Source organism: Schistocerca serialis, unplaced genomic scaffold, assembly GCF_023864345.2.
Source record: "Schistocerca serialis cubense isolate TAMUIC-IGC-003099 unplaced genomic scaffold, iqSchSeri2.2 HiC_scaffold_867, whole genome shotgun sequence".
Classification (NCBI taxonomy): Eukaryota; Metazoa; Arthropoda; class Insecta; order Orthoptera; family Acrididae; genus Schistocerca; species Schistocerca serialis.
The window spans coordinates 3,352,056-3,424,144 of NW_026048482.1; positions in this window are offsets into that span (position 1 = coordinate 3,352,056).

Here is a 72,089-nt window from a genome sequence, read left to right on the forward strand (position 1 = left end):
GGATACAGTAAATCTGAAGTGAAGCATCGGAATCTATAACTAGTGTCACAGGAATGGTCAAAACATAGATTGTAAGAAGAGACAGTTTTCTTGTACTTAAGACGACATTGTGCCTTTTGTATTTAATTCCGATGCAATTTCTGTGTTTCATCGTCAATAATAAGGTCAGATAGATGTAATAATCCTGAAGTGAAGCATCGGAATCTATAACTAGTGTCACAGGCATGGTTCAAAGCATAGACAGTGAGAAGAGTCAGTTTTCTTGTACTTCAGTCGGCATTGCGCCTTTTGTATTTAATTCCGATACAATTTCTGTGTTTCATCGTCAATAAGGAGGTCAGAGGGATACAGTAAACCTGAAGTGAAGCATCGGAATCTATAAGTAGTGTCACAGGAATGGTTCAAAGCATAGACAGTGAAAGAGTCAGTTTTCTTGTACTTAAGTCGGCGTTGTGCCTTTTGTATCTAATTCCGATGCAATTTCTGTGTTTCATCGTCATTAAGAAGGTCAGCGGGATACAGTAAACCTGAAGTGAAGCATCGCAATCTATAACTAGTGTCACAGGAATGGTTCAAAGCATAGACAGTAAGAAGTTTCAGTTTTCTTCTACTTAAGTCGGCATTGTGCCTTTCGTATTTAATTCCGATGCAATTTCTGTAATTCATCGTCAATAAGAAGGTCAGAGGGATACAGTAAACCTGAAATGAAGCATCGGAATCTATAACTAGTGTCACCGGTATGGTTCAAAACATAGACAGTAAAAAGAGTCAGTTTTCTTGTACTTATGTCGGCATTGTGCCTTTTCTATTTATTTTCGATGCAATTTCTGTGTTTCATCGTCAATAAGAAGGTCAGAGGGATACAGTAAACCTGAAGTGAAGCATCGGAATCAATAACTAGTGTCACAGGAATGGTTCAAAGCATAGACAGTGAGAAGAGTCAGTTTTCTTGTACTTAAGTCGGCATTGTGCCTATTCTATTTAATTCCGATGCAATTTCTATGTTTCATCGTCAATAAGAAGGTCAGAGGGATACAGTAATCATGAAGTTAAGCGTGGGAATCGATAACTAGTGTCACAGGAATTTTTCAAAGCATAGACAGTAATAAGAATCAGTTTTCTTGTACTTAAGTCGGCATTGTACCTTTTGTATTTGATTCCGATGCAATTTCTGTGTTTCATCGTCAATAAGAAGGTCAGACGGATACAGTAAACCTGAAGTGAAGCATCGGAATCCATAACTAGTGTCACAGGAATGGTTCAAAACATAGACAGTAAGAAGAGTCAGTTTTCTTGTACTTAAGTCGGCATTGTGCCTTTTGTATTTAATTCCGACGCAATTTCTGTGTTTCATCGTCATTAAGAAGGTCAGAGGTATACAGTAAACCTGAAGTGAAGCATCGGAATCTATAACTAGTGTCACAGGAATGGTTGAAAACATAGACAGTAAGAAGAGTCAGTTTTCTTGTACTTTAGTCGGCATTGTGCCTTTTGTATTTAATTCTGATGCAATTTCTGTGTTTCATCGTCAATAAGAAGGTCAGACGGATACAGTAAACCTGAAGTGAAGCATCGGAATCCATAACTAGTGTCACAGGAATGGTTCAAAACATAGACAGTAAGAAGAGTCAGTTTTCTTGTACTTAAGTCGGCATTGTGCCTTTTGTATGTAATTCCAATGCAATTTCTGTGTTTCATCGTCAATAAGAAGGTCAGCGGGAAACAGTAAACCTGAAGTGAAGCATCGTAATTTATAACTAGTGTCACAGGAATGGTTCAAAGCATTGACAGTGAAAGAGTCAGTTTTCTTGTACTGAAGTCGGTCTTGTGCCTTTTCTATTTAATTACGATGCAATTTCTGTGTTTCATCGTCAAAATGAAGGTCAGAGGGATACAGTAAACCTGATGCGAAGCGTCGTAATCTATAAATAGTGTCACAGGAATGGTTCAAAACATAGACAGTAAGAAGAGTCAGTTTTCTTGTACTTAAGTCGGCATTGTGCCTTTTGTATTTTATTCCGATGCAATTTCTGTGTTTCATCGTCATTAAGAAGGTCAGAGGGATTCAGTAAACCTGAAGCGAAGCATCGGAATCCGTAACTAGTGTCACAGGAATAGTTCAAAACATAGACAGTAAGAAGAGTCAGTTTTCTTGTACTTAAGTCGGCATTGTTCCATTCGTATATATTTCCGATGCAATATCTGTGTTTCATCGGCATTAGGAAGGTCAGAGGGATACAGAAAATCTGAAGTGAAGTTTTGGAATCTATAACTAGTGTCACAGGAATGGTTCAAATCATTGACTGTAAGAAGAGTCAGTTTTCTTGTACTTAAGATGGCATTGTGCCTTTTGTATTTAATTCCGATGCAATTTCTGAGGTTCATCGTCAATAAGTAGGTCAGAGGGATGCAGTAAACCTGAAGGTAAGCATCGGAATCTATAACTAGTGTCACAGGAATGGTTCAAAACATAGACAGTAAGGAGAGTCAGTTTTCTTGTACTGAAGTCGGCATTGTGCCTATTTGTATTTAATTCCGATGCAATTTCTGTGTTTCATCGTCAATAAGAAGGTCAGAGGGATACAGTAAACCTGATGCGAAGCATCAGAATCTATAACTAGTGTCACAGGAATGGTTCAAAACATAGACAGTAAGAAGAGCCAGTTTTCTTGTACTTTAGTCTGCATTGTGCATTTTGTATTTAATTCCGATGCAAATTCTGTGTTTCATCGTCAATAAGAAGGTGAGACGGATACAGTAAACCTGAAGTGAACCATCGGAATCCATAACTAGTGTCACAGGAATAGTTCAAAACATAGACAGTAAGAAGAGTCAGTTTTCTTGTACTTAAGTCGGCATTGTTCCTTTTGTATTTAATTCCGATGCAATATCTGTGTTTCATCGTCATTAGGAAGGTCAGAGGGATACAGTAAATCTGAAGTGAAGCATCGGAATCTATAACTAGTGTCACAGGAATGGTCAAAACATAGACTGTAAGAAGAGACAGTTTTCTTGTACTTAAGACGACATTGTGCCTTTTGTATTTAATTCCGATGCAATTTCTGTGTTTCATCGTCAATAATAAGGTCAGAGAGATGTAATAATCCTGAAGTGAAGCATCGGAATCTATAACTAGTGTCACAGGAATGGTTCAGAACATAGACAGTAAGAAGTGTCAAATTTCTTGTACTTAAGTCAGCATTGTGCCTTTTGTATTTAATCCGATGCTCTTTCTGTGTTTCATTGTCAATAAGAGGGTCAGAGGGATACAGTAAACCTGAAGTGAAGCATCGTAATCTATAACTAGTGTCACAGGAATGGTTCAAAACAAAGACAGTAAAAAGAGTCAGTTTTCTTGTACTTATGTCGGCATTGTGCCTTTTCTATTTATTTTCGATGCAATTTCTGTGTTTCATCGTCAATAAGAAGGTCAGAGGAATACAGTAAACCTGAAGTGAAGCATCGGAATCAATAACTAGTGTCACAGGAATGGTTCACAGCATAGACAGTAAGAAGAATCAGTTTTCTTGTACTTAAGTCGGCATTTTGCCTTTTGCATTTAATTCCGATGCAATTTCTGTTTTTCATCGTCAATAAGAAGGTCAGAGGGATACAGTAAACGTGACGTGAAGCATCGGAATCTATAACTAGTGTCTCAGGAATGGTTCAAATCATAGATAGTGAGAAAGGTCAGTATTCTTGTACTAAAGACGGCATTATGCCCTTTGTATTTACTTCCCATGCAATTTCTATGTTTCATCGACAATAAGAAGGTCCAAGGGATACAGTAAACCTGAAGTGAAGCATAGGAATCTATAACTAGTGTCACAGGAATGGTTCAAAGCATACACAATGAAAGAGTCAGTTTTCTTGTACTTAAGTCGGCATTGTGCCTTTTGTATTTAATTCCGATGCAATTTCTGTGTTTCATCGTCATTAAGAAGGTCAGAGGGATACAGTAAACCTGAAGTGAAGCATCGCAATCTATAACTAGTGTCACAGGAATGGTTCATAACATAGACAGTAAGAAGAGTCAGTTTTCTTGTACTTAAATCGGCATTGTGCCTTTTGTATTTAATTCCGATGCAATTTTTTGTTTCATCTTCAATAAGAAGGTCAGAGGGATACAGTAAACCTGAAGTGAAGCATCGGAATCTATAACTAGTGTCACAGGAATGGTTCAAAACATAGACAGTAAGAAGAGTCAGTTTTCTTGTACTTATGTCGGCATTGTTCCCTTTCTATTTAATTCCGATGCAATATCTATGTTTCATCGTCGATAAGATGGTGCAAGCGATACAGTAATCCTGAAGTGAAGCACGGAATCTATAACTAGTGTCTCAGGAATGGTTCAAAACATAGACTGTAAGAAGAGTCAGTTTTCTTGTACTTAAGTCGGCATTGTGAATTTTGTATTTAATTCCGATGATATTTCTGTGTTTCATCGTCAGTAAGACGGTCAGAGGGATACAGTAAACCTGAAGTGAAGCATCGGAACCTATAACTAGTGTCACAGGAATATTTCAAAACATAGACAGTAAGAAGGGTCAGTTTTCTTGTATTGAAGTCGGCATTGTGCCTTTTGTATTTAATTCCGATGCAAGTTCTGTGTTTCAACGTCAATATGAAGGTCAGAGGGATACAGTAAACCCGAAGTGAACCATCGGAATCTATAACTAGTGTCACAGGAATGGTTCAAAACATAGACAGTAAGAAGAGTCAGGTTTTTGTACTTAAGTCGGCATTGTGCCTTTTGTATTTAATTCCTATGCAATTTCTGTTTTTCATCGTCAATAAGAAGGTCAGCGGGATACAGTAAACCTGAAGTGAAGCATCGGAATCTATAACTAGTGTCACAGGAATGGTTCAAAACATAGACAGTAAGAAGAGTCAGTTTTCTTCTACTTAAGTCGGCATTTTGCCTTTCGTATTTAATTCCGATGCAATTTCTAAGTTTCATCGTCAATAAGAAGGTCAGAGGGATACAGTAAACCTGAAGTGAAGCATCGGAATCTGTAACTAGTGTCACCGGAATGGTTCAAAACATAGACAGTAAAAAGAGTCAGTTTTCTTGTACTTAAGTCGGCATAGTGCCTTTTCTATTTATTTCCAATGCAATTTCTGTGTTTCATCGTCAATAAGAAAGTCAGAGGGATACAGTAAACCTGAAGTGAAGCATCGGAATCAATAACTAGTGTCACAGGAATGGTTCAAAACATAGACAGTAAGAAAAGTCAGTTTTCTTGTACTTAAGTCGGCATTGTGCCTATTCTATTTAATTCCGATGCAATTTCTATGTTTCATCGTCAATAAGAAGGTCAGAGGGATACAGTAAACCTGAAGTGAAGCACCGGAATCGATAACTAGTGTCACATGAATGGTTCAAAACATAGACAGTAAGAAGAATCAGTTTTCTTGTACTTAAGTCGGCATTGTGCCTTTTGTTTTTAATTCCGATGCAATTTCTGCGTTTCTTCGTCAATAAGAAGGTCAGAGAGATACAGTAAACCTCAAGTGAAGCATCGGAATCTATAACTAGTGTCACAGGAATGGTTCAAAACATAGACAGTAAGAAGCGTTAGTTTTTGTATTGAAGTCGGCATTGTGCCTTTTGTATTTAATTCCGATGCAATTTCTGTGTTTCATCGTCAATAAGAATGTCAGAGGGATACAGTAAACCTAAGGTGAAGCATCGGAATATATAACTTGTGTCACAGATCTAGTTCAAAACATAGACAGTAAGAAAAGTCGGTTTTCTTGTACTTAAGTCGGCATTGTGAATTTTGTATTCAATTCCGATGCTATGTCTGTGTTTCATCGTCAATACGAAGGTGTGAGGGATACAGTAAACCTGAAGTGAAGCATCGGAATCTATTACTAGTTTCACAGGACTGGTTCAAAACATAGACAGTAAGATGAGTCAGTTTTGTTGTACTTAAGCCGGCATTGTGCCTTTTGTATTTAATTTCGATGCAATATCTTTGTTTCATCTTCAATAAGAAGGTCAGAGGGATACAGTAAACCTAAAGTGAAGCATCGGAATCTATAACTAGTGTCACAGGAATGGTTCAAAACATAGACAGTAAGAAGAGTCAGTTTTCTTTTACTTCAGTCGGCATTGCGCCTTTTGTATTTAATTCCGATACAATTTCTGTGTTTCATCGTCAATAAGGAGGTCAGAGGGATACAGTAAACCTGAAGTGAAGCATCGGAATCTATAAGTAGTGTCACAGGAATGGTTCAAATCATAGACAGTGAAAGAGTCAGTTTTCTTGTACTTAAGTCGGCGTTGTGCCTTTTGTATCTAATTCCGATGCAATTTCTGTGTTTCATCGTCATTAAGAAGGTCAGCGGGATACAGTAAACCTGAAGTGAAGCATCGCAATCTATAACTAGTGTCACAGGAATGGTTCAAAGCATAGACAGTAAGAAGTGTTAGTTTTCTTCTACTTAAGTCGGCATTGTGCCTTTCGTATTTAATTCCGATGCAATTTCTGTAATTCATCGTCAATAAGAAGGTCAGAGGGATACAGTAAACCTGAAATGAAGCATCGGAATCTATAACTAGTGTCACCGGTATGGTTCAAAACATAGACAGTAAAAAGAGTCAGTTTTCTTGTACTTATGTCGGCATTGTGCCTTTTCTATTTATTTTCGATGCAATTTCTGTGTTTCATCGTCAATAAGAAGGTCAGAGGGATACAGTAAACCTGAAGTGAAGCATCGGAATCAATAACTAGTGTCACAGGAATGGTTCAAAGCATAGACAGTGAGAAGAGTCAGTTTTCTTGTACTTAAGTCGGCATTGTGCCTATTCTATTTAATTCCGATGCAATTTCTATGTTTCATCGTCAATAAGAAGGTCAGAGGGATACAGTAAACATGAAGTTAAGCGTGGGAATCGATAACTAGTGTCACAGGAATTTTTCAAAACATAGACAGTAAGAAGAATCAGTTTTCTTGTACTTAAGTCGGCATTGTACCTTTTGTATTTGATTCCGATGCAATTTCTGTGTTTCATCGTCAATAAGAAGGTCAGACGGATACAGTAAACCTGAAGTGAAGCATCGGAATCCATAACTAGTGTCACAGGAATGGTTCAAAACATAGACAGTAAGGAGAGTCAGTTTTCTTGTACTTAAGTCGGCATTGTGCATTTTGTATTTAATTCCGACGCAATTTCTGTGTTTCATCGTCATTAAGAAGGTCAGAGGTATACAGTAAACCTGAAGTGAAGCATCGGAATCTATAACTAGTGTCACAGGAATGGTTGAAAACATAGACAGTAAGAAGAGTCAGTTTTCTTGTACTTTAGTCGGCATTGTGCCTTTTGTATTTAATTCTGATGCAATTTCTGTGTTTCATCGTCAATAAGAAGGTCAGAGGGATACAGTAAACCTGAAGTGAAGCATCGGAATCCATAACTAGTGTCACAGGAATGGTTCAAAACATAGACAGTAAGAAGAGTCAGTTTTCTTGTACTTAAGTCGGCATTCTGCCTTTTGTATGTAATTCCAATGCAATTTCTGTGTTTCATCGTCAATAAGAAGGTCAGCGGGAAACAGTAAACCTGAAGTGAAGCATCGTAATTTATAACTAGTGTCACAGGAATGGTTCAAAGCATTGACAGTGAAAGAGTCAGTTTTCTTGTACTGAAGTCGGCCTTGTGCCTTTTCTATTTAATTACGATGCAATTTCTGTGTTTCATCGTCAAAATGAAGGTCAGAGGGATACAGTAAACCTGATGCGAAGCGTCGTAATCTATAAATAGTGTCACAGGAATGGTTCAAAACATAGACAGTAAGAAGAGTCAGTTTTCTTGTACTTAAGTCGGCATTGTGCCTTTTGTATTTTATTCCGATGCAATTTCTGTGTTTCATCGTCATTAAGAAGGTCAGAGGGATACAGTAAACCTGAAGCGAAGCATCGGAATCCGTAACTAGTGTCACAGGAATAGTTCAAAACATAGACAGTAAGAAGAGTCAGTTTTCTTGTACTTAAGTCGGCATTGTTCCATTTGTATATATTTCCGATGCAATATCTGTGTTTCATCGGCATTAGGAAGGTCAGAGGGATACAGAAAATCTGAAGTGAAGTTTTGGAATCTATAACTAGTGTCACAGGAATCGTTCAAATCATTGACTGTAAGAAGAGTCAGTTTTCTTGTACTTAAGATGGCATTGTGCCTTTTGTATTTAATTCCGATGCAATTTCTGAGGTTCATCGTCAATAAGTAGGTCAGAGGGATGCAGTAAACCTGAAGGTAAGCATCGGAATCTATAACTAGTGTCACAGGAATGGTTCAAAACATAGACAGTAAGGAGAGTCAGTTTTCTTGTACTGAAGTCGGCATTGTGCCTATTTGTATTTAATTCCGATGCAATTTCTGTGTTTCATCGTCAATAAGAAGGTCAGAGGGATACAGTAAACCTGATGCGAAGCATCAGAGTCTATAACTAGTGTCACAGGAATGGTTCAAAACATAGACAGTAAGAAGAGCCAGTTTTCTGGTACTTTAGTCTGCATTGTGCATTTTGTATTTAATTCCGATGCAAATTCTGTGTTTCATCGTCAATAAGAAGGTGAGACGGATACAGTAAACCTGAAGTGAACCATCGGAATCCACAACTAGTGTCACAGGAATAGTTCAAAACATAGACAGTAAGAAGAGTCAGTTTTCTTGTATTTAAGTCGGCATTGTTCCTTTTGTATTTAATTCCGATGCAATATCTGTGTTTCATCGTCATTAGGAAGGTCAGAGGGATACAGTAAATCTGAAGTGAAGCATCGGAATCTATAACTAGTGTCACAGGAATGGTCAAAACATAGACTGTAAGAAGAGACAGTTTTCTTGTACTTAAGACGACATTGTGCCTTTTGTATTTAATTCCGATGCAATTTCTGTGTTTCATCGTCAATAATAAGGTCAGAGAGATGTAATAATCCTGACGTGAAGCATCGGAATCTATAACTAGTGTCACAGGAATGGTTCAGAACATAGACAGTAAGAAGTGTCAAATTTCTTGTACTTAAGTCAGCATTGTGCCTTTTGTATTTAATCCGATGCTCTTTCTGTGTTTCATTGTCAATAAGAGGGTCAGAGGGATACAGTAAACCTGAAGTGAAGCATCGTAATCTATAACTAGTGTCACAGGAATGGTTCAAAATATAGACAGTAAAAAGAGTCAGTTTTCTTGTACTTATGTCGGCATTGTGCCTTTTCTATTTATTTTCGATGCAATTTCTGTGTTTCATCGTCAATAAGAAGGTCAGAGGAATACAGTAAACCTGAAGTGAAGCATCGGAATCAATAACTAGTGTCACAGGAATGGTTCACAGCATAGACAGTAAGAAGAATCAGTTTTCTTGTACTTAAGTCGGCATTGTGCCTTTTGTATTTAATTCCGATGCAATTTCTGTTTTTCATCGTCAATAAGAAGGTCAGAGGGATACAGTAAACGTGACGTGAAGCATCGGAATCTATAACTAGTGTCTCAGGAATGGTTCAAATCATAGATAGTGAGAAAGGTCAGTATTCTTGTACTAAAGACGGCATTATGCCCTTTGTATTTACTTCCAATGCAATTTCTATGTTTCATCGACAATAAGAAGGTCCAAGGGATACAGTAAACCTGAAGTGAAGCATAGGAATCTATAACTAGTGTCACAGGAATGGTTCAAAGCATACACAATGAAAGAGTCAGTTTTCTTGTACTTAAGTCGGCATTGTGCCTTTTGTATTTAATTCCGATGCAATTTCTGTGTTTCATCGTCATTAAGAAGGTCAGAGGGATACAGTAAACCTGAATTGAAGCATCGGAATCTATAACTAGTGTCACAGGAATGGTTCAAAACATAGACAGTAAGAAGAGTCAGTTTTGTTGTACTTTGTCGGCATTGTGCCTTTTGTATTTAATTCTGATGCAATTTCTGTGTTTCATCGTCAATAAGAAGGTCAGACGGATACAGTAAACCTGAAGTGAAGCATCGGAATCCATAACTAGTGTCACAGGAATGGTTCAAAACATAGACAGTAAGAAGAGTCAGTTTTCTTGTACTTAAGTCGGCATTGTGCCTTTTGTATGTAATTCCAATGCAATTTCTGTGTTTCATCGTCAATAAGAAGGTCAGCGGGAAACAGTTAACCTGAAGTGAAGCATCGTAATTTATAACTAGTGTCACAGGAATGGTTCAAAGCATTGACAGTGAAAGAGTCAGTTTTCTTGTACTGAAGTCGGCCTTGTGCCTTTTCTATTTAATTACGATGCAATTTCTGTGTTTCATCGTCAATATGAAGGTCAGAGGGATACAGTAAACCTGATGCGAAGCGTCGTAATCTATAAATAGTGTCACAGGAATGGTTAAAAACATAGACAGTAAGGAGAGTCAGTTTTCTTGTACTGAAGTCGGCATTGTGCCTATTTGTATTTAATTCCGATGCAATTTCTGTGTTTCATCGTCAATAAGAAGGTGAGACGGATACAGTAAACCTGAAGTGAACCATCGGAATCCATAACTAGTGTCACAGGAATAGTTCAAAACATAGACAGTAAGAAGAGTCAGTTTTCTTGTACTTAAGTCGGCATTGTTCCTTTTGTATTTAATTCCGATGCAATATCTGTGTTTCATCGTCATTAGGAAGGTCAGAGGGATACAGTAAATCTGAAGTGAAGCATCGGAATCTATAACTAGTGTCACAGGAATGGTCAAAACATAGACTGTAAGAAGGGACAGTTTTCTTGTACTTAAGACGACATTGTGCCTTTTGTATTTAATTCCGATGCAATTTCTGTGTTTCATCGTCAATAATAAGGTCAGAGGGATGCAATAAACCTGAAGTGAAGCGTCGGAATCTATAACTAGTGTCACAGGAATGGTTCAAAGCATAGACAGTAAGAAGTGTCAGTTTTCTTGTACTTAAGTCGGCATTGTGCCTTTTGTATTTAATTCCGATGCAATTTCTGTGTTTCTTCGTCAATACGAAGGTCAGAGGGATACAGTAAACCTGAAGTAAGGCATGGGAATCGATAACTAGTGTCACAGGAATGGTTCAAAGCATGGACAGTAAGAAGAGTCAGTTTTCTTGTACTTAAGTCGGCATTGTGCCTTTTGTATTTAATCCGATGCTCTTTCTGTGTTTCATTGTCAATAAGAGGGTCAGAGGGATACAGTAAACCTGAAGTGAAGCATCGTAATCTATAACCAGTGTCACAGGAATGGTTCAAAACATAAACAGTAAGAAGAGTCAGTTTTCTTGTACTTAAGTCGGCATTGTGCCAATTCTATTTAATTCCGATGCAATTTCTATGTTTCATCGTCAATAAGAAGGTCAGAGGGATACAGTAAACCTGGAGTAAAACTTCGGAATTAATAACTAGTGTCACATTAATGGTTCAAAACATAGACAGCAAGAAGAGTCACTTTTCTTGTACTTCAGTCGGCATTGTGCCTTTTGTATTTAATTCCGATGCAATTTCTGTGTTTCATCGTCAATAAGGAGGTCAGAGGGATACAGTAAACCTGAAGTGTAGCATAGGAATCTATAACTAGTGTCACAGGAATGGTTCAAAGCATAGACAGTGAAAGAGCCAGTTTTCTTGTACTTAAGTCGGCATTGTGCCTTTTGTATTTAATTCCGATGCAATTTCTGTGTTTCATCGTCATTAAGAAGGTCAGAGGGATACAGTAAACCTGAAGTGAAGCATCGGAATCTATAACTAGTGTGAGAGGAATGGTTCAAAACATAGACAGTAAGAAGAGTCAGTTTTCTTGTACTTTAGTCGGCATTGTGCCTTTTGTATTTAATTCTGATGCAATTTCTGTGTTTCATCGTCAATAAGAAGGTCAGACGGATACAGTAAACCTGAAGTGAAGCATCGGAATCCATAACTAGTGTCACAGGAATGGTTCAAAACATATACAGTAAGAAGAGTCAGTTTTCTTGTACTTAAATCGGCATTGTGCCTTTTGTATGTAATTCCAATGCAATTTCTGTGTTTCATCGTCAATAAGAAGGTCAGCGGGAAACAGTAAACCTGAAGTGAAGCATCGTAATTTATAACTAGTGTCACAGGAATGGTTCAAAGCATAGACAGTGAAAGAGTCAGTTTTCTTGTACTTAAGTCGGCCTTGTGCCTTTTCTATTTAATTACGATGCAATTTCTGTGTTTCATCGTCAATAGGAAGGTCAGAGGGATACAGTAAACCTGATGCGAAGCGTCGTAATCTATAAATAGTGTCACAGGAATGGTTCAAAACATAGACAGTAAGACGAGTCAGTTTTCTTGTACTTCAGTCGGCAATGTGCCTTTTGTATTTTATTCCGATGCAATTTCTGTGTTTCATCGTCATTAAGATGGTCAGAGGGATACAGTAAACCTGAAGCGAAGCATCGTAATTTATAACTAGTGTCACAGGAATAGTTCAAAACATAGACAGTAAGAAGAGTCAGTTTTCTTGTACTTAAGTCGGAATTGTTCCTTTTGTATTTAATTCCGATGCAATATCTGTGTTTCATCATCATTAGGAAGGTCAGAGGGATACAGAAAATCTGAAGTGAAGTTTTGGAATCTATAACTAGTGTCATAGGAATGGTTCAAAACATAGACTGTAAGAAGAGTCAGTTTTCTTGTAGTTAAGCCGGCATTGTGCCCTTTCTATTTAATTCCGATGCAATTTCTGAGTTTCATCGTCAATAAGAAGGTCAGAGGGATGCAGTAAACCTGAAGTGAAGCATCGGAATCTATAACTAGTGTCACAGGAATGGTTCAAAACATAGACAGTAAGGAGAGTCAGTTTTCTTGTACTGAAGTCGGCATTGTGCCTTTTCTATTTAATTCCGATGCAATTTCTGAGTTTCATCGTCAATAAGAAGGTCAGAGGGATGCAGTAAACCTGAAGTGAAGCATCGGAATCTATAACTAGTGTCACAGGAATGGTTCAAAACATAGACAGTAAGAAGTGTCAGTTTTCTTGTACTTAAGTCGGCATTGTGCCTTTTGTATTTAAACCGATGCTCTTTCTGTGTTTCATTGTCAATAAGAGGGTCAGAGGGATACAGTAAACCTGAAGTGAGGCATCGTAGTCTATAACTAGTGTCACAGGAATGGTTCAAAACAAAGACAGTAAGAAGAGTCAGTTTTCTTGTACTTAAGTCGGCATTGTGCCAATTCTATTTAATTCCGATGCAATTTCTGTGTTTCATCGTCAATATGAAGGTCAGAGGGATACAGTAAACCTCAAGTGAAGCATCGGAATCTATAACTAGTGTCACAGGAATGGTTCAAAACGTAGACAGTAAGAAGAGTCAGTTTTCTTGTACTTAAGTCGGCATTGTGCCTTTTGTATTCAATTCCGATGCAATGTCTGTGTTTCATCGTCAATAAGAAGGTCTGAGGGATACAGTAAACCTGAAGTGAAGCATCGGAATCAATTACTAGAGTCACTGGACTGGTTCAAAACATAGACAGTAAGATGAGTCAGTTTTCTTGTACTTAAGTCGGCATTGTGAATTTTGTATTTAATTCCGATGATATTTCTTTGTTTCATCGTCAGGAAGAAGGTCAGAGGGATACAGTAAACCTGAAGTGAAGCATCCGAATCTATAACTAGTGTCACAGGAATATTTCAAAACATAGACAGTGAGAAGGGTCAGTTTTCTTGTATTGAAGTCGGCATTGTGCCTTTTGTATTTAATTCCGGAACAATTTCTGTGTTTCATCGTCAATATGAAGGTCAGAGGGATACAGTGAACCGTAAGGGAAGCATCGGAATCTATAACTAGTGTCACAGGAATGGTTCAAAACATAGACAGTAATGAGAGTCAGTTTTCTTGTACTTAAGTCGGCATTGTGCCTTTTGTATGTAATTCCAATGCAATTTCTATTTTTCATCGTCATTAAGAAGGTCAGCGGGATACAGTAAACCTGAAGTGAAGCATCGGAATCGATAACTAGTGTCACAGGAATGGATCAAAACATAGACAGTAAGAAGAGTCAGTTTTCTTGTACTTAAGTCGGCATTGTGCCTTTTGTATTTAATTCCTATGCAATTTCTGTGTTTCATCGTCAATAAGAAGATCCAAGGGATACAGTAATCCTGAAGTGAAGCATCGGAATCTATAACTAGTATCACAGGAATGGATCAAAACATAGACAGTAAGAAGAGTCAGTTTTCTTGTACATAAGTCTGCATTGTGCCTTTTGTATCTGATTCCGATGCAATTTCTGTGTTTCATCGTCAATAAGAAGGTCAGAGGGATACAGTAAACCTGGAGTAAAGCTTCGTAATCTATAACTAGTGTCACATGAATGGTTCAAAACATAGACAGTAAGAAGAGTCAGTTTTCTTGTACTTCAGTCGGCATTGTGCCTTTTGTATTTAATTCCGATGCAATTTCTTTTTTTCATCGTCAATAAGGAGTTCAGAGGGATACAGTAAACATGAAGTGAAGCATCGGAATCTGTAACTAGTGTCACAAGAATGGTTCAAAGCATAGACAGTGAAAGAGTCAGTTATCTTGTACTTAAGTCGGCATTTTGCCTTTTGTATTTAATTCCGATGCAATTTCTGTTTTTCATCGTCATTACGAAGGTCAGCGGGATACAGTGAACCTGAAGTGAAGCATCTGAATCTGTAACTAGTGTCACAGGAATGGTTCAAAACATAGACAGTAAGAAGTGTCAGTTTTCTTGTACTTAAGTCGGCATTGTGCCTTTTGTATTTAATCCGATGCTTTTTCTGTGTTTCATTGTCAAAAAGAGGGTCAGAGGGATACAGTAAACCTGAAGTGAAGCATCGTAATCTATAACTTGTGTCACAGGGATGGTTCACAACATAGACAGTAAGAAGAGTCAGTTTTCTTGTACTTAAGTCGGCATTGTGCCAATTCTATTTAATTCCGATGCAATTTCTATGTTTCATCGTCAATAAGAAGGTCAGAGGGATACAGGAAACCTGAAGTGAAGCATCGGAATCGATAACTAGTGTCACAGGAATGGTTCAAAACATAGACAGTAAGAAAGGTCAGTTTTCTTGTACTTAAGTCGGCATTGTGCACTTTTTATTTAATTCCGATGCAATTTCTGTGTTTCTTCATCAATACGAAGGTCAGAGGGATACAGGAAACCTGAAGTGAAGCATCGGAATCTATAATTAGTGTCACAGGAATGGTTAAAAGCATAGACAGTAAGAATAGTCAGTTTTTTTGTATTGAAGTCGGCATTGTGCCTTTTGTATTTATTTTCGATGCAATTTCTGTGTTTCATCGTCAATATGAAGGTCAGAGGGATACAGTAAACCTCAAGTGAAGCATCGGAATCTATAACTAGTGTCACAGGAATGGTTCAAAACATAGACAGTAAGAAGAGTCAGTTTTCTTGTACTTAAGTCTTCACTGTGCCTTTTGTATTCAATTCCGATGCAATGTCTGTGTTTCATCGTCAATAAGAAGGTCTGAGGGATACAGTAAACCTGAAGTGAAGCATCGGAATATATTACTAGTGTCACAGGACTGGTTCAAAACATAGACAGTAAGATGAGTCAGTTTTCTTGTACTTAAGTCGGCATTGTGCCTTTTGTATTTAATTTCGATGCAATATCTTTGTTTCATCTTCAATAAGAAGGTCAGCGGGATACAGTAAACCTGAAGTGAAGCATCGAAATCTATAACTAGTGTCACAGGAATGGTTCAAGACATAGACAGTAAGAAGAGTCACTTTTCTTGTTCATAAGTCGGCATTGTTCCCTTTCTATTTAATTCCGATGCAATATCTATGTTTCACCGCCAATAAGATGGTCCAAGGGATACAGTAATCCTGAAGTTAAGCACGGAATCTATAACTAGTGTCTCAGGAATGGATCACAACATAGACAGTAAGAAGAGTCAGTTCTCTTGTACTTAGGTCGGCATTGTGAATTTTGTATTTAATTCCGATGATATTTCTGTGTTTCATCGTCAGGAAGAAGGTCAGAGGGATACAGTAAACCTGAAGTGAAGCATCGGAAACTATAACTAGTGTCACCGGTATGGTTCAAAACATAGACAGTAAGAAGAGTCAGTTTTCTTGTATTGAAGTCGGCATTGTGCCTTTTGTATTTAATTCCGATGCAATTTCTGTGTTTCATCGTCAGGAAGAAGGTCAGAGGGATACAGTAAACCTGAAGTGAAGCATCGGAATCTATAACTAGTGTCACAGGAATGGTTAAAAACATAGACAGTAAAAAGAGTCAGTTTTCTTGTATTGAAGTCGGCATTGTGCCATTTGTATTTAATTCCTAAGCAATTTCTGTGTTTCATCGTCAATAATAAGGTCAGAGGATTACAGTGAACCGTAAGTGAAGCATCGGAATCTATAACTAGTGTCACAGGAATGGTTCAAAACATAGACAGTAATGAGAGTCAGTTTTCTTGTACTTAAGTCGGCATTGTGCCTTTTGTATTTAATTCCAATGCAATTTCTGTTTTTCATCATCATTAAGAAGGTCAGCGGGATACAGTAAACCTGAAGTGAAGCATCGGAATTGATAACTAGTGTCGCAGGAATGGTTCAAAACATAGACAGTAAGAAGAGTCAGTTTTCTTGTACTTAAGTCGGCATTGTGCCTTTTGTATTTAATTCCGATGCAATTTCTGTGTTTCATCGTCAATAAGAAGGTCAGAGGGATACAGTAAACGTCATGTGAAGCATCGGAATCTATAACTAGTGTGTCAGGAATGGTTCAAAACATAGATAGTAAGAAGGGTCGGTATTCTTGTACTAAAGTCGGGATTATGACTTTTGTATTTAATTCCGATGCAATTTCTATGTTTCATCGACAATAAGAAAATCCAAGGGATACCGTAATCCTGAAGTGAAGCATCGGAATCCATAACTAGTATCACAGGAATGGATCAAAACATAGACAGTAAGAAGAGTCAGTTTTCTTGTACTTAAGTCTGCATTGTTTCTTTTGTATCTGATTCCGATGCAATTTCTGTGTTTCATCGTCAATAAGAAGGTCAGAGGGATACAGTAAACCTGGAGTTAAGCATCGGAATCTATAACTAGTGTCACATGAATGGTTGAAAACATAGACAGTAAGAAGAGTCAGTTGTCTTGTACGTCAGTCGGCATTGTGCCTTTTGTATTTAATTCCGATGCAATTTCTGTGTTTCATCGTCAGTAAGGAGGTCAGAGGGATTCAGTAAACCTGAAGTGAAGCATCTGAATCTATAACTAGTGTCACAGGAATGGTTCAAAGCATAGACAAGAAAGAGTCACTTTTCTTTTACCTAAGTCGGCATTGTGCCTTTTGTATTTAATTCCGATGCAATTTCTGCGTTTCTTCGTCAATAAGAAGGTCAGAGGGATACAGTAAACCTGAAGTGAAGCATCGGAATCTATAACTAGTGTCACAGGAATGGTTCAAAGCATAGACAGTAAGAAGCGTTAGTTTTTTGTATTGAAGTCGGCATTGTGCCTTTTGTATTTAATTCCGATGCAATTTCTGTGTTTCATCGTCAATAGGAATGTCAGAGGGATACAGTAAACCTCAGGTGAAGCATCGGAATCTATAACTAGTGTCACAGAAATAGTTCAGAACATAGACAGTAAGAAAAGTCGGTTTTCTTGTACGTAAGTCGGCGTTGAGCCTCTTGTATTCAATTCCGATGCTATGTCTGTGTTTCATCGTCAATAAGAAGGTCTGAGGGATACAGTAAACCTGAAGTGAAGCATCGGAATCTATAACTAGTGTCTCAGGAATGGTTCAAAACATAGGTGGTAAGAAAGGTCAATATTCTTGTACTAATGTCGGCATTATGCCTTTTGTATTTAATTCCGATGCAATTTCTATGTTTCATCGACAATAAGACGGTCCAAGGGATACAGTAATCCTGAAGTGAAGCATCGGAATCTATAAGTAGTGTCACAGGTATGGTTCAAAACATAGACAGTAAGAAGAGTCAGTTTTCTTGTATTGAAGCGGGCATTGTGCCTTTTGTATTTAATTCCGATGCAATTTCTGTGTTTCATCGTCAATAATAAGGTCAGAGGGATACAGTGAACCGTAAGTGAAGCATCGGAATCTATAACTAGTGTCACAGGAATGGTTCAAAACATAGACAGTAATGAGAGTCAGTTTTCTTGTACTTAAGTCGGCATTGTGCATTTTGTATTTAATTCCAATGCAATTTCTGTTTTTCATCGTTATTAAGAAGGTCAGCGGGATACAGTAAACCTGAAGTGAAGCATCGGAATTGATAACTAGTGTCACAGGAATGGTTCAAAACATAGACAGTAAGAAGAGTCAGTTTTCTTGTACTTAAGTCGGCATTGTGCCTTTTGTATTTAATTCCGATGCAATTTCTGTGTTTCATCGTCAATAAGAAGGTCAGAGGGATACAGTAAACGTCATGTGAAGCATCGGAATCTATAACTAGTGTGTCAGGAATGGTTCAAAACATAGATAGTAAGAAGGGTCGGTATTCTTGTACTAAAGTCGGCATTATGCCTTTTGTATTAAATTCCGATGCAATTTCTATGTTTCATCGACAATAAGAAGGTCCAAGGGATACAGTAATCCTGAAGTGAAGCATCGGAATCTATAACTAGTATCACAGGAATGGATCAAAACATAGACAGTAAGGAGAGTCAGTTTTCTTGTACTTAAGCCTGCATTGTGCCATTTGCATCTGATTCCGATGCAATTTCTGTGTTTCATCGTCAATAAGAAGGTCAGAGGGATACAGAAAACCTGGAGTTAAGCATCGGAATCTATAACTAGTGTCACATGAATGGTTCAAAACATAGACAGTAAGAAGAGTCAGTTGTCTTGTACGTCAGTCGGCATTGTGCCTTTTGTATTTAATTCCGATGCAATTTCTGTGTTTCATCGTCAGTAAGGAGGTCAGAGGGATACAGTAAACCTGAAGTGAAGCATCTGAAGCTATAACTAGTGTCACAGGAATGGTTCAAAGCATAGACAGGAAAGAGTCACTTTTCTTTTACTTAAGTCGGCATTGTGCCTTTTGTATTTAATTCCGATGCAATTTCTGCGTTTCTTCGTCAATAAGAAGGTCAGAGGGATACAGTAAACCTGAAGTGAAGCATCGGAATCTATAACTAGTGTCACAGGAATGGTTCAAAACATAGACAGTAAGAAGCGTTAGTTTTTTGTATTCAAGTCGGCATTGTGCCTTTTGTATTTAATTCCGATGCAATTTCTGTGTTTCATCGTCAATATGAATGTCAGAGGGATACAGTAAACCTCAGGTGAAGCATCGGAATCTATAACTAGTGTCACAGAAATAGTTCAGAACATAGACAGTAAGAAAAGTCGGTTTTCTTGTACGTAAGTCGGCGTTGAGCCTCTTGTATTCAATTCCGATGCTATGTCTGTGTTTCATCGTCAATAAGAAGGTCTGAGGGATACAGTAAACCTGAAGTGAAGCATCGGAATCTATTACTAGTGTCACAGGACTGGTTCAAAACATAGACAGTAAGATGAGTCAGTTTTGTTGTACTTAAGTCGGCATTGTGCCTTTTGTATTTAATTTCCCTGCAATATCTTTGTATCATCTTCAATAAGAAGGTCAGAGGGATACAGTAAACCTGAAGTGAAGCATCGGAATCTATAACTAGTGTCACAGGAATGGATCAAAACATAGACAGTAAGAAGAGATAGTTTTCTTGTACTTAAGTCGGCATTGTTCCCTTTCTATTTAATTCCGATGCAATATCTATGTTTCATCGTCAATAGGATGGTCCAACGCATACTGTAATCCTGAAGTGAAGCACGGAATCTATAACTAGTGTCTCAGGAAGGGATCAAAACATAGACAGTAAGAAGAGTCAGTTTTCTTGTACTTAAGTCGGCATTGTGCCTATTCTATTTAATTCCGATGCAATTTCTATGTTTCATCGTCAATACGAAGGTCAGAGGGATACAGTAAACCTAAAGTGAAGCATGGGAATCGATAACTAGTGTCACAGGAATGGTTCAAAACACAGACAGTAAGAAGAGTCAGTTTTCTTGTACTTAAGTCTGCATTGTGCCTTTTGTATTTAATTCCGATGCAATTTCTGTGTTTCATCGTCAATAAGATGGTCAGAGCGATACAGTAAACGTGACGTGAAGCGTCGGAATCTATAACTAGTGTCTCAGGAATGGTTCAAAACATAGGTGGTAAGAAAGGTCAGTATTCTTGTACTAATGTCGGCATTATGCCTTTTGTATTTAATTCCGATGCAATTTCTATGTTTCATCGACAATAAGACGGTCCAAGGGATACAGTAATCCTGAAGTGAAGCATCGGAATCTATAAGTAGTGTCACATGAATAGTTCAAAACATAGACAGTAAGAAGAGTCAGTTTTCTTGTACTTCAGTCGGCATTGTGCCTTTTGTATTTAATTCCGATGCAATTTCGGTGTTTCATCGTCAATAAGGAGGTCAGAGGGATACAGTAAACCTGAAGTGAAGCATCGGAATCTATAACTAGTGTCACAGGAATGGTTCAAACCATAGACAGTGAAAGAGTCAGTTTTCTTGTACTTAAGTCGGCATTGTGCCTTTTGTAATTAATTCCGATGCAATTTCTGTGTTTCATTGTCAATAAGAAGGTCAGAGAGATACAGTAAACCTGAAGTGAAGCATCGGAATCCATAACTAGTGTCACAGGAATGGTTCAAAACATAGACAGTAAGAAGAGTCAGTTTTCTTGTTCTTAAGTCGGCATTGTGCCTTTTGTATGTAATTCCAATGCAATTTCTGTGTTTCATCGTCAATAAGAAGGTCAGCGGGAAACAGTAAACCTGAAGTGAAGCATCGTAATTTATAACTAGTGTCACAGGAATGGTTCAAACCATAGACAGTGAAAGAGTCAGTTTTCTTGTACTTAAGTCGGCCTTGTGCCTTTTCTATTTAATTCCGATGCAATTTCTGTGTTTCATCGTCAATAAGAAGGTCAGAGGGATACAGTAAACCTGATGCGAAGCATCGGAATCCATAACTAGTGCCACAGGAATAGTTCAAAACATAGACAGTAAGAAGAGTCAGTTTTCTTGTACTTAAGTCGGCATTGTTCCTTTTGTATTTAATTCCGATGCAATATCTGTGTTTCATCGTCATTAGGAAGGTCAGAGGGATACAGTTAATCAGAAGTGAAGCATCGGAATCTATAACTAGTGTCACAGGAATGGTTCAAAACATAGAATGTAAGAAGAGTCAGTATTCTTGTACTTAAGACGGCATTGTGCCTTTTGTATTTAATTCCGATGCAATTTCTGTGTTTCATCGTCAATAAGAAGGTCAGTGGAATGCAGTAAACCTGAAGTGAAGCATCGGAATCTATAACTAGTGTCACAGGAATGGTTCAAAACATAGACAGTAAGGAGAGTCAGTTTTCTTGTACTGAAGTCGGCATTGTGCCTTTTTGTATTTAATTCCGATGCAATTTCTGTGTTTCATCGTCAATAAGAAGGTCAGAGGGATACAGTAAACCTGATGCGAAGCATCGGAATCTATAACTAGTGTCACAGGAATGGTTCAAAACATAGACAGTAAGAAGAGTCAGTTTTCTTGTACTTTAGTCGGCATTGTGAATTTTGTATTTAATTCCGATGCAAATTCTGTGTTTCATCGTCAATAAGAAGGTGAGTCGGATACAGTTAACCTGAAGTGAACCATCGGAATCCATAACTAGTGTCACAGGAATAGTTCAAAACATAGACAGTAAGAAGAGTCAGTTTTCTTGTACTTAAGTCGGCATTGTTCCTTTTGTATTTAATTCCGATGCAATATCTGTGTTTCATCATCATTAGGAAGGTCAGAGGGATACAGTAACTCTGAAGTGAAGCATCGGAATCTATAACTAGTGTCACAGCAATGGTCAAAACATAGACTGTAAGAAGAGTCAGTTTTCTTGTACATAAGACGGCATTGTGCCTTTTGTATTTAATTCCGATGCAATTTCTGTGTTTCATCGTCAATAAGAAGGTCAGAGGGATGCAATAAACCTGAAGTGAAGCATCGGAATCTATAACTAGTGTCACAGGAATGGTTCAAAACATAGACAGTAAGAAGTGTCAGTTTTCTTGTACTTAAGTCGGCATTGTGCCTTTTGTATTTATTCCGATGCTCTTTCTGTGTTTCATTGTCAATAAGAGTGTCAGAGGGATACAGTAAATCTGAAGTGAAGCATCGTAATCTATAACTAGTGTCACAGGAATGGTTCAAAACATAGACAGTAAGAAGAGTCAGTTTTCTTGTACTTAAGTCGGCATTGTGCCAATTCTATTTAATTCCGATGCAATTTCTATGTTTCATCGTCAATAAGAAGGTCAGAGGGATACAGTAAACCTGAAGTGAAGCATCGGAATCGATAACTAGTGTCACAGGAATGGTTCAAAACATAGACAGTAAGAAGGGTCAGTTTTCTTGTACTTAAGTCGGCATTGTGCCTTTCGTATTTAATTCCGATGCAGTTTCTGTGTTTCTTCGTCAATAAGAAGGTCAGAGGGATACAGTAAACCTGAAGGGAAGCATCGGAATCTATAACTGGTGTCACAGGAATGGTTTAAAACATAGACAGTAAGAAGAGTCAGTTTTCTTGTATTGAAGTCGGCATTGTGCCTTTTGTATTTAATTCCGATGCAATTTCTGTGTTTCATCGTCAATATGAAGGTCAGAGGGATACAGTAAACCTCAAGTGAAGCATCGGAATCTAAAACTAGTGTCAAAGGAATGGTTCAAAACATAGACAGTAAGAAGAGTCAGTTTTCTTCTATTGAAGTCGGCATTGTGCCTTTTGTATTTAATTCCGATGCAATTTCTGTGTTTCATCGTCAATAAGAAGTTCTGAGGGATACAGTAAACCTGAAGTGAAGCATCGGAATCTATAACTAGTGTCACAGGAATGGTTCAAAACATAGACAGTAATGAGAGTCAGTTTTCTTGTACTTAAGTCGGCATTGTGCCTTTTGTATTTAATTCCAATGCAATTTCTGTTTTTCATCATCATTAAGAAGGTCAGCGGGATACAGTAAACCTGAAGTGAAGCATCGGAATTGATAACTAGTGTCGCAGGAATGGTTCAAAACATAGACAGTAAGAAGAGTCAGTTTTCTTGTACTTAAGTCGGCATTGTGCCTTTTGTATTTAATTCCGATGCAATTTCTGTGTTTCATCGTCAATAAGAAGGTCAGAGGGATACAGTAAACGTCATGTGAAGCATCGGAATCTATAACTAGTGTGTCAGGAATGGTTCAAAACATAGATAGTAAGAAGGGTCGGTATTCTTGTACTAAAGTCGGGATTATGCCTTTTGTATTTAATTCCGATGCAATTTCTATGTTTCATCGACAATAAGAAAATCCAAGGGATACCGTAATCCTGAAGTGAAGCATCGGAATCCATAACTAGTATCACAGGAATGGATCAAAACATAGACAGAAAGAAGAGTCAGTTTTCTTGTACTTAAGTCTGCATTGTTTCTTTTGTATCTGATTCCGATGCAATTTCTGTGTTTCATCGTCAATAAGAAGGTCAGAGGGATACAGTAAACCTGGAGTTAAGCATCGGAATCTATAACTAGTGTCACATGAATGGTTGAAAACATAGACAGTAAGAAGAGTCAGTTGTCTTGTACGTCAGTCGGCATTGTGCCTTTTGTATTTAATTCCGATGCAATTTCTGTGTTTCATCGTCAGTAAGGAGGTCAGAGGGATTCAGTAAACCTGAAGTGAAGCATCTGAATCTATAACTAGTGTCACAGGAATGGTTCAAAGCATAGACAAGAAAGAGTCACTTTTCTTTTACTTAAGTCGGCATTGTGCCTTTTGTATTTAATTCCGATGCAATTTCTGCGTTTCTTCGTCAATAAGAAGGTCAGAGGGATACAGTAAACCTGAAGTGAAGCATCGGAATCTATAACTAGTGTCACAGGAATGGTTCAAAACATAGACAGTAAGAAGCGTTAGTTTTTTGTATTGAAGTCGGCATTGTGCCTTTTGTATTTAATTCCGATGCAATTTCTGTGTTTCATCGTCAATAGGAATGTCAGAGGGATACAGGAAACCTCAGGTGAAGCATCGGAATCTATAACTAGTGTCACAGAAATAGTTCAGAACATAGACAGTAAGAAAAGTCGGTTTTCTTGTACGTAAGTCGGCGTTGAGCCTCTTGTATTCAATTCCGATGCTATGTCTGTGTTTCATCGTCAATAAGAAGGTCTGAGGGATACAGTAAACCTGAAGTGAAGCATCGGAATCTATAACTAGTGTCTCAGGAATGGTTCAAAACATAGGTGGTAAGAAAGGTCAGTATTCTTGTACTAATGTCGGCATTATGCCTTTTGTATTTAATTCCGATGCAATTTCTATGTTTCATCGACAATAAGACGGTCCAAGGGATACAGTAATCCTGAAGTGAAGCATCGGAATCTATAAGTAGTGTCACAGGTATGGTTCAAAACATAGACAGTAAGAAGAGTCAGTTTTCTTGTATTGAAGCGGGCATTGTGCCTTTTGTATTTAATTCCGATGCAATTTCTGTGTTTCATCGTCAATAAGAAGGTCAGAGGGATACAGTGAACCGTAAGTGAAGCATCGGAATCTATAACTAGTGTCACAGGAATGGTTCAAAACATAGACAGTAATGAGAGTCAGTTTTCTTGTACTTAAGTCGGCATTGTGCATTTTGTATTTAATTCCAATGCAATTTCTGTTTTTCATCGTTATTAAGAAGGTCAGCGGGATACAGTAAACCTGAAGTGAAGCATCGGAATTGATAACTAGTGTCACAGGAATGGTTCAAAACATAGATAGTAAGAAGGGTCGGTATTCTTGTACTAAAGTCGGCATTATGCCTTTTGTATTAAATTCCGATGCAATTTCTATGTTTCATCGACAATAAGAAGGTCCAAGGGATACAGTAATCCTGAAGTGAAGCATCGGAATCTATAACTAGTATCACAGGAATGGATCAAAACATAGACAGTAAGGAGAGTCAGTTTTCTTGTACTTAAGCCTGCATTGTGCCATTTGCATCTGATTCCGATGCAATTTCTGTGTTTCATCGTCAATAAGAAGGTCAGAGGGATACAGAAAACCTGGAGTTAAGCATCGGAATCTATAACTAGTGTCACATGAATGGTTCAAAACATAGACAGTAAGAAGAGTCAGTTGTCTTGTACGTCAGTCGGCATTGTGCCTTTTGTATTTAATTCCGATGCAATTTCTGTGTTTCATCGTCAGTAAGGAGGTCAGAGGGATACAGTAAACCTGAAGTGAAGCATCTGAAGCTATAACTAGTGTCACAGGAATGGTTCAAAGCATAGACAGGAAAGAGTCACTTTTCTTTTACTTAAGTCGGCATTGTGCCTTTTGTATTTAATTCCGATGCAATTTCTGCGTTTCTTCGTCAATAAGAAGGTCAGAGGGATACAGTAAACCTGAAGTGAAGCATCGGAATCTATAACTAGTGTCACAGGAATGGTTCAAAACATAGACAGTAAGAAGCGTTAGTTTTTTGTATTCAAGTCGGCATTGTGCCTCTTGTATTCAATTCCGATGCTATGTCTGTGTTTCATCGTCAATAAGAAGGTCTGAGGGATACAGTAAACCTGAAGTGAAGCATCGGAATCTATTACTAGTGTCACAGGACTGGTTCAAAACATAGACAGTAAGATGAGTCAGTTTTGTTGTACTTAAGTCGGCATTGTGCCTTTTGTATTTAATTTCCCTGCAATATCTTTGTATCATCTTCAATAAGAAGGTCAGAGGGATACAGTAAACCTGAAGTGAAGCATCGGAATCTATAACTAGTGTCACAGGAATGGATCAAAACATAGACAGTAAGAAGAGATAGTTTTCTTGTACTTAAGTCGGCATTGTTCCCTTTCTATTTAATTCCGATGCAATATCTATGTTTCATCGTCAATAGGATGGTCCAACGCATACTGTAATCCTGAAGTGAAGCACGGAATCTATAACTAGTGTCTCAGGAAGGGATCAAAACATAGACAGTAAGAAGAGTCAGTTTTCTTGTACTTAAGTCGGCATTGTGCCTATTCTATTTAATTCCGATGCAATTTCTATGTTTCATCGTCAATACGAAGGTCAGAGGGATACAGTAAACCTAAAGTGAAGCATGGGAATCGATAACTAGTGTCACAGGAATGGTTCAAAACACAGACAGTAAGAAGAGTCAGTTTTCTTGTACTTAAGTCTGCATTGTGCCTTTTGTATTTAATTCCGATGCAATTTCTGTGTTTCATCGTCAATAAGATGGTCAGAGCGATACAGTAAACGTGACGTGAAGCGTCGGAATCTATAACTAGTGTCTCAGGAATGGTTCAAAACATAGGTGGTAAGAAAGGTCAGTATTCTTGTACTAATGTCGGCATTATGCCTTTTGTATTTAATTCCGATGCAATTTCTATGTTTCATCGACAATAAGACGGTCCAAGGGATACAGTAATCCTGAAGTGAAGCATCGGAATCTATAAGTAGTGTCACATGAATAGTTCAAAACATAGACAGTAAGAAGAGTCAGTTTTCTTGTACTTCAGTCGGCATTGTGCCTTTTGTATTTAATTCCGATGCAATTTCGGTGTTTCATCGTCAATAAGGAGGTCAGAGGGATACAGTAAACCTGAAGTGAAGCATCGGAATCTATAACTAGTGTCACAGGAATGGTTCAAACCATAGACAGTGAAAGAGTCAGTTTTCTTGTACTTAAGTCGGCATTGTGCCTTTTGTAATTAATTCCGATGCAATTTCTGTGTTTCATTGTCAATAAGAAGGTCAGAGAGATACAGTAAACCTGAAGTGAAGCATCGGAATCCATAACTAGTGTCACAGGAATGGTTCAAAACATAGACAGTAAGAAGAGTCAGTTTTCTTGTTCTTAAGTCGGCATTGTGCCTTTTGTATGTAATTCCAATGCAATTTCTGTGTTTCATCGTCAATAAGAAGGTCAGCGGGAAACAGTAAACCTGAAGTGAAGCATCGTAATTTATAACTAGTGTCACAGGAATGGTTCAAACCATAGACAGTGAAAGAGTCAGTTTTCTTGTACTGAAGTCGGCCTTGTGCCTTTTCTATTTAATTCCGATGCAATTTCTGTGTTTCATCGTCAATAAGAAGGTCAGAGGGATACAGTAAACCTGATGCGAAGCATCGGAATCCATAACTAGTGCCACAGGAATAGTTCAAAACATAGACAGTAAGAAGAGTCAGTTTTCTTGTACTTAAGTCGGCATTGTTCCTTTTGTATTTAATTCCGATGCAATATCTGTGTTTCATCGTCATTAGGAAGGTCAGAGGGATACAGTTAATCAGAAGTGAAGCATCGGAATCTATAACTAGTGTCACAGGAATGGTTCAAAACATAGAATGTAAGAAGAGTCAGTATTCTTGTACTTAAGACGGCATTGTGCCTTTTGTATTTAATTCCGATGCAATTTCTGTGTTTCATCGTCAATAAGAAGGTCAGTGGAATGCAGTAAACCTGAAGTGAAGCATCGGAATCTATAACTAGTGTCACAGGAATGGTTCAAAACATAGACAGTAAGGAGAGTCAGTTTTCTTGTACTGAAGTCGGCATTGTGCCTTTTTGTATTTAATTCCGATGCAATTTCTGTGTTTCATCGTCAATAAGAAGGTCAGAGGGATACAGTAAACCTGATGCGAAGCATCGGAATCTATAACTAGTGTCACAGGAATGGTTCAAAACATAGACAGTAAGAAGAGTCAGTTTTCTTGTACTTTAGTCGGCATTGTGAATTTTGTATTTAATTCCGATGCAAATTCTGTGTTTCATCGTCAATAAGAAGGTGAGTCGGATACAGTTAACCTGAAGTGAACCATCGGAATCCATAACTAGTGTCACAGGAATAGTTCAAAACATAGACAGTAAGAAGAGTCAGTTTTCTTGTACTTAAGTCGGCATTGTTTATTTGTATTTAATTCCGATGCAATATCTGTGTTTCATCATCATTAGGAAGGTCAGAGGGATACAGTAACTCTGAAGTGAAGCATCGGAATCTATAACTAGTGTCACAGCAATGGTCAAAACATAGACTGTAAGAAGAGTCAGTTTTCTTGTACATAAGACGGCATTGTGCCTTTTGTATTTAATTCCGATGCAATTTCTGTGTTTCATCGTCAATAAGAAGGTCAGAGGGATGCAATAAACCTGAAGTGAAGCATCGGAATCTATAACTAGTGTCACAGGAATGGTTCAAAACATAGACAGTAAGAAGTGTCAGTTTTCTTGTACTTAAGTCGGCATTGTGCCTTTTGTATTTATTCCGATGCTCTTTCTGTGTTTCATTGTCAATAAGAGTGTCAGAGGGATACAGTAAATCTGAAGTGAAGCATCGTAATCTATAACTAGTGTCACAGGAATGGTTCAAAACATAGACAGTAAGAAGAGTCAGTTTTCTTGTACTTAAGTCGGCATTGTGCCAATTCTATTTAATTCCGATGCAATTTCTATGTTTCATCGTCAATAAGAAGGTCAGAGGGATACAGTAAACCTGAAGTGAAGCATCGGAATCGATAACTAGTGTCACAGGAATGGTTCAAAACATAGACAGTAAGAAGGGTCAGTTTTCTTGTACTTAAGTCGGCATTGTGCCTTTCGTATTTAATTCCGATGCAGTTTCTGTGTTTCTTCGTCAATAAGAAGGTCAGAGGGATACAGTAAACCTGAAGGGAAGCATCGGAATCTATAACTGGTGTCACAGGAATGGTTTAAAACATAGACAGTAAGAAGAGTCAGTTTTCTTGTATTGAAGTCGGCATTGTGCCTTTTGTATTTAATTCCGATGCAATTTCTGTGTTTCATCGTCAATATGAAGGTCAGAGGGATACAGTAAACCTCAAGTGAAGCATCGGAATCTAAAACTAGTGTCAAAGGAATGGTTCAAAACATAGACAGTAAGAAGAGTCAGTTTTCTTCTATTGAAGTCGGCATTGTGCCTTTTGTATTTAATTCCGATGCAATTTCTGTGTTTCATCGTCAATAAGAAGTTCTGAGGGATACAGTAAACCTGAAGTGAAGCATCGGAATCTATAACTAGTGTCACAGGAATGGTTCAAAACATAGACAGTAATGAGAGTCAGTTTTCTTGTACTTAAGTCGGCATTGTGCCTTTTGTATTTAATTCCAATGCAATTTCTGTTTTTCATCATCATTAAGAAGGTCAGCGGGATACAGTAAACCTGAAGTGAAGCATCGGAATTGATAACTAGTGTCGCAGGAATGGTTCAAAACATAGACAGTAAGAAGAGTCAGTTTTCTTGTACTTAAGTCGGCATTGTGCCTTTTGTATTTAATTCCGATGCAATTTCTGTGTTTCATCGTCAATAAGAAGGTCAGAGGGATACAGTAAACGTCATGTGAAGCATCGGAATCTATAACTAGTGTGTCAGGAATGGTTCAAAACATAGATAGTAAGAAGGGTCGGTATTCTTGTACTAAAGTCGGGATTATGCCTTTTGTATTTAATTCCGATGCAATTTCTATGTTTCATCGACAATAAGAAAATCCAAGGGATACCGTAATCCTGAAGTGAAGCATCGGAATCCATAACTAGTATCACAGGAATGGATCAAAACATAGACAGTAAGAAGAGTCAGTTTTCTTGTACTTAAGTCTGCATTGTTTCTTTTGTATCTGATTCCGATGCAATTTCTGTGTTTCATCGTCAATAAGAAGGTCAGAGGGATACAGTAAACCTGGAGTTAAGCATCGGAATCTATAACTAGTGTCACATGAATGGTTGAAAACATAGACAGTAAGAAGAGTCAGTTGTCTTGTACGTCAGTCGGCATTGTGCCTTTTGTATTTAATTCCGATGCAATTTCTGTGTTTCATCGTCAGTAAGGAGGTCAGAGGGATTCAGTAAACCTGAAGTGAAGCATCTGAATCTATAACTAGTGTCACAGGAATGGTTCAAAGCATAGACAAGAAAGAGTCACTTTTCTTTTACTTAAGTCGGCATTGTGCCTTTTGTATTTAATTCCGATGCAATTTCTGCGTTTCTTCGTCAATAAGAAGGTCAGAGGGATACAGTAAACCTGAAGTGAAGCATCGGAATCTATAACTAGTGTCACAGGAATGGTTCAAAACATAGACAGTAAGAAGCGTTAGTTTTTTGTATTGAAGTCGGCATTGTGCCTTTTGTATTTAATTCCGATGCAATTTCTGTGTTTCATCGTCAATAGGAATGTCAGAGGGATACAGGAAACCTCAGGTGAAGCATCGGAATCTATAACTAGTGTCACAGAAATAGTTCAGAACATAGACAGTAAGAAAAGTCGGTTTTCTTGTACGTAAGTCGGCGTTGAGCCTCTTGTATTCAATTCCGATGCTATGTCTGTGTTTCATCGTCAATAAGAAGGTCTGAGGGATACAGTAAACCTGAAGTGAAGCATCGGAATCTATAACTAGTGTCTCAGGAATGGTTCAAAACATAGGTGGTAAGAAAGGTCAGTATTCTTGTACTAATGTCGGCATTATGCCTTTTGTATTTAATTCCGATGCAATTTCTATGTTTCATCGACAATAAGACGGTCCAAGGGATACAGTAATCCTGAAGTGAAGCATCGGAATCTATAAGTAGTGTCACAGGTATGGTTCAAAACATAGACAGTAAGAAGAGTCAGTTTTCTTGTATTGAAGCGGGCATTGTGCCTTTTGTATTTAATTCCGATGCAATTTCTGTGTTTCATCGTCAATAAGAAGGTCAGAGGGATACAGTGAACCGTAAGTGAAGCATCGGAATCTATAACTAGTGTCACAGGAATGGTTCAAAACATAGACAGTAATGAGAGTCAGTTTTCTTGTACTTAAGTCGGCATTGTGCATTTTGTATTTAATTCCAATGCAATTTCTGTTTTTCATCGTTATTAAGAAGGTCAGCGGGATACAGTAAACCTGAAGTGAAGCATCGGAATTGATAACTAGTGTCACAGGAATGGTTCAAAACATAGATAGTAAGAAGGGTCGGTATTCTTGTACTAAAGTCGGCATTATGCCTTTTGTATTAAATTCCGATGCAATTTCTATGTTTCATCGACAATAAGAAGGTCCAAGGGATACAGTAATCCTGAAGTGAAGCATCGGAATCTATAACTAGTATCACAGGAATGGATCAAAACATAGACAGTAAGGAGAGTCAGTTTTCTTGTACTTAAGCCTGCATTGTGCCATTTGCATCTGATTCCGATGCAATTTCTGTGTTTCATCGTCAATAAGAAGGTCAGAGGGATACAGAAAACCTGGAGTTAAGCATCGGAATCTATAACTAGTGTCACATGAATGGTTCAAAACATAGACAGTAAGAAGAGTCAGTTGTCTTGTACGTCAGTCGGCATTGTGCCTTTTGTATTTAATTCCGATGCAATTTCTGTGTTTCATCGTCAGTAAGGAGGTCAGAGGGATACAGTAAACCTGAAGTGAAGCATCTGAAGCTATAACTAGTGTCACAGGAATGGTTCAAAGCATAGACAGGAAAGAGTCACTTTTCTTTTACTTAAGTCGGCATTGTGCCTTTTGTATTTAATTCCGATGCAATTTCTGCGTTTCTTCGTCAATAAGAAGGTCAGAGGGATACAGTAAACCTGAAGTGAAGCATCGGAATCTATAACTAGTGTCACAGGAATGGTTCAAAACATAGACAGTAAGAAGCGTTAGTTTTTTGTATTCAAGTCGGCATTGTGCCTCTTGTATTCAATTCCGATGCTATGTCTGTGTTTCATCGTCAATAAGAAGGTCTGAGGGATACAGTAAACCTGAAGTGAAGCATCGGAATCTATTACTAGTGTCACAGGACTGGTTCAAAACATAGACAGTAAGATGAGTCAGTTTTGTTGTACTTAAGTCGGCATTGTGCCTTTTGTATTTAATTTCCCTGCAATATCTTTGTTTCATCTTCAATAAGAAGGTCAGAGGGATACAGTAAACCTGAAGTGAAGCATCGGAATCTATAACTAGTGTCACAGGAATGGATCAAAACATAGACAGTAAGAAGAGATAGTTTTCTTGTACTTAAGTCGGCATTGTTCCCTTTCTATTTAATTCCGATGCAATATCTATGTTTCATCGTCAATAGGATGGTCCAACGCATACTGTAATCCTGAAGTGAAGCACGGAATCTATAACTAGTGTCTCAGGAAGGGATCAAAACATAGACAGTAAGAAGAGTCAGTTTTCTTGTACTTAAGTCGGCATTGTGCCTATTCTATTTAATTCCGATGCAATTTCTATGTTTCATCATCAATACGAAGGTCAGAGGCATACAGTAAACCTAAAGTGAAGCATGGGAATCGATAACTAGTGTCACAGGAATGGTTCAAAACACAGACAGTAAGAAGAGTCAGTTTTCTTGTACTTAAGTCGGCATTGTGCCTTTTGTATTTAATTCCGATGCAATTTCTGTGTTTCATCGTCAATAAGATGGTCAGAGCGATACAGTAAACGTGACGTGAAGCGTCGGAATCTATAACTAGTGTCTCAGGAATGGTTCAAAACATAGGTGGTAAGAAAGGTCAGTATTCTTGTACTAATGTCGGCATTATGCCTTTTGTATTTAATTCCGATGCAATATCTATGTTTCATCGACAATAAGACGGTCCAAGGGATACAGTAATCCTGAAGTGAAGCATCGGAATCTATAAGTAGTGTCACATGAATAGTTCAAAACATAGACAGTAAGAAGAGTCAGTTTTCTTGTACTTCAGTCGGCATTGTGCCTTTTGTATTTAATTCCGATGCAATTTCGGTGTTTCATCGTCAATAAGGAGGTCAGAGGGATACAGTAAACCTGAAGTGAAGCATCGCAATCTATAACTAGTGTCACAGGAATGGTTCAAACCATAGACAGTAAATGAGTCAGTTTTCTTGTACTTAAGTCGGCATTGTGTCTTTTGTAATTAATTCCGATGCAATTTCTGTGTTTCATTGTCAATAAGAAGGTCAGAGAGATACAGTAAACCTGAAGTGAAGCATCGGAATCCATAACTAGTGTCACAGGAATGGTTCAAAACATAGACAGTAAGAAGAGTCAGTTTTGTTGTTCTTAAGTCGGCATTGTGCCTTTTGTATGTAATTCCAATGCAATTTCTGTGTTTCATCGTCAATAAGAAGGTCAGCGGGAAACAGTAAACCTGAAGTGAAGCATCGTAATTTATAACTAGTGTCACAGGAATGGTTCAAACCATAGACAGTGAAAGAGTCAGTTTTCTTGTACTTAAGTCGGCCTTGTGCCTTTTCTATTTAATTCCGATGCAATTTCTGTGTTTCATCGTCAATAAGAAGGTCAGAGGGATACAGTAAACTTGATGCGAAGCATCGGAATCCATAACTAGTGCCACAGGAATAGTTCAAAACATAGACAGTAAGAAGAGTCAGTTTTCTTGTACTTAAGTCGGCATTGTTCCTTTTGTATTTAATTCCGATGCAATATCTGTGTTTCATCGTCATTAGGAAGGTCAGAGGGATACAGTTAATCTGAAGTGAAGCATCGGAATCTATAACTAGTGTCACAGGAATGGTTCAAAACATAGAATGTAAGAAGAGTCAGTTTTCTTGTACTTAAGACGGCATTGTGCCTTTTGTATTTAATTCCGATGCAATTTCTGTGTTTCATCGTCAATAAGAAGGTCAGTGGGATGCAGTAAACCTGAAGTGAAGCATCGGAATCTATAACTAGTGTCACAGGAATGGTTCAAAACATAGACAGTAAGGAGAGTCAGTTTTCTTGTACTGAAGTCGGCATTGTGCCTTTTTGTATTTAATTCCGATGCAATTTCTGTGTTTCATCGTCAATAAGAAGGTCAGAGGGATACAGTAAACCTGATGCGAAGCATCGGAATCTATAACTAGTGTCACAGGAATGGTTCAAAACATAGACAGTAAGAAGAGTCAGTTTTCTTGTACTTTAGTCGGCATTGTGAATTTTGTATTTAATTCCGATGCAAATTCTGTGTTTCATCGTCAATAAGAAGGTGAGTCGGATACAGTTAACCTGAAGTGAACCATCGGAATCCATAACTAGTGTCACAGGAATAGTTCAAAACATAGACAGTAAGAAGAGTCAGTTTTCTTGTACTTAAGTCGGCATTGTTCCTTTTGTATTTAATTCCGATGCAATATCTGTGTTTCATCATCATTAGGAAGGTCAGAGGGATACAGTAACTCTGAAGTGAAGCGTCGGAATCTATAACTAGTGTCACAGCAATGGTCAAAACATAGACTGTAAGAAGAGTCTGTTTTCTTGTACATAAGACGGCATTGTGCCTTTTGTATTTAATTCCGATGCAATTTCTGTGTTTCATCGTCAATAAGAAGGTCAGAGGGATGCAATAAACCTGAAGTGAAGCATCGGAATCTATAACTAGTGTCACAGGAATGGTTCAAAACATAGACAGTAAGAAGTGTCAGTTTTCTTGTACTTAAGTCGGAATTGTGCCTTTTGTATTTATTCCGATGCTCTTTCTGTGTTTCATTGTCAATAAGAGTGTCAGAGGGATACAGTAAATCTGAAGTGAAGCATCGTAATCTATAACTAGTGTCACAGGAATGGTTCAAAACATAGACAGTAAGAAGAGTCAGTTTTCTTGTACTTAAGTCGGCATTGTGCCAATTCTATTTAATTCCGATGCAATTTCTATGTTTCATCGTCAATAAGAAGGTCAGAGGGATACAGTAAACCTGAAGTGAAGCATCGGAATCGATAACTAGTGTCACAGGAATGGTTCAAAACATAGACAGTAAGAAGGGTCAGTTTTCTTGTACTTAAGTCGGCATTGTGCCTTTCGTATTTAATTCCGATGCAGTTTCTGTGTTTCTTCGTCAATAAGAAGGTCAGAGGGATACAGTAAACCTGAAGGGAAGCATCGGAATCTATAACTAGTGTCACAGGAATGGTTTAAAACATAGACAGTAAGAAGAGTCAGTTTTCTTGTATTGAAGTCGGCATTGTGCCTTTTGTATTTAATTCCGATGCAATTTCTGTGTTTCATCGTCAATATGAAGGTCAGAGGGATACAGTAAACCTCAAGTGAAGCATCGGAATCTAAAACTAGTGTCAAAGGAATGGTTCAAAACATAGACAGTAAGAAGAGTCAGTTTTCTTCTATTGAAGTCGGCATTGTGCCTTTTGTATTTAATTCCGATGCAATTTCTGTGTTTCATCGTCAATAAGAAGTTCTGAGGGATACAGTAAACCTGAAGTGAAGCATCGGAATCTATTACTAGTGTCACAGGACTGGTTCAAAACATAGACAGTAAGATGAGTCAGTTTTCTTGTACTTAAGTCGGCTTTGTGCCTTTTGTATTTGATTTCGATGCAATATCTTTGTTTCATCTTCAGTAAGAAGGTCAGAGGGATACAGTAAACCTGAAGTGAAGCATCGGAATCTATAACTAGTGTCACAGGAATGGTTCAAAACATAGACATTAAGAAGAGTCAGTTTTCTTGTACTTAAGTCGGCATTGTTCCCTTTCTATTTGGTTCCGATGCAATATCTATGTTTCATCGTCAATAAGATGGTCCAAGGGATACAGTAATCCTGAAGTGAAGCACGCAATCTATAACTAGTGTCTCAGGAATGGATCACAACATAGACAGTAAGAAGAGTCAGTTTTCTTGTACTTAAGTCGGCATTGTGAATTTTGTATTTAATTCCGATGATATTTCTTTGTTTCATCGTCAGGAAGAAGGTCAGGGTGATACAGTAAACCTGAAGTGAAGCATCGGAATCCTTACCTAGTGTCACAGGAATATTTAAAAACATAGACAGTAAGAAGGGTCAGTTTTCTTGTATTGAAGTCGGCATTGTGCCTTTTTGTATTTAATTCCGATGCAATTTCTGTGTTTCATCGTCAATAAGAAGGTCAGAGGGATACAGTAAACCTGATGCGAAGCATCGGAATCTATAACTAGTGTCACAGGAATGGTTCAAAACATAGACAGTAAGAAGAGTCAGTTTTCTTGTACTTTAGTCGGCATTGTGAATTTTGTATTTAATTCCGATGCAAATTCTGTGTTTCATCGTCAGTAAGAAGGTGAGTCGGATGCAGTTAACCTGAAGTGAACCATCGGAATCCATAACTAGTGTCACAGGAATAGTTCAAAACATAGACAGTAAGAAGAGTAAGTTTTCTTGTACTTAAGTCGGCATTGTTCCTTTTGTATTTAATTCCGATGCAATATCTGTGTTTCGTCATCATTAGGAAGGTCAGAGGGATACAGTAAATCTGAAGTGAAGCATCGGAATCTATAACTAGTGTCACAGGAATGGTCAAAACATAGACTGTAAGAAGAGTCAGTTTTCTTGTACATAAGACGGCATTGTGCCTTTTGTATTTAATTCCGATGCAATTTCTGTGTTTCATCGTCAATAAGAAGGTCAGAGGGATGCAATAAACCTGAAGTGAAGCATCGGAATCTATAACTAGTGTCACAGGAATGGTTCAAAACATAGACAGTAAGAAGTGTCAGTTTTCTTGTACTTAAGTCGGCATTGTGCCTTTTGTACTTATTCCGATGCTCTTTCTGTGTTTCATTGTCAATAAGAGTGTCAGAGGGATACAGTAAATCTGAAGTGAAGCATCGTAATCTTTAACTAGTGTCACAGGAATGGTTCAAAACATAGACAGTAAGAAGAGTCAGTTTTCTTGTACTTAAATCGGCATTGTGTCAATTCTATTTAATTCCGATGCAATTTCTATGTTTCATCGTCAATAAGAAGGTCAGAGGGATACATTAAACCTGAAGTGAAGCATCGGAATCGGTAACTAGTGTCACAGGAATGGTTCAAAACATAGACAGTAAGAAGGGTCAGTTTTCTTGTACTTAAGTCGGCATTGTGCCTTTCGTATTTAATTCCGATGCAGTTTCTGTGTTTCTTCGTCAATAAGAAGGTCAGAGGGATACAGTAAACCTGAAGGGAAGCATCGGAATCTATAACTAGTGTCACAGGAATGGTTTAAAACATAGACAGTAAGAAGAGTCAGTTTTCTTGTATTGAAGTCGGCATTGTGCCTTTTGTATTTAATTCCGATGCAATTTCTGTGTTTCATCGTCAATATGAAGGTCAGAGGGATACAGTAAACCTCAAGTGAAGCATCGGAATCTATTACTAGTGTCACAGGACTGGTTTAAAACATAGACAGTAAGATGAGTCAGTTTTCTTGTACTTAAGTCGGCTTTGTGCCTTTTGTATTTGATTTCGATGCAATATCTTTGTTTCATCTTCAGTAAGAAGGTCAGAGGGATACAGTAAACCTGACGTGAAGCATCGGAATCTATAACTAGTGTCACAGGAATGGTTCAAAACATAGACATTAAGAAGAGTCAGTTTTCTTGTACTTAAGTCGGCATTGTTCCCTTTCTATTTAGTTCCGATGCAATATCTATGTTTCATCGTCAATAAGATGGTCCAAGAGATACAGTAATCCTGAAGTGAAGCACGCAATCTATAACTAGTGTCTCAGGAATGGATCACAACATAGACAGTAAGAAGAGTCAGTTTTCTTGTACTTAAGTCGGCATTGTGAATTTTGTATTTAATTCCGATGATATTTCCTTGTTTCATCGTCAGGAAGAAGGTCAGGGGGATACAGTAAACCTGAAGTGAAGCATCGGAATCTATAACTAGTGTCACAGGAATATTTAAAAACATAGACAGTAAGAAGGGTCAGTTTTCTTGTATTGAAATCGGCATTGTGCCTTTTGTATTTAATTCCGGTGCAATTTCTGTGTTTCATCGTCAATATGAAGGTCAGAGGGATACAGTAAACCTGAAGTGAAGCATCGGAATCTATAACTAGTGTCACAGGAATGGTTCAAAACATAGACAGTAAGAAGAGTCAGTTTTCTTGTACATAAACCAGCATTGTGCATTTTGTATTTAATTCCTATGCAATTTCTGTGTTTCATCGTCAATAATAAGGTCAGAGGGATACAGTGAACCGTAAGTGAAGCATCGGAATCTATAACTAGTGTCACAGGAATGGTTCAAAACATAGACAGTAATGAGAGTCAGTTTTCTTGTACTTAAGTCGGCATTGTGCCTTTTGTATTTAATTCCAATGCAATTTCTGTTTTTCATCGTCATTAAGAAGGTCAGCGGGATAAGGTCAACCTGAAGTGAAGCATCGGAATCGATAACTAGTGTCACAGGGATGGATCAAAACATAGGCAGTAAGAAGAGTCAGTTTTCTTGTACTTAAGTCGGCATTGTGCCTTTTGTATTTAATTCCGATGCAATTTCTGTGTTTCATCGTCAATAAGAAGGTCAGAGGGATACAGTAAACGTGAAGTGAAGCATCGGAATCTATAACTAGTGTCTCAGGAATGGTTCAAAACATAGATAGTAAGAAGGGTCAGTATTCTTGTACTGAAGTCGGCATTATGCCTTTTGTATTTAATTCCGATGCAATTTCTATGTTTCATCGACAATAAGAAGGTCCAAGGGATACAGTAATCCTGAAGTGAAGCATCGGAATCTATAACTAGTATCACAGGAATGGATCAAAACATAGACAGTAAGAAGAGTCAGTTTTCTTGTACTTAAGTCTGCATTGTGCCTTTTGTATCTGATTCCGATGCTATTTCTGTGTTTCATCGTCAATAAGAAGGTCAGAGGGATACTGTAAACCTGGAGTAAAGCATCGGAATCTATAACTAGTGTCACATGAATGGTTCAAAACATAGACAGTGAGAAGAGTCAGTTTTCTTGTACTTCAGTCGGCATTGTGCCTTTTGTATTTAATTCCGATGCAAGTTGTGTGTTTCATCGTCAATAAGGAGTTCAAAGGGATACAGTAAACCTGAAGTGAAGCATCGGAATCTATAACAAGTGTCACAAGAATGGCTCAAAGCATAGACTGTGAAAGAGTCAGTTTTCTTGTACTTAAGTCGGCATTGTGCATTTTGTATTTAATTGCGATGCAATTTCTGTGTTTCATCGTCATTACGAAGGTCAGCGGGATACAGTAAACCTGAAGTGAAGCATCGGAATCAGTAACTAGTGTCACAGGAATGGTTCAAAACATATACAGTAAGAAGAGTCAGTTTTCTTGTACTTTAGTCGTCATTGTGCCTTTTGTATTTAATTCCGATGCAATTTCTGTGTTTCATCGTCAATAAGATGGTCAGACGGATACAGTAAATCTGAAGTGAAGCATCGGAATCCATAACTAGTGTCACAGGAATGGTTCAAAACATAGACAGTAAGAAGAGACAGTTTTCTTGTTCTTAAGTCGGCATTGTGCCTTTTGTATGTAATTCCAATGCAATTTCTGTGTTTCATCGTCAATAAGAAGGTCAGCGGGAAACAGTAAACCTGAAGTGAAGCATCGTAATTTATAACTAGAGTCACAGGAATGGTTCAAAGCATAGACAGTGAAAGAGTTAATTTTCTTGTACTTAAGTCGCCCTTTTGCCTTTTCTATTTAATTCCGATGCAATTTCTGTGTTTCATCGTCAATAAGAAGGTCAGAGGGATACAGTAAACCTGATGCGAAGCGTCGTAATCTATAACTAGTGTCACAGGAATGGTTTAAAACATAGACAGTAAGAAGAGTCAGTTTTCTTGTACTTAAGTCGGCATTGTGCCTTTTGTATTTAATTCCGATGCAATTTCTGTGTTTCATCGTCATTAAGAAGGTCAGAGGGATACAGTAAACCTTAAGCGAGGCATCGGAATCTATAACTAGTGTCACAGGAATAGTTCAAAACATAGACAGTAAGAAGAGTCAGTTTTCTTGTACTTAAGTCGGCATTGTTCCTTTTGTATTTAATTCCGATGCAATATCTGTGTTTCATCGTCATTAGGAAGGTCAGAGGGATACAGTAAATCTGAAGTGAAGCATCGGAATCTATAACTAGTGTCACAGGAATGGTTCAAAAGATAGACTGTAAGGAGAGTCAGTTGTCTTGTACTTAAGACGGCATTGTGCCTTTTGTATTTAATTCCGATGCAATTTCTGTGTTTCATCGTCAATAAGAAGGTCAGAGGGATGCAGTAAACCTGAAGTGAAGCATCGGAATCTATAACTATTGTCACAGGAATGGTTCAAAAACATAGACAGTAAGGAGACTCAGTTTTCTTGTACTTAAGTCGGCATTGTTCCTTTTGTATTTAATTCCGATGCAATATCTGTGTTTCAGCATCATTAGGAAGGTCAGAGGGATACAGTAAATCTGAAGTGAAGCATCGGAATCTATAACTAGTGTCACAGGAATGGTCAAAACATAGACTGTAAGAAGAGTCAGTTTCCTTGTACTTAAGACGTCATTGTGTCTTTTGTATTTAATTCCGATGCAATTTCTATGTTTCATCGTCAATAAGAAGGTCAGAGTGATGCAATAAACCTGAAGTGAAGCATCGGAATCTATAACTAGTGTCACAGGAATGGTTCAAAACATAGACAGTAAGAAGTGTCAGTTTTCTTGGACCTAAGTCGGCATTGTGCGTTTTGTATTTAATCCGATGCTCTTTCTGTGTTTCATTGTCAATAAGAGGGTCTGAGGGATACAGTAAATCTGAAGTGAAGCATCGTAATCTATAACTAGTGTCACAGGAATGGTTCAAAACATAGACAGTAAGAAGAGTCAGTTTTCTTGTACTTAAGTCGGCATTGTGCCAATTCTATTTAATTCCGATGCAATTTCTATGTTTCATCGTAAATAAGAAGGTCAGAGGGATACAGTAAACCTGAAGTGAAGCATCGGAATCGATAACTAGAGTCACAGAAATGGTTCAAAACATAGACAGTAAGAAGGGTCAGTTTTCTTGTACTTAAGTCGGCATTGTGCCTTTTGTATTTAATTCCGATGCAATTTCTGTGTTTCATCGTCAAAATGAAGGTCAGAGGGATACAGTAGGCCTGAAGTGAAGCACGGAATCTATAACTAGTGGCTCAGGAATGGATCACAACATAGACAGTAAGAAGAGTCAGTTTTCTTGTACTTAAGTCGGCATTGTGTGTTTTGTATTTAATTCCGATGATATTTCTTTGTTTCATCGTCAGGAAGAAGGTCAGAGGGATACAGTAAACCTGAAGTGAAGCATCGGAATCTATAACTAGTGTCACAGGAATATTTCAAAACATAGACAGTAAGAAGGGTCAGTTTTCTTGTATTGAAGTCGGCATTGTGCCTTTTGTATTTAATTCCGGTGCAATTTCTGTGTTTCATCGTCAATATGAAGGTCAGAGGGATACAGTAAACCTGAAGTGAAGCATCGGAATCTATAACTAGTGTCACAGGAATGGTTCAATACATAGACAGTAAGAAGAGTCAGTTTTCTTGTACATAAGTCAGCATTAAGCATTTTGCATTTAATTCCTATGCAATTTCTGTGTTTCATCGTGAATAATAAGGTCAGAGGGATACAGTGAACCGTAAGTGAAGCATCGGAATCTATAACTAGTGTCACAGGAATGGTTCAAAACATAGACAGTAATGAGAGTCACTTTTCTTGTACTTAAGTCGGCATTGTGCCTTTTGTATTTCATTCCAATGCAATTTCTGTTTTTCATCGTCATTAAGAAGGTCAGCGGGATACAGTAAACCTGAGGTGAAGCATCGGAATCGATAACTAGTGTCACAGGGATAAATCAAAACATAGACAGTAAGAAGAGTCAGTTTTCTTGTACTTAAGTCGGCATTGTGCCTTTTGTATTTAATTCCGATGCAATTTCTGTGTTTCATCGTCAATAAGAAGGTCAGAGGGATACAGTAAACGTGAAGTGAAGCATCGGAATCTATAACTAGTGTCTCAGGAATGGTTCAAAACATAGATAGTAAGAAGGGTCAGTATTCTTGTACTAAAATCGGCATTATGCCTTTTGTATTTAATTCCGATGCAATTTCTATGTTTCATCGACAATACGAAGGTCCAAGGGATACAGTAATCCTGAAGTGAAGCATCGGAATCTATAACTACTATCACAGGAATGGATCAAAACATAGACAGTAAGAAGAGTCAGTTTTCTTGTACTTAAGTCTGCATTGTGCCTTTTGTATCTGATTCCGATGCAATTTCTGTGTTTCATCGTCAATAAGAAGGTCAGAGGGATACTGTAAACCTGGAGTAAAGCATCGGAATCTATAACTAGTGTCACATGAATGGTTCAAAACATAGACAGTAAGAAGAGTCAGTTTTCTTGTACTTCAGTCGGCATTGTGCATTTTGTATTTATTCCGATGCAAGTTCTGTGTTTCATCATCAATAAGGAGTTCAAAGGGATACAGTAAACCTGAAGTGAAGCTTCGGAATCTATAACTAGTGTCACAAGAATGGTTCAAAGCATAGACTTTGAAAGAGTCAGTTTTCTTGTACTTAAGTCGGCATTGTGCCTTTTGTATTTAATTCCGATGCAAGTTCTGTGTTTCATCATCAATAAGGAGTTCAAAGGGATACAGTAAACGTGAAGTGAAGCATCGGAATCTATAACTAGTGTCACAGGAATGGTTCAAAACATAGACAGTAAGAAGAGTCAGTTTTCTTCTACTTAAGTCGGCATTGTGCCTTTCGTATTTACTTCCGATGCAAGTTCTGTGTTTCATCGTCAATAGGAAGGTCAGAGGGATACAGTGAACCGTAAGTCAAGCATCGGAATCTATAACTAGTGTCACAGGAATGGTTCAAAACATAGACAGTAGTGAGAGTCAGTTTTCTTGTACTTAAGTCGGCATTGTGCCTTTTGTATTTAATTCCAATGCAATTTCTGTTTTTCATCGTCATTAAGAAGGTCAACGGGATACAGTTAACCTGAAGTGAAGCATCGGAATCGATAACTAGTGTCACAGGGATGGATCAAAACATAGACAGGAAGAAGAGTCAGTTTTCTTGTACTTAAGTCGGCATTGTGCCTTTTGTATTTAATTCCGATGCAGTTTCTGTGTTTCATCGTCAATAAGAAGGTCAGAGGGATACAGTAAACCTGAAGTGAACCATCGGAATCTATAACTAGTGTCACAAGAATGGTTCAAAGCATAGTCTGTGAAAGAGTCAGTTTTCTTGTACTTAAGTCGGCATTGTGCCTTTTGTATTTAAATCCGATGCAATTTCTGTGTTACATCGTCATTAAGAAGGTCAGCGGGATACAGTAAACCTGAAGTGAAGCATCGGAATCTATAACTAGTGTCACAGGAATGGTTCAAAACATAGACAGTAAGAAGAGTCAGTTTTCTTCTACTTAAGTCGGCATTGTGCCTTTCGTAATTAGTTCCGATGCAATTTCTGTGTTTCATCGTCAATATGAAGGTCAGAGGGATACAGTAAACCTGAAGTGAAGCGTCGGAATCTATAACTAGTGTAACAGGAATGGTTCAAAACATTGACAGTAAGAAGAGTCAGTTTCTTGTATTGATGTCGGCATTGTGCCTTTTCTATTTATTTCCGATGCAATTTCTGTGTTTCATCGTCAATAAGAAGGTCAGAGGGATACAGTAAACCTGAAGTGAAGCATCGGAATCAATAACTAGTGTCACAGGAATGGTTCAAAACATAGACAGTAAGAAGAGTCAGTTTTCTTATACTTAAGTCGGCATTGTGCCTATTCTATTTAATTCCGATGCAATTTCTATGTTTCATCGTCAATAAGAAGGTCAGAGGGATACAGTGAACCTGAAGTGAAGCATCGGAATCTGTAACTAGTGTCACAGGAATGGTTCAAATCACAGACAGTAAGAAGTGTCAGTTTTCTTGTGCTTAAGTCGGCATTGTGCCTTTTGTATTTAATCCGATACTTTTTCTGTGTTTCATTGTCAATTAGAGGGTCAGAGGGATACAGTAAACCTGAAGTGAAGCATCGTAATCTATAACTAGTGTCACAGGAATGGTTCAAAACATAGACAGTAAGAAGAGTCAGTTTTCTTGTACTTAAGTCGGCATTGTGCCAATTCTATATAATTCCGATGCAATTTCTATGTTTCATCGTCAATAAGAAGGTCAGAGAGATACAGTAAACCTGAAGTGAAGCGTCGGAATCGATAACTAGTGTCACAGGAATGGTTAAAAACATAGACAGTAAGAAGAGTCAGTATTCTTGTATTGAAGTCGGCACTGTGCATTTTGTATTTAATTCCGATGCAATTTCTGTGTTTCATCGTCAATATGAAGGTCAGAGGGATACAGTAAACCTCAAGTGAAGCATCGGAATCTATAACTAGTGTCACAGGAATGGTTCAAAACATAGACAGTAAGAAGAGTCAGTTTTCTTGTACTTAAGTGGGCATTGTGCCTTTTATATTCAATTCCGATGCAATGTCTGTGTTTCATCGTCAATAAGAAGGTCGGAGGGATACAGTAAACATGATTTGAAGCATCGGAATATATTACTAGTGTCACAGGACTGGTTCAAAACATAGACAATAAGATGAGTCAGTTTTCTTGTACTTAAGTCGGCATTGTGCATTTTGTATTTAATTTCGATGCATTATCTTTGTTTCATCTTCAATAAGAAGGTCAGAGGGATACAGTAAACCTGAAGTGAAGCATCGAAATCTATAACTAGTGTCACAGGAATGGTTCAAACATAGACAGTAAGAAGGGTCAGTTTTCTTGTACTTAAGTCGGCACTGTTCCCTTTCTATTTAATTCCGATGCAATATCTATGTTTCACCGTCAATAAGATGGTCCAAGGGATACAGTAATCCTGAGGTGAAGCACGGAATCTATAACTAGTGTCTCAGGAATGGATCACAACATAGACAGTAAGAAGAGTCAGTTTTCTTGTACTTAAGTCGGCATTGTGAATTTTGTATTTAATTCCGATGCTATTTCTGTGTTTCATCGTCAATAAGAAGGTCAGAGGGATACTGTAAACCTGGAGTAAAGCATCGGAATCTATAACTAGTGTCACATGAATGGTTCAAAACATAGACAGTGAGAAGAGTCAGTTTTCTTGTACTTCAGTCGGCATTGTGCCTTTTGTATTTAATTCCGATGCAAGTTGTGTGTTTCATCGTCAATAAGGAGTTCAAAGGGATACAGTAAACCTGAAGTGAAGCATCGGAATCTATAACAAGTGTCACAAGAATGGCTCAAAGCATAGACTGTGAAAGAGTCAGTTTTCTTGTACTTAAGTCGGCATTGTGCCTTTTGTATTTAATTGCGATGCAATTTCTGTGTTTCATCGTCATTACGAAGGTCAGCGGGATACAGTAAACCTGAAGTGAAGCATCGGAATCAGTAACTAGTGTCACAGGAATGGTTCAAAACATATACAGTAAGAAGAGTCAGTTTTCTTGTACTTTAGTCGTCATTGTGCCTTTTGTATTTAATTCCGATGCAATTTCTGTGTTTCATCGTCAATAAGATGGTCAGACGGATACAGTATATCTGAAGTGAAGCATCGGAATCCATAACTAGTGTCACAGGAATGGTTCAAAACATAGACAGTAAGAAGAGACAGTTTTCTTGTTCTTAAGTCGGCATTGTGCCTTTTGTATGTAATTCCAATGCAATTTCTGTGTTTCATCGTCAATAAGAAGGTCAGCGGGAAACAGTAAACCTGAAGTGAAGCATCGTAATTTATAACTAGAGTCACAGGAATGGTTCAAAGCATAGACAGTGAAAGAGTTAATTTTCTTGTACTTAAGTCGCCCTTTTGCCTTTTCTATTTAATTCCGATGCAATTTCTGTGTTTCATCGTCAATAAGAAGGTCAGAGGGATACAGTAAACCTGATGCGAAGCGTCGTAATCTATAACTAGTGTCACAGGAATGGTTTAAAACATAGACAGTAAGAAGAGTCAGTTTTCTTGTACTTAAGTCGGCATTGTGCCTTTTGTATTTAATTCCGATGCAATATCTGTGTTTCAGCATCATTAGGAAGGTCAGAGGGATACAGTAAATCTGAAGTGAAGCATCGGAATCTATAACTAGTGTCACAGGAATGGTCAAAACATAGACTGTAAGAAGAGTCAGTTTCCTTGTACTTAAGACGTCATTGTGCCTTTTGTATTTAATTCCGATGCAATTTCTGTGTTTCATCGTCAATAAGAAGGTCAGAGGGATGCAGTAAACCTGAAGTGAAGCATCGGAATCTATAACTATATTCACAGGAATGGTTCAAAAACATAGACAGTAAGGAGACTCAGTTTTCTTGTACTTAAGTCGGCATTGTTCCTTTTGTATTTAATTCCGATGCAATATCTGTTTTTCAGCATCATTAGGAAGGTCAGAGGGATACAGTAAATCTGAAGTGAAGCATCGGAATCTATAACTAGTGTCACAGGAATGGTCAAAACATAGACTGTAAGAAGAGTCAGTTTCCTTGTACTTAAGACGTCATTGTGCCTTTTGTATTTAATTCCGATGCAATTTCTATGTTTCATCGTCAATAAGAAGGTCAGAGTGATGCAATAAACCTGAAGTGAAGCATCGGAATCTATAACTAGTGTCACAGGAATGGTTCAAAACATAGACAGTAAGAAGTGTCAGTTTTCTTGGACCTAAGTCGGCATTGTGGGTTTTGTATTTAATCCGATGCTCTTTCTGTGTTTCATTGTCAATAAGAGGGTCAGAGGGATACAGTAAATCTGAAGTGAAGCATCGTAATCTATAACTAGTGTCACAGGAATGGTTCAAAACATAGACAGTAAGAAGAGTCAGTTTTCTTGTACTTAAGTCGGCATTGTGCCAATTCTATTTAATTCCGATGCAATTTCTATGTTTCATCGTAAATAAGAAGGTCAGAGGGATACAGTAAACCTGAAGTGAAGCATCGGAATCGATAACTAGAGTCACAGAAATGGTTCAAAACATAGACAGTAAGAAGGGTCAGTTTTCTTGTACTTAAGTCGGCATTGTGCCTTTTGTATTTAATTCCGATGCAATTTCTGTGTTTCATCGTCAAAATGAAGGTCAGAGGGATACAGTAGGCCTGAAGTGAAGCACGGAATCTATAACTAGTGTCTCAGGAATGGATCACAACATAGACAGTAAGAAGAGTCAGTTTTCTTGTACTTAAGTCGGCATTGTGTGTTTTGTATTTAATTCCGATGATATTTCTTTGTTTCATCGTCAGGAAGAAGGTCAGAGGGATACAGTAAACCTGAAGTGAAGCATCGGAATCTATAACTAGTGTCACAGGAATATTTCAAAACATAGACAGTAAGAAGGGTCAGTTTTCTTGTATTGAAGTCGGCATTGTGCCTTTTGTATTTAATTCCGGTGCAATTTCTGTGTTTCATCGTCAATATGAAGGTCAGAGGGATACAGTAAACCTGAAGTGAAGCATCGGAATCTATAACTAGTGTCACAGGAATGGTTCAATACATAGACAGTAAGAAGAGTCAGTTTTCTTGTACATAAGTCAGCATTGTGCATTTTGCATTTAATTCCTATGCAATTTCTGTGTTTCATCGTGAATAATAAGGTCAGAGGGATACAGTAAACGTGAAGTGAAGCATCGGAATCTATAACTAGTGTCTCAGGAATGGTTCAAAACATAGATAGTAAGAAGGGTCAGTATTCTTGTACTAAAATCGGCATTATGCCTATTGTATTTAATTCCGATGCAATTTCTATGTTTCATCGACAATAAGAAGGTCCAAGGGATACAGTAATCCTGAAGTGAAGCATCGGAATCTATAACTACTATCACAGGAATGGATCAAAACATAGACAGTAAGAAGAGTCAGTTTTCTTGTACTTAAGTCTGCATTGTGCCTTTTGTATCTGATTCCGATGCAATTTCTGTGTTTCATCGTCAATAAGAAGGTCAGAGGGATACTGTAAACCTGGAGTAAAGCATCGGAATCTATAACTAGTGTCACATGAATGGTTCAAAACATAGACAGTAAGAAGAGTCAGTTTTCTTGTACTTCAGTCGGCATTGTGCATTTTGTATTTATTCCGATGCAAGTTCTGTGTTCCACCATCAATAAGGAGCTCAAAGGGATACAGTAAACCTGAAGTGAAGCTTCGGAATCTATAACTAGTGTCACAAGAATGGTTCAAAGCATAGACTGTGAAAGAGTCAGTTTTCTTGTACTTAAGTCGGCATTGTGCCTTTTGTATTTAATTCCGATGCAAGTTCTGTGTTTCATCATCAATAAGGAGTTCAAAGGGATACAGTAAACGTGAAGTGAAGCATCGGAATCTATAACTAGTGTCACAGGAATGGTTCAAAACATAGACAGTAAGAAGAGTCAGTTTTCTTCTACTTAAGTCGGCATTGTGCCTTTCGTATTTACTTCCGATGCAAGTTCTGTGTTTCATCGTCAATAGGAAGGTCAGAGGGATACAGTGAACCGTAAGTCAAGCATCGGAATCTATAACTAGTGTCACAGGAATGGTTCAAAACATAGACAGTAGTGAGAGTCAGTTTTCTTGTACTTAAGTCGGCATTGTGCCTTTTGTATTTAATTCCAATGCAATTTCTGTTTTTCATCGTCATTAAGAAGGTCAACGGGATACAGTTAACCTGAAGTGAAGCATCGGAATCGATAACTAGTGTCACAGGGATGGATCAAAACATAGACAGGAAGAAGAGTCAGTTTTCTTGTACTTAAGTCGGCATTGTGCCTTTTGTATTTAATTCCGATGCAGTTTCCGTGTTTCATCGTCAATAAGAAGGTCAGAGGGATACAGTAAACCTGAAGTGAACCATCGGAATCTATAACTAGTGTCACAAGAATGGTTCAAAGCATAGTCTGTGAAAGAGTCAGTTTTCTTGTACTTAAGTCGGCATTGTGCCTTTTGTATTTAAATCCGATGCAATTTCTGTGTTACATCGTCATTAAGAAGGTCAGCGGGATACAGTAAACCTGAAGTGAAGCATCGGAATCTATAACTAGTGTCACAGGAATGGTTCAAAACATAGACAGTAAGAAGAGTCAGTTTTCTTCTACTTAAGTCGGCATTGTGCCTTTCGTAATTAGTTCCGATGCAATTTCTGTGTTTCATCGTCAATATGAAGGTCAGAGGGATACAGTAAACCTGAAGTGAAGCGTCGGAATCTATAACTAGTGTAACAGGAATGGTTCAAAACATTGACAGTAAGAAGAGTCAGTTTCTTGTATTGATGTCGGCATTGTGCCTTTTCTATTTATTTCCGATGCAATTTCTGTGTTTCATCGTCAATAAGAAGGTCAGAGGGATACAGTAAACCTGAAGTGAAGCATCGGAATCAATAACTAGTGTCACAGGAATGGTTCAAAACATAGACAGTAAGAAGAGTCAGTTTTCTTATACTTAAGTCGGCATTGTGCCTATTCTATTTAATTCCGATGCAATTTCTGTGTTTCATCGTCAATAAGAAGGTCAGAGGGATACAGTGAACCTGAAGTGAAGCATCGGAATCTGTAACTAGTGTCACAGGAATGGTTCAAATCATAGACAGTAAGAAGTGTCAGTTTTCTTGTGCTTAAGTCGGCATTGTGCCTTTTGTATTTAATCCGATGCTTTTTCTGTGTTTCATTGTCAATAAGAGGGTCAGAGGGATACAGTAAACCTGAAGTGAAGCATCGTAATCTATAACTAGTGTCACAGGAATGGTTCAAAACATAGACAGTAAGAAGAGTCAGTTTTCTTGTACTTAAGTCGGCATTGTGCCAATTCTATATAATTCCGATGCAATTTCTATGTTTCATCGTCAATAAGAAGGTCAGAGAGATACAGTAAACCTGAAGTGAAGCATCGGAATCGATAACTAGTGTCACAGGAATGGTTAAAAACATAGACAGTAAGAAGAGTCAGTATTCTTGTATTGAAGTCTGCACTGTGCATTTTGTATTTAATTCCGATGCAATTTCTGTGTTTCATCGTCAATATGAAGGTCAGAGGGATACAGTAAACCTCAAGTGAAGCATCGGAATCTATAACTAGTGTCACAGGAATGGTTCAAAACATAGACAGTAAGAAGAGTCAGTTTTCTTGTACTTAAGTGGGCATTGTGCCTTTTATATTCAATTCCGATGCAATGTCTGTGTTTCATCGTCAATAAGAAGGTCGGAGGGATACAGTAAACATGATGTGAAGCATCGGAATATATTACTAGTGTCACAGGACTGGTTCAAAACATAGACAATAAGATGAGTCAGTTTTCTTGTACTTAAGTCGGCATTGTGCATTTTGTATTTAATTTCGATGCAATATCTTTGTTTCATCTTCAATAAGAAGGTCAGAGGGATACAGTAAACCTGAAGTGAAGCATCGAAATCTATAACTAGTGTCACAGGAATGGTTCAAACATAGACAGTAAGAAGGGTCAGTTTTCTTGTACTTAAGTCGGCATTGTTCCCTTTCTATTTATTTCCGATGCAATATCTATGTTTCACCGTCAATAAGATGGTCCAAGGGATACAGTAATCCTGAGGTGAAGCACGGAATCTATAACTAGTGTCTCAGGAATGGATCACAACATAGACAGTAAGAAGAGTCAGTTTTCTTGTACTTAAGTCGGCATTGTGAATTTTGTATTTAATTCCGATGTTATTTCTGTGTTTCATCGTCAGGAAGAAGTTCAGAGGGATACAGTAAACCTGAAGTGAAGCATGGGAATCTATAACTAGTGTCACAGGAACATTTCAAAACATAGACAGTAAGAAGGGTCAGTTTTCTTGTATTGAAGTCGGCATTGTGCCTTTTGTACTTAATTCCGATGCAATTTCTGCGTTTCATCGTCAATATGAAGGTCAGAGGGATACAGTAAACCTGAAGTGAAGCATCGGAATCTATAACTAGTGTCACAGGAATGGTTCAAAACATAGACAGTAATGAGAGTCAGTTTTCTTGTACTGAAGTTGGCATTGTGCTTTTTGTATTTAATTCCAACGCAATTTCTGTCTTTCATCGTCATTAAGAAGGTCAGCGGGATACAGTAAACCTGAAGTGAAGCATCGGAATCGATAACTAGTGTCACAGGAATGATTAAAAGCATAGGCAATGAAAGAGTCACTTTTCTTGTACTTAAGTCGGCATTGTGCCTTTTGTATTTAATTCCGATGCAATTTCTGTGTTTCATCGTCATTAAGAAGGTCAGCGGGATACAGTAAACCTGAAGTGCAGCATCGGAATCTATAACTAGTGTCACAGGAATGGTTCAAAAAATAGACAGTAAGAAGAGTCAGTTTTCTTCTACTTAAGTCGGCATTGTGCCTTTCGTATTTAATTCCGATGCAATTTCTGTGTTTCATCGTCAACAAGGAGGTCAGAGGGATACAGTAAACCTGAAGTGAAGCATCGGAATCAATAACTAGTGTCACCGGAATGGTTCAAAACATAGACAGTAAAAAGAGTCAGTTTTCTTGTACTTAAGTCGGCATTGTGCCTTTTCTACTTATATCCGATGCAATTTCTGTGCTTCATCGTCAATAAGAAGGTCAGAGGGATACAGTAAACCTGAAGTGAAGCATCGGAATCGATAACTAGTGTCACAGGAATGGTTCAAAACATAGACTGTAAGAAGAGTCAGTTTTCTTGCACTTAAGTCGGCATTGTGCCTTTTGTATTTAATTCCGATGCAATTTTGTGTGTTTCATTGTCAATAAGATGGTCAGAGGGATGCAGTAAACCTGAAGTGAAGCATCGGAATCGATAACTAGTGTCACAGGAATGGTTCAAAACATAGACTGTAAGAAGAGTCAGTTTTCTTGCACTTAAGTCGGCATTGTGCCTTTTGTATTTAATTCCGATGCAATTTCTGTGTTTCATCGTCAATAAGATGGTCAGACGGATGCAGTAAACCTGAAGTGAAGCATCGGAATATATAACTAGGGTCACAGGAATGGTTCAAAACATAGACAACAAGAAGAGTCAGTTTTCTTGTACTGAAGTCGGCATTGTGCCTTTTGTATTTAATTCCGATGCAATTTCTGTGTTTCATCGTCAATGAGAAGGTCAGAGGGACACAGTAAACCTGATGTGAAGCATCGGAATCTACAACTAGTTCACAGGAATGGTTCAAAACGAAGACAGTAAGATGAGTCATTTTTTTTTGTACTTAAGTCGGCATTGTGCCTTTTGTATCTAATTCCGATGCAATTTCTGTATTTCATCGTCAATAAGAAGGTCATAGGGATACAGTGAACCTGAAGTGAAGCATCGGAATCTATAACTAGTGTCACAGAAATGGTTCAAAACATAGACAGTAAGAAGAGTCAGTTTTCTTGTACTTAAGTCGGCATTGTGCCTTTTGTATTTAATTCCGATGCAATTTCTGTGTTTCATCGTCAATAAGAGGGTCAGAGGGATACAGTAAACCTGATGTGAAGCATCGGAATCTATAACTTGTGTCAAAGGAATGGTTCAAAACATAGACAGCAAGAAGAGTCAGTTTTCTTGTTCTTAAGTCGGCATTGTGCCTTTTGTATTTAATTCCGATGCAATTTCTGTGTTTCATCGTCAATAAGAAGGTCAGAGGGATACAGTATACCTGAAGTGAAGCATCGGAATCTATAACTTGTGTCACAGGAATGGTTCAAAACATAGACAGTAAGAAGAGTCAGTTTTCTTGTACTTAAGTCGGCATTGTGCATTTTCTATTTAATTCCGACGCAATTTCTGTGTTTCATCGTCAATAAGAAGGTCAGAGGGATACAGTAAACCTGAAGTGATGCATCGGAATCAATAACTAGTGTCACAGGAATGGTTCAAAAGATAGACAGTAAGAATAGTCAGTTTTCTTGTACTTAAGTCGCGTTGTGCCTATTCTAATTAATTCCGATGCAATTTCTATGTATCATTGTCAATAAGAAGGTCAGAGGGATACAGTAAACCTGAAGTGAGGCATCGGAATATATAACTAGTGTCACAGGAATGGTTCAAAACATAGACAACAAGAAGAGTCAGTTTTCTTGTACTGAAGTCGGCATTGTGCCTTTTGTATTTAATTCCGATGCAATTTCTGTGTTTCATCGTCAATAAGAAGGTCCGAGGGATACAGTAAACCTGATGTGAAAAATCGGAATCTACAACTAGTTCACAGGAATGGTTCAAAACATAGACAGTAAGATGAGTCATTTTTTTGTACTTAAGTCGGCATTGTGCCTTTTCTATTTAATTCCGACGCAATTTCTGTGTTTCATCGTCAATAAGAAGGTCAGAGGGATACAGTAAACCTGAAGTGAAGCATCGGAATCTATAACTAGTGTCACAGGAATGGTTCAAAACATAGACAGTAAGAAGAGTCAGTTTTCTTCTACTTAAGTCGGCATTGTGTGTTTCGTATTTAATTCCGATGCAGTTTCTGTGTTTCATCGTCAATACGGAGGTCAGAGGGATACAGTAAACCTGAAGGGAACCATCGGAATCTATAACTAGTGTCACAGGAATGGTTCAAAACATAGACAGTAAGAAGAGTCAGTTTTCTTCTACTTAAGTCGGCATTGTGCCTTTTCTATTTAATTCCGATGCAATTCTTACGTTTCATCGTCAATAAGAAGGTCAGAGGGATACAGTAAACCTGAAGTGAAGCATCGGAATCGGTAACTAGTGTCACAGGAATGGTTCAAAACATAGACTGTAAGAAGAGTCAGTTTTCTTGCACTTAAGTCGGCATTGTGCCTTTTGTATATAATTCCGATGCAATTTCTGTGTTTCATCGTCAATAAGATGGTCAAAGGGATGCAGTAAACCTGAAGTGAAGCATCGGAATCGATAACTAGTGTCACAGGAATGGTTCAAAACATAGACTGTAAGAAGAGTCAGTTTTCTTGCACTTAAGTCGGCATTGTGCCTTTTGTATTTAATTCCGAAGCAATTTCTGTGTTTCATCGTCAATAAGATGGTCAGACGGATGCAGTAAACCTGAAGTGAAGCATCGGAATATATAACTAGTGTCACAGGAATGGTTCAAAACATAGACAACAAGAAGAGTCAGTTTTCCTGTACTGAAGTCGGCATTGTGCCTTTTGTATTTAATTCCGATGCAATTTCTGTGTTTCATCGTCAATAAGAAGGTCAGAGGGATACAGTAAACGTGATGTGAAAAATCGGAATCTACAACTAGTTCACAGGAATGGTTCAAAACATAGACAGTAAGGTGAGTCATTTTTTTTGTACATAAGTCGGCCTTGTGCCTTTTGTATCTAATTCCGATGCAATTTCTGTATTTCATCGTCAATAAGAAGGTCATAGGGATACAGTGAACCTGAAGTGAAGCATCGGAATCTATAACTAGTGTCACAGAAATGGTTCAAAACATAGCCAGTAAGAAGAGTCAGTTTTCTTGTACTTAAGTCGGCATTGTGCCATTTGTATGTAATTCCAATGCAATTTCTGTGTTTCATCGTCAATAAGAAGGTCAGCGGGATACAGTGAACCTGAAGTGAAGCATCGTAATCTATAACTAGTGTCACAGGTATGGTTCAAAGCATAGACAGTGAAAGAGTCAGTTTTCTTGTACTCAAGTCGGCATTGTGCGTTTTGTATTTAATTGCGATGCAATTTCTGTGTTTCATCGTCAATAAGAGGGTCAGAGGGATGCAGTAAACCTGATGTGAAGCATCGGAATCTATTACTTGTGTCACAGGAATGGTTCAAAACATAGACAGTAAGAATAGTCAGTTTTCTTGTACTTAAGTCGGCATTGTGCATTTTGTCTCTAATTCCGATGCAATTTCTGTATTTCATCGTCAATAAGAAGGTCATAGGGATACAGTGAACCTGAAGTGAAGCATCGGAATCTATAACTAGTGTCACAGAAATGGTTCAAAACATAGACAGTAAGAAGAGTCAGTTTTCTTGTACTTAAGTCGGCATTGTGCCTTTTGTATGTAATTCCAATGCAATTTCTGTGTTTCATCGTCAATAAGAAGGTCAGCGGGATACAGTGAACCTGAAGTGAATCATCGTAATCTATAACTAGTGTCACAGGAATGGTTCAAAGCATAGACAGTGAAAGAGTCAGTTTTCTTGTACTTAAGTCGGCATTGTGCGTTTTGTATTTAATTCCGATGCAATTTCTGTGTTTCATCGTCAATAAGAGGGTCAGAGGGATACAGTAAACCTGATGTGAAGCATCGGAATCTATAACTTGTGTCACAGAAATGGTTCAAAACATAGACAGTAAGAAGAGTCAGTTTTCTTGTTCGTAAGTCGGCATTGTGCCTTTTGTATTTAATTCCGATGCAATTTCTGTGTTTCATCGTCAATAAGAAGGTCAGAGGGATACAGTAAACCTGAAGTGAAGCATCGGAATCTATAACTTGTGTTACAGGAATGGTTCAAAACATAGACAGTAAGAAGAGTCAGTTTTCTTGTACTTAAGTCGGCATTGTGCCTTTTCTATTTAATTCCGACGCAATTTCTGTGTTTCATCGTCAATAAGAAGGTCAGAGGGATACAGTAAACCTGAAGTGATGCTTTGGAATCAATAACTAGTGTCACAGGGATGGTTCAAAAGATAGACAGTAAGAATAGTCAGTTTTCTTGTACTTAAGTCGCGTTGTGCCTATTCTTATTAATTCCGATGCAATTTCTATGTATCATTGTCAATAAGAAGGTCAGAGGGATACAGTAAACCTGAAGTGAAACATCGGAATTTATAACTAGTGTCAGAGAAATGGTTCAAACATAGGCAGTAAGAAGAGTCAGTTTTCTTGTATTTAAGTCGGCATTGTGCCTTTTGTATGTAATTCCAACGCAATTTCTCTGTTTCATGCTCAATAAGAAGGTCAGCGGGATACAGTAAAACTGAAGTGAAGCATCGTAATCTATAACTAGTGTCACAAGAATGGTTCAAAGCATAGACAGTGAAAGAGTCAGTTTTCTTGTACTTAAGTCGGCGTTGTGCCTTTTGTATTTAAATCCGATGCAATTTCTTTGTTTCTTCGTCAAGAAGAAGGTCAGAGGTATGCAGGAAACCTGAAGTGAAGCATCGGAATCTATAACTTGTGTCACAGGAATGGTTCAAAACATAGACAGTACGAAGAGTCAGTTTTCTTGTACTTAAGTCGGCATTGTGCCTTTTGTATTTAATTCCGATGCAATTTCTGTGTTTCATCGTCAATAAGAAGGTCAGAGGGATACAGTAAACCTGAAGTGAAGCATCGGAATCTATAACTAGTGTCACAGGAATGGTTCAAAACATAGACAGTAAGAAGAGTCAGTTTTCTTCTACTTAAGTCGGCATTGTGTGTTTCGTATTTAATTCCGATGCAATTTCTGTGTTTCATCGTCAATACGGAGGTCAGAGGGATACAGTAAACCTGAAGGGAAGCATCGGAATCTATAACTAGTGTCACAGGAATGGTTCAAAACATAGACAGTAAGAAGAGTCAGTTTTCTTCTACTTAAGTCGGCATTGTGCCTTTTCTATTTAATTCCGATGCAATTCTTACGTTTCATCGTCAATAAGAAGGTCAGAGGGATACAGTAAACCTGAAGTGAAGCATCGGAATCGGTAACTAGAGTCACAGGAATGGTTCAAAACATAGACTGTAAGAAGAGTCAGTTTTCTTGCACTTAAGTCGGCATTGTGCCTTTTGTATTTAATTCCGATGCATTTTCTGTGTTTCATCGTCAATAAGATGATCAAAGGGATGCAGTAAACCTGAAGTGAAGCATCGGAATCGATAACTAGTGTCACAGGAATGGTTCAAAGCATAGACAGTAAGAAGAGTCAGTATTCTTGCACTTAAGTCGGCATTGTGCCTTTTGTATTTAATTCCGATGCAATTTCTGTGTTTCATCGTCAATAAGATGGTCAGACGGATGCAGTAAACCTGAAGTGAAGCATCGGAATATATAACCAGTGTCACAGGAATGGTTCAAAACATAGACAACAAGAAGAGTCAGTTTTCTTGTACTGAAGTCGGCATTGTGCCTTTTGTATTTAATTCCGATGCAATTTCTGTGTTTCATCGTCAATAAGAAGGTCAGAGGGATACAGTAAACCTGATGTGAAAAATCGGAATCTACAACTAGTTCACAGGAATGGTTCAAAACATAGACAGTAAGATGAGTCATTTTTTTTGTACTTAAGTCGGCCTTGTGCCTTTTGTATCTAATTCCGATGCAATTTCTGTATTTCATCGTCAATAAGAAGGTCATAGGGATACAGTGAACCTGAAGTGAAGCATCGGAATCTATAACTAGTGTCACAGAAATGGTTCAAAACATAGCCAGTAAGAAGAGTCAGTTTTCTTGTACTTAAGTCGGCATTGTGCCTTTTGTATGTAATTCCAATGCAATTTCTGTGTTTCATCGTCAATAAGAAGGTCAGCGGGATACAGTGAACCTGAAGTGAAGCATCGTAATCTATAACTAGTGTCACAGGAATGGTTCAAAGCATAGACAGTGAAAGAGTCAGTTTTCTTGTACTCAAGTCGGCATTGTGCGTTTTGTATTTAATTCCGATGCAATTTCTGTGTTTCATCGTCAATAAGGGGGTCAGAGGGATGCAGTAAACCTGATGTGAAGCATCGGAATCTATAACTTGTGTCACAGGAATGGTTCAAATCATAGACAGTAAGAAGAGTCAGTTTTCTTGTACTTAAGTCGGCATTGTGCCTTTTGTATTTAATTCCGATGCAATTTCTGTGTTTCATCGTCAATAAGAAGGTCAGAGGGATACAGTAAACCTGAAGTGATGCATCGGAATCAATAACTAGTGTCACAGGAATGGTTCAAAACATAGACAGTAAGAATAGTCAGTTTTCTTGTACTTAAGTCGGCATTGTGCCTATTCTATTTAATTCCGATGCAATTTCTATGTATCATTGTCAATAAGAAGGTCAGAGGGATACAGTAAACCTGAAGTGAAGCATCGGAATTTATAACTAGTGTCAGAGAAATGGTTCAAACATAGACAGTAAGAAGAGTCAGTTTTCTTGTATTGAAGTCGGCATTGTGCCTTTTGTATGTAATTCCAACGCAATTTCTGTGTTTCACCCTCAATAAGATGGTCCGCGGGATACAGTAAAACTGAAGTGAAGCATCGTAATCTATAACTAGAGTCACAAGAATGGTTCAAAGCATAATCAGTTAAAGAGTCAGTTTTCTTGTACTTAAGTCGGCGTTGTGCCCTTTGTATTTAATTCCGATGCAATTTCTGTGTTTCATCGTCAATAAGAAGGTCAGAGGGATACAGTAAACCTGATGTGAAGCATCGGAATCAATAACTAGTGTCACAGGAATGGTTCAAAACATAGATTTTAAGAAGAGTCGGTTTTCTTGTATTTTAGTCGGCATTGTGCATTTTGTATTTAATTCCGATGCAAATTCTGTGTTTCATCGTCCATAAGAAGGTGAGACGGATACAGTAAACCTGAAGTGAAGCTTCGGAATCCATAACATGTGTCACAGGAATAGTTCAAAAGCATAGACAGTAAGAAGTGTCAGTCTTCTTGTACTTAAGTCGGCTTTGTGCCTTTTGTATTTATTCCGATGCTTTTCCTGTGTTTCATTGTCAATAAGAGCGTCAGAGGGATACAGTAAACCGGAAGTGAAGCATCGGAATCTATAACTAGTGTCACAGGAATGGTCCAAAACATAGACAGTAAGAACAGTCTGTTTTTATGTACTTAAGTCGGCATTGTGCCTTTTGTATTTAAATCCGATGGAATTTCTTTGTTTCTTCGTCAAAAAGAAGGTCAGAGGTATACAGTAAACCTGAAGTGAAGCATCGGAATCTATAACTTGTGTCACAGGAATGGTTCAAAACATAGACAGTAAGAAGAGTCAGTTTTCTTGTACTTAAGTCGGCATTGCGCTTTTTGTATTTAATTCCGATGCAATTTCTGTGTTTCATCGTCAATAAGAAGGTCAGAGGGATACAGTAAACCTGAAGTGAAGCATCGGAATCGATAACTAGTGTCACAGGAATGGTTCAAAACATAGACAGTAAGAAGAGTCAGTTTTCTTGTACTTAAGTCGGCATTGTGCCTTTTGTATCTAATTCCGATGCCATTTCTGAATTTCAACGTCAATAAGAAGGTCAGAGGGATACAGTAAACCCGGAGTAAAGCATCGGAATCTATAACTAGTGTCACATGAATGGTTCAAAACATAGACAGTAGGAAGAGTCAGTTTTCTTGTACTTAAGTGTGCATTGTGCCTTTTGTATCTAATTCCGATGCAATTTCTGTATTTCATCGTCAATAAGAAGGTCATAGGGATACAGTGAACCTGAAGTGAAGCATCGGAATCTATAACTAGTGTCACAGAAATGGTTCAAAACATAGACAGTAAGAAGAGTCAGTTTTCTTGTACTTAAGTCGGCATTGTGCCTTTTGTATGTAATTCCAATGCAATTTCTGTGTTTCATCGTCAATAAGAAGGTCAGCGGGATACAGTGAACCTGAAGTGAATCATCGTAATCTATAACAATTGTCACAGGAATGGTTCAAAGCATAGACAGTGAAAGAGTCAGTTTTCTTGTACTTAAGTCGGCATTGTGCGTTTTGTATTTAATTCCGTTGCAATTTCTGTGTTTCATCGTCAATAAGAGGGTCAGAGGGATACAGTAAACCTGATGTGAAGCATCGGAATCTATAACTTGTGTCACAGGAATGGTTCAAAACATAGACAGTAAGAAGAGTCAGTTTTCTTGTTCTTAAGTCGGCATTGTGCCTTTTGTATTTAATTCCGATGCAATTTCTGTGTTTCATCGTCAATAAGAAGGTCAGAGGGATACAGTAATCCTGATGTGAAGCATCGGAATCTACAACTAGTTCCAGGAATGGTTCAAAACATAGACAGTGAGAATAGTCAGTTTTCTTGTACTTAAGTCGGCATTGTGCCTATTCTATTTAATTCCGATGCAATTTCTATGTATCATTGTCAATAAGAAGGTCAGAGGGATACAGTAAACCTGAAGTGAAGCATCGGAATTTATAACTAGTGTCAGAGAAATGGTTCAAACATAGACAGTAAGAAGAGTCAGTTTTCTTGTATTTAAGTCGGCATTGTGCCTTTTGTATGTAATTCCAACGCAATTTCTGTGTTTCACCTTCAATAAGATGGTCAGCGGGATACAGTAAAACTGAAGTGAAGCATCGTAATCTATAACTAGTGTCACAAGAATGGTTCAAAGCATAATCAGTTAAAGAGTCAGTTTTCTTGTACTTAAGTCGGCGTTGTGCCCTTTGTATTTAATTCCGATGCAATTTCTGTGTTTCATCGTCAATAAGAAGGTCAGAGGGATACAGTAAACCTGATGTGAAGCATCGGAATCAATAACTAGTGTCACAGGAATGGTTCAAAACATAGATTTTAAGAAGAGTCGGTTTTCTTGTATTTTAGTCGGCATTGTGCATTTTGTATTTAATTCCGATGCAAATTCTGTGTTTCATCGTCCATAAGAAGGTGAGACGGATACAGTAAACCTGAAGTGAAGCATCGGAATCCATAACATGTGTCACAGGAATGGTTCAAAAGCATAGACAGTAAGAAGTGTCAGTCTTCTTGTACTTAAGTCGGCTTTGTGCCTTTTGTATTTATTCCGATGGTTTTCCTGTGTTTCATTGTCAATAAGAGCGTCAGAGGGATACAGTAAACCGGAAGTGAAGCATCGTAATCTATAACTAGTGTCACAGGAATGGTTCAAAACATAGACAGTAAGAACAGTCTGTTTTTATGTACTTAAGTCGGCATTGTGCCTTTTGTATTTAAATCTGATGCAATTTCTTTGTTTCTTCGTCAAAAAGAAGGTCAGAGGTATACAGTAAACCTGAAGTGAAGCATCGGAATCTATAACTTGTGTCACAGGAATGGTTCATAACATAGACAGTAAGAAGAGTCAGTTTTCTTGTACTTAAGTCGGCATTGCGCTTTTTGTATTTAATTCCGATGCAATTTCTGTGTTTCATCGTCAACAAGAAGGTCAGAGGGATACAGTAAACCTGAAGTGAAGCATCGGAATCTATAACTAGTGTCACAGGATTGGTTCAAAACATAGACAGTAAGTAGAGTCAGTTTTCTTGTACTTAAGTCGGCATTGTGCCTATTCTATTTACGTCCGATGCAATTTTTATGTGTCATCGTCAATAAGAAGGTCAGAGGGATACAGTAAAGCGGAATTGAAGCATCGGAATCGATAACTAGTGTCACAGGAATGGTTCAAAACATAGACTGTAAGAAGAGTCAGTTTTCTTGCACTTAAGTCGGCATTGTGCCTTTTGTATTTAATTCCGATGCAATTTCTGTGTTTCATCGTCAATAAGATGGTCAGACGGATGCAGTAAACCTGAAGTGAAGCATCGGAATATATAACTAGTGTCACAGGAATGGTTCAAAACATAGACAACAAGAAGAGTCAGTTTTCTTGTACTGAAGTCGGCATTGTGCCTTTTGTATTTAATTCCGATGCAATTTCTGTGTTTCATCGTCAAGAAGAAGGTCAGAGGGATACAGTAAACCTGATGTGAAGCATCGGAATCTACAACTAGTTCACAGGAATGGTTCAAAACATAGACTGTAAGATGAGTCATTTTTTTTGTACTTAAGTCGGCATTGTGCCTTTTGTATCTAATTCCGATGCAATTTCTGTATTTCATCGTCAATAAGAAGGACATAGGCATACATTGAACCTGAAGTGAAGCATCGGAATCTATAACTAGTGTCACAGAAATGGTTCAAAACATAGACAGTAAGAAGAGTCAGTTTTCTTGTACTTAAGTCGGCATTGTGCGTTTTGTATTTAATTCTGTTGCAATTTCTGTGTTTCATCGTCAACAAGAGGGTCAGAGGGATACAGTAAACCTGATGTGAAGCATCGGAATCTATAACTTGTGTCACAGGAATGGTTCAAAACATAGACAGTAAGAAGAGTCAGTTTTCTTGTTCTTAAGTCGGCATTGTGCCTTTTGTATTTAATTCCGATGCAATTTCTGTGTTTCATCGTCAATAAGAAGGTCAGAGGGATACAGTAAACCTGAAGTGAAGCATCGGAATCTAGAACTTGTGTCACAGGAATGGTTCAAAACATAGACAGTAAGAAGAGTCAGTTTTCTTGTACTTAAGTCGGCATTGTGCCTTTTCTATTTAATTCCGACGCATTTTCTGTGTTTCATCGTCAATAAGCAGGTCAGAGGGATACAGTAAACCTGAAGTGATGCATCGGAATCAATAACTAGTGTCACAGGAATGGTTCAAAAGATAGACAGTAAGAATAGTCAGTTTTCTTGTACTTAAGTCGGCATTGTGCCTATTCTAATTAATTCCGATGCAATTTCTATGTATCATTGTCAATAAGAAGGTCAGAGGGATACAGTAAACCTGAAGTGAAGCATCGCAATCTATAACTAGTGTCACAGGAATGGTTCAAAACATAGACAGTAAGAAGCGTCAGTATTCTTCTACTTAAGTCGGCATTGTGTGTTTCGTATTTAATTCCGATGCAATTTCTGTGTTTCATCGTCAATAAGGAGGTCAGAGGGATACAGTAAACCTGAAGGGAAGCATCGGAATCTATAACTAGTGTCACAGGAATGGTTCAAAACATAGACAGTAAGAAGAGTCAGTTTTTTTCTACTTAAGTCGGCATTGTGCCTTTTCTATTTAATTCCGATGCAATTCTTATTTTTCATCGTCAATAAGAAGGTCAGAGGGAAACAGTAAACCTGAAGTGAAGCATCGGAATCGGTAACTAGTGTCACAGGAATGGTTCAAAACATAGACTGTAAGAAGAGTCAGTTTTCTTGCACTTAAGTCGGCATTGTGCCTTTTGTATTTAATTCCGATGCAATTTCTGTGTTTCATCGTCAATAAGATGGGCAAAGGGATGCAGTAAACCTGAAGTGAAGCATCGGAATCGATAACTAGTGTCACAGGAATGGTTCAAAACATAGACTGTAAGAAGAGTCAGTTTTCTTGCACTTAAGTCGGCATTGTTCCTTTTGTATTTAATTCCGATGCAATTTCTGTGTTTCATCGTCAATAAGATGGTCAGACGGATGCAGTAAACCTGAAGTGAAGCATCGGAATATATAACTAGTGTCACAGGAATGGTTCAAAACATAGACAACAAGAAGGGTCAGTTTTCTTGTACTGAAGTCGGCATTGTGCCTTTTCTATTTAATTCCGATGCAATTTCTGTGTTTCATCGTCAATAAGAAGGTCAGAGGGATACAGTAAACCTGATGTGAAGCATCGGAATCTACAACTAGTTCCAGGAATGGTTCAAAACATAGACAGTAAGAATAGTCAGTTTTCTTCTACTTAAGTCGGCATTGTGCCTGTTCTATTTAATTCCGATGCAATTTCTATGTATCATTGTCAATAAGAAGGTCAGAGGGATACAGTAAACCTGAAGTGAAGCATCGGAATTTATAACTAGTGTCAGAGAAAAGGTTCAAACATAGACAGTAAGAAGAGTCAGTTTTCTTGTATTTAAGTCGGCATTGTGCCTTTTGTATGTAATTCCAACGCAATTTCTGTGTTTCACCCTCAATAAGATGGTCAGCGGGATACAGTAAAACTGAAGTGAAGCATCGTAATCTATAACTAGTGTCACAAGAATGGTTCAAAGCATAGACAGTGAAAGAGTCAGTTTTCATGTACTTAAGTCGGCGTTGTGCCCTTTGTATTTAATTCCGATGCAATTTCTGTGTTTCATCGTCAATAAGAAGGTCAGAGGGATACAGTAAACCTGGTGTGAAGCATCGGAATCAATAACTAGTGTCACAGGAATGGTTCAAAACATAGATTTTATAAGAGTCGGTTTTCTTGTATTTTAGTCGGCATTGTGCATTTTGTATTTAATTCCGATGCAAATTCTGTGTTTCATCGTCCATAAGAAGGTGAGACGGATACAGTAAACCGGAAGTGAAGCATCGGAATCTATAACTAGTGTCACAGGAAAGGTTGAAAACATAGACAGTAAGAAGAGTCTGTTTTTATGTACTTAAGTCGGCATTGTGCCTTTTGTATTTAAATCCGATGCAATTTCTTTGTTTCTTCGTCATAAAGAAGGTCAGAGGTATACAGTGAACCTGAAGTGAAGCATCGGAATCTATAACTTGTGTCACAGGAATGGTTCAAAACATAGACAGTAAGAAGAGTCAGTTTTCTTGTACTTAAGTCGGCATTGCGCCTTTTGTATTTAATTCCGAAGCAATTTCTGTGTTTCATCGTCAATAAGAAGGTCGGAGGGATACAGTAAATATGAAGTGAAGCATCGGAATCTATAACTAGTGTCACAGGATTGGTTCAAAACATAGACAGTAAGTAGAGTCAGTTTTCTTGTACTTAAGTCGGCATTGTGCCTATTCTATTTAATTCCGATGCAATTTTTATGTGTCATCGTCAATAACAAGGTCAGAGGGATACAGTAAACCTGAAGTGAAGCATCGGAATCGATAACTAGTGTCACAGGAATGGTTCAAAACATAGACTGTAAGAAGAGTCAGTTTTCTTGCACTTAAGTCGGCATTGTGCCTTTTGTATTTAATTCCGATGCAATTTCTGTGTTTCATCGTCAATAAGATGGTCAGACGGATGCAGTAAACCTGAAGTGAAGCATCGGAATCGATAACTAGTGTCACAGGAATGGTTCAAAACATAGACTGTAAGAAGAGTCAGTTTTCTTGCACTTAAGTCGGCATTGTGCCTTTTGTATGTAATTCCAATGCAATTTCTGTGTTTCATCGTCAATAAGAACGTCAGCGGGTTACAGTGAACCTGAAGTGAATCATCGTAATCTATAACTAGTGTCACAGGAATGGTTCAAAGCATAGACAGTGAAAGAGTCAGTTTTCTTGTACTTAAGTCGGCATTGTGCGTTTTGTATTTAATTCCGTTGCAATTTCTGTGTTTCATCGTCAATAAGAGGGTCAGAGGGATACAGTAAACCTGATGTAAAGCATCGGAATCTATAACTTGTGTCACAGGAATGGTTCAAAACATAGACAGTAAGAAGAGTCAGTTTTCTTGTTCTTAAGTCGGCATTGTGCCTTTTGTATTTAATTCCGATGCAATTTCTGTGTTTCATCGTCAATAAGAAGGTCAGAGGGATACAGTAAACCTGAAGTGAAGCATCGGAATCTATAACTTGTGTCACAGGAATGGTTCAAAACATAGACAGTAAGAAGAGACAGTTTTCTTGTACTTAAGTCGGCATTGTGCCTTTTCTATTTAATTCCGACGCAATTTCTGTGTTTCATCGTCAATAAGAAGGTCAGAGGGATACAGCAAACCTGAAGTGATGCATCGGAATCAATAACTAGTGTCACAGGAATGGTTCAAAAGATAGACAGTAAGAATAGTCAGTTTTCTTGTACTTAAGTCGGCATTGTGCCTATTCTAATTAATTCCGATGCAATTTCTATGTATCATTGTCAATAAGAAGGTCAGAGGGATACAGTAAACCTGAAGTGAAGCATCGCAATCTATAACTAGTGTCACAGGAATGGTTCAAAACATAGACAGTAAGAAGCGTCAGTATTCTTCTACTTAAGTCGGCATTGTGTGTTTCGTATTTAATTCCGATGCAATTTCTGTGTTTCATCGTCAATACGGAGGTCAGAGGGATACAGTAAACCTGAAGGGAAGCATCGGAATCTATAACTAGTGTCACAGGAATGGCTCAAAACATAGACAGTAAGAAGAGTCAGTTTTTTTCTACTTAAGTCGGCATTGTGCCTTTTCTATTTAATTCCGATGCTATTCTTATGTTTCATCGTCAATAAGAAGGTCAGAGAGAAACAGTAAACCTGAAGTGAAGCATCGGAATCTATAACTAGTGTCACAGGAATGGTTCAAAACATAGACAACAAGAAGAGTCAGTTTTCTTGTACTGAAGTCGGCATTGTGCCTCTTCTATTTAATTCCGATGCAATTTCTGTGTTTCATCGTCAATAAGAAGGTCAGAGGGATACAGTAAACCTGATGAGAAGCATCGGAATCTACAACTAGTTCACAGGAATGGTTCAAAACATAGACAGTAAGAATAGTCAGTTTTCTTGCACTTAAGTCGGCATTGTGCCTATTCTATTTAATTCCGATGCAATTTCTATGTATCATTGTCAATAAGAAGGTCAGAGGGATACAGTAAACCTGAAGTGAAGCATCGGAATTTATAACTAGTGTCAGAGAAATGGTTCAAACATAGACAGTAAGAAGAGTCAGTTTTCTTGTATTTAAGTCGGCATTGTGCCTTTTGTATGTAATTCCAACGCAATTTCTGTGTTTCACCCTCAATAAGAAGGTCAGCGGGATACAGTAAAACTGAAGTGAAGCATCGTAATCTATAACTAGTGTCACAAGAATGGTTCAAAGCATAGACAGTGAAAGAGTCAGTTTTCTTGTACTTAAGTCAGCGTTGTGCCCTTTGTATTTAATTCCGATGCAATTTCTGTGTTTCATCGTCAATAAGAAGGTCAGAGGGATACAGTAAACCTGATGTGAAGCATCGGAATCAATAACTAGTGTCACAGGAATGGTTCAAAACATAGATTTTAAGAAGAGTCGTTTTTCTTGTACTTTAGTCGGCATTGTGCATTTTGTATTTAATTCCGATGCAAATTCTGTGTTTCATCGTCCATAAGAAGGTGAGACGGATACAGTAAACCTGAAGTGAAGCATCGGAATCCATAACATGTGTCACAGGAATGGTTCAAATCATAGACAGTAACAAGAAACAGTTTCCTTGTACTTAAGTCGCCATTGTGCCTTTTGTATTTAATTCCGATGCAATATCTGTGTTTCATCGTCATTAGGAAGGTCAGAGGGATACAGTAAATCTGAAGTGAAGCATCGGAATCTATAACTAGTGTCACAGGAATGGTTCAAAACATAGCCAGTAAGAAGTGTCAGTCTTCTTGTACTTAAGTCGGCTTTGTGCCTGTTGTATTTATTCCGATGCTTTTCCTGTGTTTCATTGTCAATAAGAGCGTCAGAGGGATACAGTAAACCTGAAGTGAAGCATCGGAATCTATAACTAGTGTCACAGGAATGGTTCAAAACATAGACAGTAAGAAGAGTCTGTTTTTATGTACTTAAGTCGGCATTGTGCCTTTTGTATTTAAATCCGATTAAATTTCTTTGTTTCTTCGTCAAAAAGAACGTCACAGGTATACAGTAAACCTGAAGTGAAGCATCGGAATCTATAACTTGTGTCACAGGAATGGTTCAAAACATAGACAGTAAGAAGAGTCAGTTTTCTTGTACTTAAGTCAGCATTGCGCCTTTTGTATCTAATTCCGATGCAATTTCTGTGTTTCATCGTCAATAAGAAGGTCAGAGGGATACAGTAAACCTGAAGTGAAGCATCGGAATCTATAACTAGTGTCACAGGAATGGTTCAAAACATTGACAGTAAGAAGAGTCAGTTTTCTTGTACTTAAGTCGGCATTGTGCCTTTTCTATTTAATTCCGACGCAATTTCTGTGTTTCATCGTCAATAAGAAGGTCAGAGGGATACAGTAAACCTGAAGTGATGCATCGGAATCAATAACTAGTGTCACAGGAATGGTTCAAAACATAGACAGTAAGAATAGACAGTTTTCTTGTACTTAAGACGGCATTGTGCCTATTCTATTTACTTCCGATGCAATTTCTATGTATCATTGTCAATAAGAAGATCAGAGGGATACAGTAAACCTGAAGTGAAGCATCGGAATCTATAACTAGTGTCACAGAAATGGTTCAAAAATAGACAGTAAGAAGAGTCAGTTTTCTTGCATTTAAGTCGGCATTGTGCCTTTTGTATGTAATTCCAACGCAATTTCTGTGTTTCATCCTGAATAAGAAGGTCAGCGGGATACAGTAAAACTGAAGTGAAGCATCGTAATCTATAACGAGTGTCACAAGAATGGTTCAAAGCATAGACAGTGAAAGAGTCAGTTTTCTTGTACTTAAGTCGGCGTTGTACCTTTTGTATTTAATTCCGATGGAATTTCTGTGTTTCATCGTCAATAAGATGGTCAGACGGATGCAGTAAACCTGAAGTGAAGCATCGGAATATATAACTAGTGTCACAGGAATGGTTCAAAACATAGACTGTAAGAAGAGTCAGTTTTCTTGCACTTAAGTCGGCATTGTGCCTTTTGTATTTAATTCCGATGCAATTTCTGTGTTACATCGTCAATAAGATGGTCAGACGGATGCAGTAAACCTGAAGTGAAGCATCGGAATATATAACTAGTGTCACAGGAATGGTTCAAAACATAGACAACAAGAAGAGTCAGTATTCTTGTACTGAAGTCGGCATTGTGCCTTTTGTATTTAATTCCGATGCAATTTCTGTGTTTCATCGTCAATAAGAAGGCCAGAGGGATACAGTAAACCTGATGTGAAGCATCGGAATCTACAACTAGTTCACAGGAATGGTTCAAAACATAGACAGTGAGAATAGTCAGTTTTCTTGTACTTAAGTCGGCATTGTGCCTATTCTATTTAATTCCGATGCAATTTCTATGTATCATTGTCAATAAGAAGGTCAGAGGTATACAGTAAACCTGAAGTGAAGCATCGGAATTTATAACTAGTGTCAGAGAAATGGTTCAAACATAGACAGTAAGAAGAGTCAGTTTTCTTGTATTTAAGTCGGCATTGTGTCTTTTGTATGTAATTCCAACGCAATTTCTGTGTTTCACCCTCAATAAGAAGGTCAGCGGGATACAGTAAAACTGAAGTGAAGCATCGTAATCTATAACTAGTGTCACAAGAATGGTTCAAAGCATAGACAGTGAAAGAGTCAGTTTTCTTGTACTTAAGTCAGCGTTGTGCCCTTTGTATTTAATGCCGATGCAATTTCTGTGTTTCATCGTCAATAAGAAGGCCAGAGGGATACAGTAAACCTGATGTGAAGCATCGGAATCAATAACTAGTGTCACAGGAATGGTTCAAAACATAGATTTTAAGAAGAGTCGTTTTTCTTGTACTTTAGTCGGCATTGTGCATTTTGTATTTAATTCCGATGCAAATTCTGTGTTTCATCGTCCATAAGAAGGTGAGACGGATACAGTAAACCTGAAGTGAAGCATCGGAATCCATAACATGTGTCATAGGAATGGTTCAAATCATAGACAGTAACCAGAGTCAGTTTTCTTGTACTTAAGTCGGCATTGTGCCTATTGTATTTAATTCCGATGCAATATCTGTGTTTCATCGTCATTAGGTAGGTCAGAGGGATACAGTAAATCTGAAGTGAAGCATCGGAATCTATAACTAGTGTCACAGGAATGGTTCAAAACATAGACAGTAAGAAGAGTCTGTTTTTATGTACTTAAGTCGGCATTGTGCCTTTTGTATTTAAATCCGATGAAATTTCTTTGTTTCTTCGTCAAAAAGAAGGTCAGAGGTATACAGTAAACCTGAAGTGAAGCATCGGAATCTATAACTTGTGTCACAGGAATGGTTCAAAACATAGACAGTAAGAAGAGTCAGTTTTCTTGTACTTCAGTCGGCATTGCGCCTTTTGTATTTTATTCCGATGCAATTTCTGTGTTTCATCGTCAATAAGAAGGTCAGAGGGATACAGTAAACCTGAAGTGAAGCATCGGAATCTATAACTAGTGTCACAGGAATGGTTCAAATCATAGACAGTAAGAAGAGTCAGTTTTCTTGTACTTAAGTCACCATTGTGCCTTTTCTATTTAATTCCGACGCAATTTCTGTGTTTCATCGTCAATAAGAAGGTCAGAGGGATACAGTAAACCTGAAGTGATGCATCGGAATCAATAACTAGTGTCACAGGAATGGTTCAAAACATAGACAGTAAGAATAGCCAGTTTTCTTGTACTTAAGTCGGCATTGAGCTATTCTATTTACTTCCGATGCAATTTCTATGTATCATTGTCAATAAGAAGGTCAGAGGGATACAGTAAACCTGAAGTGAAGCATCGGAATCTATAACTAGTGTCACAGAAATGGTTCAAATCATAGACAGTAAGAAGAGTCAGTTTTCTTGTATTTAAGTCGGCATTGTGCCTTTTGTATGTAATTCTAACGCAATTTCTGTGTTTCATCCTGAATAAGAAGGTCAGCGGGATACAGTAAAACTGAAGTGAAGCATCGTAATCTATAACTAGTGTCACAAGAATGGTTCAAAGCATAGACAGTGAAAGAGTCAGTTTTCTTGTACTTAAGTCGGCGTTGTACCTTTTGTATTTAATTCCGATGCAATTTCTGTGTTTCATCGTCAATAAGATGGTCAGACGGATGCAGTAAACCTGAAGTGAAGCATCGGAATATATAACTAGTGTCACAGGAATGGTTCAAAACATAGACTGTAAGAAGAGTCAGTTTTCTTGCACTTAAGTCGGCATTGTGCCTTTTGTATTTAATTCCGATGCAATTTCTGTGTTACATCGTCAATAAGATGGTCAGACGGATGCAGTAAACCTGAAGTGAAGCATCGGAATATATAACTAGTGTCACAGGAATGGTTCAGAACATAAACAACAAGAAGAGTCAGTATTCTTGTACTGAAGTCGGCATTGTGCCTTTTGTATTTAATTCCGATGCAATTTCTGTGTTTCATCGTCAATAAGAAGGTCAGAGGGATACAGTAAACCTGATGTGAAGCATCGGAATCTACAACTAGTTCACAGGAATGGTTCAAAACATAGACAGTAAGAAAAGTCAGTTTTCTTGTACTTAAGTCGGCATTGTGCCTATTCTATTTAATTCCGATGCAATTTCTATGTATCATTGTCAATAAGAAGGTCAGAGGGATACAGTAAACCTGAAGTGAAGCATCGGAATTTATAACTAGTGTCAGAGAAATGGTTCAAACATAGACAGTAAGAAGAGTAAGTTTTCTTGTATTTAAGTCGGCATTGTGCCTTTTGTATGTAATTCCAACGCAATTTCTGTGTTTCACCCTCAATAAGAAGGTCAGCGGGATACAGTAAAACTGAAGTGAAGCACCGTAATCTATAACTAGTGTCACAAGAATGGTTCAAAGCATAGACAGTGAAAGAGTCAGTTTTCTTGTACTTAAGTCAGCGTTGTGCCCTTTGTATTTAATTCCGATGCAATTTCTGTGTTTCATCGTCAATAAGAAGGTCAGAGGGATACAGTAAACCTGATGTGAAGCATCGGAATCAATAACTAGTGTCACAGGAATGGTTCAAATCATAGACAGTAACAAGAGTCAGTTTTCTTGTACTTAAGTCGGCATTGTGCCTTTTGTATTTAATTCCGATGCAATATCTGTGTTTCATCGTCATTAGGAAGGTCAGAGGGATACAGTAAATCTGAAGTGAAGCATCGGAATCTATAACTAGTGTCACAGGAATGGTTCAAAACATAGACAGTAAGAAGTGTCAGTCTTCTTGTACTTAAGTCGGCTTTGTGCCTTTTGTATTTATTCCGATGCTTTTCCTGTGTTTCATTGTCAATAAGAGCGTCAGAGGGATACAGTAAACCTGAAGTGAAGCATCGGAATCTATAACTAGTGTCACAGGAATGGTTCAAAGCATAGACAGTAAGAAGAGTCTGTTTTTATGTACTTAAGTCGGCATTGTGCCTTTTGTATTTAAATCCGATGAAATTTCTTTGTTTCTTCGTCAGAAGGAAGGTCAGAGGTATACAGTAAACCTGAAGTGAAGCATCGGAATCTATAACTTGTGTCACAGGAATGGTTCAAAACATAGACAGTAAGAAGAGTCAGTTTTCTTGTACTTAAGTCGGCATTGCGCCTTTTGTATTTAATTCCGATGCAATTTCTGTGTTTCATCGTCAATAAGAAGGTCAGAGGGATACAGTAAACCTAAAGTGAAGCATCGGAATCTATAACTAGTGTCACAGGAATGGTTCAAAACATAGACAGTAAGAAGAGTCAGTTTTCTTGTACTTAAGTCGGCATTGTGCCTTTTCTATTTAATTCCGACGCAATTTCTGTGTTTCATCGTCAATAAGAAGGTCAGAGGGATACAGTAAACCTGAAGTGATGCATCGGAATCAATAACTAGTGTCACAGGAATGGTTCAAAACATAGACAGTAAGAATAGTCAGTTTTCTTGTACTTAAGTCGGCATTGTGCCTATTCTATTTAATTCCGATGCAATTTCTATGTATCATTGTCAATAAGAAGGTCAGAGGGATACAGTAAACCTGAAGTGAAGCATCGGAATCTATAACTAGTGTCACAGAAATGGTTCAAAAATAGACAGTAAGAAGAGTCAGTTTTCTTGTATTTAAGTCGGCATTGTGCCTTTTGTATGTAATTCCAACGCAATTTC